General features: G+C 40.1%; 1 protein-coding gene across 1 annotated transcript; it reads right to left on the bottom strand.

Moving 5' to 3' along the window:
* Positions 1 to 14664: 14664 nt before the first annotated feature.
* On the bottom strand, positions 14665 to 71119 carry SPOCK2 (SPARC (osteonectin), cwcv and kazal like domains proteoglycan 2). Its single transcript, XM_073597643.1, has 10 exons — positions 71102 to 71119; positions 66812 to 66857; positions 58307 to 58421; positions 57021 to 57135; positions 52887 to 53019; positions 45343 to 45465; positions 41923 to 42141; positions 39763 to 39825; positions 30571 to 30708; positions 14665 to 20742 (listed from the first exon to the last, which is right to left on the bottom strand). The coding sequence occupies exons 1-10, from the start codon at positions 71117 to 71119 to the stop codon at positions 20597 to 20599; spliced, it is 1116 nt and encodes a 371-aa protein (XP_073453744.1). The 3' UTR covers positions 14665 to 20596.
* Between the last annotated feature and the right edge of the window lie 970 nt (positions 71120 to 72089).

Genomic DNA, 72089 nt, shown 5'->3' with positions numbered 1-72089 from the left:
GATGCTGATAGTCTCTGTATTCTGTTAGTGAAATTGAGCCTGTTAGTGAAATTAGGCCTGTATTACCAGGTCTTTAAAAAATAAACTTTTTTGGGGATTACTATCATTGGAAATTGTGCAATTAAACTGTGCTTGTGTTTATATATAAACAATCAATAGTGTGCCAAAGCAGAAACTTAACCGTGAGATACTTGACACAGTACAATAAATTATAAATATCAAAGCTGGGCTAAAAATGAAATTATTTAAACATCTGTGTGTCATTGTCAATTAATATGAATTCCACAGAGACAACACCAAAAAAAAGAAGAAAAATACAAGAAACTCCATGTGAGTCCACAAAATTCTCCTTAAGAAATGCATAAATATAGTGAGTATCCATCACCGTTTCCCATCCTTGTGCAAAACCGCCACCTTCAATTGTAAAAATGCAGGCTGACCGCTGTGGGTGACCCTCTATCTCTAGAGAGGTCTACAAGGCTCAAATCTTAAACCTCCAAGAGTAAATCATTAAAAGTGGCCCCAAGATCTCTCCTCTTACATCCTGTATAATGGACTTAAAATTGGAATTTAAATTGACAGTGAAAAGTACAAGAAAGTTTCTGAATTGGTTACAAAGTGTGGCCATTGTACAATGTGCTATGTACATCAAGGGAGGGTGGAGAACTGTGCCAGAAATGGGTTTCTTTTTTATGATGTTCTGTGGTGAAGGAGGAAGAAAGCTATGTCAATAGGTATCAGTTTGTTAGTGAATTTCTATGTGACTTTGCCAGTATTTTCAGGATTACCACATTTAATTCTAAACCTAATAATTCTGTAATATCTGCTGTTGCATATATAAACAGTCTTACTTATAGCACGCACATGTTAAGATTAATTTTCTAATGTGTGCTAGAATAATGGATCTTAAACCTAATGTAATTGATTGCTATGAGCAGTAAAAATACTTTTCTTTCTTATAGTAACTTACTGCATAGGCTACATTTGCTAGAAGTGTTAATAAATTTATATTTAGAAGCCACTTTGTAAGAGTGATTAAATCATGTTTCTTCTCCTCTCTAGCTAATATGAACAGGCTTTATTTCACCGTAGCTTCTTAGAGAGATGTCAGTGGTACCCAGCAGGGCTGGATGCTTTTCCATCTCTGAATGTAATTAAAGAAATGGCTCAGAAAATTACAGTGTATAAATATCTGGCAAAGGCAGCACTGAATTTCTTATGACAGCATCTTGTATCTACTAACTTGATTGGTGTAAGGCCACCAGAACTTGGGACTATTAACAGACCAGGTCATATTGGACTTGTAGTGATGTTGTTTTATTTTATGTTTGATTCAGACTGAGGGCAAGGGAGTAAGATATATACAGTATAAATTTATATCTATATATATATACATAACTGTATGTGTGTATATATACATATGTGTGTATATATATATGTATATGTATATATATGTATATATATGTATATATATATATATATATATATATATATATATATATATATATACATATGTGTGTATATATATATGTGTGTGTATATATATATATATATATATATATATATATATATATATATATATATATATGTGTGTGTGTGTGTGTATATATATATATATATATATATATATGTACACACACAGTATCTCACAAAAGTGAGTATACCCCTCACATTTTCTTAAATAGTTCATTATATCTTTTCACGTGACAACACTGACGAAATGACATTTTGCTACAATGTAAAGTAGTGAGTGTGCAACTTGTATAATTTGCTGTCCCCTCAAAATAACTCAACATACAGCCATTAATGTCCACTAGGAACAAAAGTGAGTACACCCCTAAGTGAAAATGTCCAAATTTGGCCCAAAGTGTCAATATTTTGTGTGGCCACCATTATTTACCAGAACTGCCTTAACCCTCTTGGGCATGGAGGTTCACCAGAGCTTCACAGCTTGCCACTGGAGTCCTCTTGCACTCCTCCATGATGACATCACTGAGCTGGTGGATGTTGGAGACCTTGCAGTCTTCCACCTTCAATTTGAGAATGCCCCACGGATGCTCAATAGGATTTAGGTCTGGAGACATGCTTGGCCAGTCCATCACCTTTACCCTCAGCTTCTTTAGCAAGGCAGTGGTCGTCTTGGAGGTGTGTTTGGGGTCGTTATAATGTTGGAATGCTGCCCTGTGGCCCAGTCTCTGAAGGGAGGGGATCATGCTCTGCTTCAGTATGTCACAGTACATGTTGGCATTCATAGTTCCCTCAATGAACTGTAGCTTCCCAGTGTCGGCAGCACTCATGCAGCCCCAGACCATGACACTCCCACCACCATGCTTGACTGTAGGCAAGACAAACTTGTCTTTGTACTCCTCACTTGGTTGCCACCAGACACGCTTGACACCATCTGAACCAAATAAGTTTATCTTAGTCTCATCAGACCACAGGACATGGTTCCAGTAATCCATGTCCTTAGTCTGCTTGTCCTCAGCAAACTGTTTGCGGGCTTTCTTGTGCATCATCTTTAGAAGAAGCTTCCTTCTGGGATGACAGCCATGCAGACCAATTTGATGCAGTGTGCAGCGTATGGTCTGAGCACTGATAGGCTGACCCCCCACCCCTTCAACCTCTGCAGCAATGCTGACAGCACTCATATGTCTATTTCCCAAAGACAACCTCTGGATATGACGCTGAGCACGGGCACTCAACCTCATTGGTCGACCATGGCGATGCCTGTTCTGAGTGGAACCTGTCCTGTTAAACCACTGTATGGTCTTGGAAAATTAAAGAATATTCCTGCGCTATCGTAATACTGGGGTCATGGAGATAGGAGATAGAGAATAATAATAATGCTGATATATGGAAAAACAGCTCACACCGGGTAGGGTGCAGCCTGCCCCTCGCTCAGATAAATCAAATGAAAGTGTGGTGTTGCGCTAATCCTAAATATAAACAAAAAAATTTACTTAAGTGTGGTACCACAGTAGTGGTGGGTGTCTCTAAGATGCGGATCTACTGCAGTCAACCATGTATGTTTCTGTAATTGTGTATAAAAATAAACCTCTATCTGAGGGTGCCTATGACTGTGTATGTGTCATAAAAAACATAAATAGATTATATACTTGGAAAAAACTTAATAATCTACTTCAACTAATAAATACACATCAAATAAGTGTCATAGGTGCTACTCGGAGTGATAGTGAATCCGTATGCAAAAATTGATAGTAAACCAAGACTTCTAAAAAGTAAATGAAACAGAAAAAATATATATATTAAAAAAATATATATAAAAAAAAAAAAATATATATATATATATATATATATAATGGTCTGCTGACCAAGCACGTGTGCACCTGGTGTTACTTAACACATCACCAGGTGCGTGTAACATAAATGGTGCACTTATACCAAATACCGTGATATACAGTCCTCTCAGTAACGTGAAAAAAATGAAAAAAAATAATAATATAAAAAGGGGTGGTGTACACTACAATTATTATAAACAGAGTCCAGAGCATGTGATCCACTCCGTGCAGAAATAAACGTTACAACGGTGATATAACTCTTCATGCAGCACGGCACACACTGGTGGGCAATGGCACCTTACCTTAAGGTAATAGGGTACTCGCATTTAGCCAATATATAAAAATGGCAGCCTTTAAATGTCCTGGAATAAGCAGGCAGTGGGGGCGGTGGTGGTCTAATCCTATCCTGGCTTGTCACCTTTATGGACTTGCGGACTTATGGACTTATGGACTTGCATCTCATTAAGTAGTGTCCCGGGGTCACCGAGATAAACCAGAAAGGAAAATCCACAATAATGTAGTATTGTCTAATAGTAATGCGATTTTATTAAAATTATACAGGTACTCACATTTAAAAAAAAACAAATCAGGCGAAAATCCGACGAGCAGCGAGCTCGTAGTCCACTGTATGGTCTTGACCACCATGCTGCAGCTCAGTTTCAGGGTCTTGGCAATCTTCTTATAGCCTAGGCCATTTTATGTAGCGCAACAATTATTTTTTTCAGATCCTCAGAGTGTTCTCTGCCATGAGGTGCCATGTTGAACTTCCAGTGACCAGTATGAGAGAGTGAGAGCGATGACACCACATTTAACACACCTGCTCCCCATTCACATCTGAGACCTTGTACCACTAACGAATCACATGACACCAAGGAGGGGAAATGGCTAATTGGGCCCAATTTGGACATTTTCACTTAAGGGTGTACTCACCTTTGTGGCCAGCGGTTTAGACATTAATGGCTGTGTGTTGAGTTATTTTGAAGGGACTGCAAATTTACACTGTTATACAAAGTGTAATTTCTTCAGTGTTGAGGGGTGTACTCACTTTTATGAGATACTGCATATATATTAACAAGTACATTAAAAACAATTCCCCAAGGCTCATTGCTAGGGGTATATTTTCTATCTGTCACAGTCTGATGCAAGCTGTAATAAGTAAAGAGTAATGATCGGAACCGCAGCAGGCCATGTAGGTGGTCTCAGGCAGCACCTTTCACCTTTGAAGTGCCACCATTTTTGTCTGCAAGCTTTTGATACAAATAAGGAGAAGGCAAGGAGAAAAATTACATTAAAAGTGTTCCAACCAGGGTGCTGACTTCTTGAACCTGCTGCCGCCTAAAGTTCTGCCCAACGGGTGCCTTCATTACAAATATAGCCATGGCAATAACACAGCTCAGTAGATTAGGAGGCAGTGGCTTCACTTGCCTTCTGAAAAATGACAGAATGCAGGGAAAAGAATTATAGATTATGCAGGTATCAGAGGACACATAAATAACACCCAATACTGGTATCAGAGGACGCATTAGTAACTCCCAGCAATGAAGTCAGTGGACGCATTAATAATCCCCAGCACTGATGTCAGTGGACGCATTAATAACCGCTAGCACAGGTGTCAGTATTATTAACCCCCTCCCTCACATTGGTGGTCAGTGGCATTGAAATATAACCCCTCCAATGACCCCCAATATGGGGGGACGGGGTTTACTTTCACTGACATTACACAAATGCAGAAGGGGGTGGTGGGTTAAAATTTAACTGCCATGAAGACCAATGCAAGTTGGGGATGGGGGATGAGGGGGTTAACATTCACTGCCATTAAGACCCATGCATGTGGGAAGGTTAACTTTCACTATCACTGCCCCCCATCCCCCCTGCATTGGTGGACATGGCAATGTTCCAGCTTGTTCCAGTCCCATTCCCCTAATGCTGGACAGGGAGCAGGAGCTATTTTTTTTTAATCTGTTGGCTTAGTTTGGCTCTTCAGGTCAGAGAGGGTTCTCTCAATAATTTTGTCACAGATTTGTGTGCTTTTGTGTTTCTTGGTCTTTTTTTGTGGTGGTTCATGGTTTTTTTTTTTTTGGTTCTTCTGTTTGTGTTTAGTAGGGGAAATTTCCTTTCATTCCCTCTATCAGAACAGAAAGAAAGTCTCTGCAAAGTTAGGGAAAATCTCAAGTTGTCAGTGGAGCAGGTGCTCCTATTGGATGAAACGAAAACGAAAAAGTATATAACTGTGCTGACCCAGTGATAAAGAAAACAAAGCTGCTACATAAAAATATCACAAATATTCAAAGGTAAAATGATGTACACATCACCAGCCTCTTTGGATCACATGATCGGAGCCTAGAGGCGTGGTCATGTGCTTCTTGCTTGTGTTTGGACGTGGCGCGCTGTCACGTTGTTCATGTGCGTGACACGGAGATCCCTGATTGCTGAGGGCCATTAGCTGCATTGTCGTGTTCCGTTTTTCCATGCGGTGTTCGCCGCAGAGGGTGGGCTTCATTGTCACATGTTTCCAATAAAGGAACGGACGATTGGCAAAAACCCTTTATGCCCTTTCCTCATTGGTTATTTTTAATGCTGAATATCAGCTGACCTTTTTGTCCTATCCACAGCTAGGCCATTTCTGTATTTTCAGACTGATCTTGAGTGGCTGTATTATTATTGTAACGTTTATATATTTATATGCAGTGTGGGAGAATGGTTTAATGCCCCTGTAGAAGTCCAATCGGACGAAATGCATCGGGCCAAGCTTACCATTTCACACACTTTGATTTTATCTTTCGTGATCACGTTTTATATTTGTATATTGGTTTATCCCAGTAAACCTACCATTTTGATCTGCACGATTGGAGAACTCCATTGTTCTCTTTCCACACTTCTATGTGACGTGAGACTTGGACCTTCCTGCCAAATGTGGGACTCCTTTCGGGTGTTGGATACCGTTGCAGCTGTTCCAGGCAAGGGGAGATGTGGTTTGAGATCCGGCACCCCCACTCCATCCCAGGACAGCTATCCATCTGGATCTCTAAGCTCGTTTGAATCGGTGCTACCGGCATCCGAATCCACCAGTTCCGGTAAACGTATTTTATCTCTCTACACTTCAAGAGCTCCATGTAGATGAATCACATACCAGAATCACATACTAGAAGATTTCTCCACACATATTGGATTTCATTTTTCACTATAATGTGGGACTTTTATCATTCACTTTATACCTACATCACAGTGGGGAGTCACTCAAGTTTTTGCATTTTGTTCTTACATTTTTTTGACACGTTGTAGCGCTACATATTTACACCATTTTGCTCCAATTGGATGATTTCTACTCCTCCTGTCCCAGTAATAGCCATAACATTTTGGATTTCTCATCACTTTTGTGTTTATTATGATATTCTCCAAGAAAAAAGAGATGGAGAAATTCCGCATTGGGGACACAGACACAAATACAAATTAGAGAAAGGTCCTAACCTTTCCCTTTTCTACCTAAAATGTCAGAATTTTCTGAAATATTGCCATCTAGCACTGATTTTAATATAAATCTCCCCTTCAGAGTCCTCCTTTACATCAGATGTCCCCATCAGAGTCCCCCTTTACATCAGATGCCCCCCCCTCGTACTCACAGCTAGTGATGACACCTGATGTGAAAGGGGACTCTGATGGTGACACCTGATGAAAAGGGGGACTCTGATTGTGATGCCTAATGTAAAGGAGGACTCTGATGGTGACATATGTATAAAGGAGGACTCTGATGGTGACACCTGGTGTGAAGGGGGGCTCTGATGGTGATACCTGATGTAAAGGGGGACACTGATGGTGACATCTGATGAAACGGGGGACTCTGATTGTGACGCCTAATGTAAAGGAGGACTCTGATGGTGACACCTGGTGTGAAGGGGGGCTCTGATGGTGATACCTGATGTTAAGGGGGACACTGATGGTGACATCTGATGAAAAGGGGGACTCTAATTGTGACGCCTAATGTAAAGGAGGACTCTGATGGTGACATATGTATAAAGGAGGACTCTGATGGTGACACCTGGTGTGAAGGGGGGCTCTGATGGTGATATCTGATGTAAAGGGGGACACTGATGGTGACATCTGATGTAAATGTCACCATCAGAGTCCCCCTTCACATCAGATGTCCCCACCAAAGTCCTCCTTTAGATGTCACCATCAGAGTCCCCCTTCACATCAGGTGTCACCATTAGAGCAGGGAACAATGCTATAGTGGGAGTGTTCTGGGCGCAGAGCTCAGCGCCCGATGACTTTATAAAGGAAGCCAATGGAGCTTCTTGTTTGCAATCACGTGATTACAAAAACGTCATGTTTCCCATAGCAGCTGTGTGTCCGGAACCCTGCACACACTTAAAGGGCCATTGTTTTTATTTTTTTTTATTTTTTTCAGTGATTGCAGTAAGTCATGCTTCCCAAACACCTGTGTGTCTGGCATCCCACACACACTTAATGGGCCACCACTGGCTGGTACAGATTTACAACAGAACAGGATATTCCAGATGAATAATGGTGTAAAAAAAAAATATGAAAAAGGTGGGGGTGGGTTTTCATTTACCTTATGGGCTTTGTTTGACCCCATTTGGTGCTTGCAGCTGTTCGATCTTTATCTCTCGGTAGCGCAGGAATAACTTACATTACATTAAAAAAAGTATGGGTGTTATCAGGACTGGGCTCAGCCCTTCCTTCTCAGAGCAGGCCGCTAAGCTGTCGGTTAATTGCCAGCTCTAATCTTTCCACAGTGACTCACCTGGTAATGATATCCTGCTCGTCAGTCCTGCTGGCTACTTAAACTGTTCAGTCCAGATCCTCTCTGCCTTTGCCACGTCAACATATCAGAGACTCTCTCCTATGTAGCTGTGAAAGACTTGCTTGGCTGATGTCCCGTCTGGCTCCTGATCCTGCTTGCTGTTCCACTATGCTGATTCTCCGGTTTCCTGATTTCCTGGCTTGTCCTGAAGTACGCTGATCCCTGGCTCCCTCACGTCCTGGCTTGTCTTTCGGTTACCGAACTCTGGCTATGTTTTGACTACATTTGCTCTGTTTACCTCTTACTATTATTATTAAACTAGTGTGATTTTACTGCACTTCTGTCTCGGTCTGATTCATGGTTTCTGACAGGTGTGCACCCACCAAGGTGGTTGTAGATGGCTGGTGGATGGGAAGGGTTTCAATTGGAACATGTTATTGGGTGGCACTGTCAAGGACCTGGCTTTAAAAATTGTATCAGAATTCTTGTATGTTTTTGAAAAACTGGTGTCTAAATCATGTTACTGTTATTATCTTGTTGTTTAGTAAAAGTCGTGGCCATATTACTCCAATGAACATAATTTGTGTCATATTGTATTATTTATGGTTTAATGTTCAATATCACTCCGCCCCCTAAGCCCTACCGGAGTCATGGTATGTGTCTGGCCTGCCATACCACATTAGGAGTTTTTTTTTAACATGAAAGACGCAGTGAAATCGGCTTATAGCCATGCTGTAAATGCAACAGCTCTTTACAAGGCACCCACAGCTAAAAGATGATATCCCTCCAGCAGCTGCAAAACCATCCCAACATAAGACAAAACCATAAACAAACTATCAGACTAAACAAACATAAGACAAAACTACACAAACACAAGTGAAGGGAAGAAGGGAAGAGATACATAGAATAGTTCTTCTACCTCCAACTGGGGCTCCAAAGAGTACCCTAAAACAATCTGTCTGTCTTCAGTATTGTCATGCGTACAAATCTTATCAATATTTTTTGTTCCTGAAGTTGAATACACTTACAGTGCCTTGAAAAAGTATTCACACCCCTTGAAATTTTCCACATTTTGTCATGTTACAACCAAAAACATAAATGTATTTTATCGGGATTTTATGTTATAGACCAACACTAAGTAGCACATAATTGTGAAGTGGAAGGAAAATGATAAATGGTTTTCAAAATTTTTTACAAATAAATATCTTAAAATTGTGGACTGCGTTTGTATTCACCCCCTTTTACTCTGATCCCCCTAATTAAAATCTAGTGAATCCAATTGCTTTCAGAACTCACCTAATTAGTAAATAGAGTCCACCTGTGTGTAATTTATTCTCAGTATAAATCCAGCTGTTCTGTGAAGCACTCAGAGGTTTGTTAGAGAACGTCAATGACCAAACAGCATCATGAAGGCCAAGGAACACACTCAACAGGTCAGGGATAAAGTTGTGGAGACATTTAAAGCAGGTTTAGGTTATAAAAAAAATCCCAAACTTTGAACATCTCATGGAGCACTGCTCAATCCATCATCCAAAAATGGAAAGAGTATGGCACAACTGCAAACCTACCAAGACATGGCCATCCAATTAAACTGACAGGCTGGGCAAGAGCATTAATCAGAGCAGCAGCCAAGAGGCCCATGGTAACTCTGGAGGAGCTGCAGAGATCACAGCTGAGGTGGGAGAATCTGTCCACAGGACAACTATTAGTCGTGCACTCCACAAATCTGGCCTTTATGGAACAGTGGCAAGAAGAAAGCCATTGTTAAAAGAAAACCACAAGAAGTCCTGTTTGCAGTTTGCGAGAAGCCATGTGGGGGACACGGCAAACATTTGGAAGAAGGTGTTCTGGTCTAATGAGACCGAAATTTAACTCTTTGACCTAAAAGCCAAACGGTATGTGTGGCAGAAAACTAACGCTGCATATCACGATCTTAGAAGGAAACCTGTTATGCCACGTACACACGAGTGGACTTTCCGGCATACTTGGTCCGGCGGACCAGAGTCCGCCGGATAATCCGACCGCGTGTAGGTTCCGGCGGACTTTTCCGGCTGACTTTTTCCCAAAAGCCCGCCGGACCTAGATTTGAAACATGTTTTAAATCTTTCCGTCGGACTCAGAAATCCCGCTCGTCTGTATGCTGGTCCAACGGACCAGATACGACGCAAGGGCAGGGTATTGCATTTCACGCTCGCTGCAATAGGAAAAACAAATTTTCCTATTGCGGCGAGCGTGGGGCATACCAGGCCCTTAGGTCTGGTATGGATTATAAAGGGAAGCCCCTACGCCGAAAAAACGGCGTGGGGTCCCCCCTAAAATCCATACCAGACCCTGATCCGAGCACGCAGCCCGGCCGGTCAGGACAGGGGGTGGGGACGAGCGAGCGCCCCCCCTCCTGAACCGTACCAGGCCACAGGCCCTCAACATGGGGGGTGCCTTGGGGGAGGGGGGGCCCTGCGGGGTCTCTCCGACTGGACTGCTCTCTACAAGCTTGGTCACCGGTGGTCACCGGGTGATGTTGACCACGCCCCCTAAAACGTCACAGTCCCAGCATGCCCAGGGACTGTGACGTCATAAGGGGCGGGGTCTCCACCTATATAAGTTACAACGGAGCCCTCAGAGAGCAATCCAGCCGGAGAGACCGTTGTGTCAACATCTGGAGAAGAGAAGAGGGAAGAAGACAAGAAGCCCAGAAGTCCGGACCTCCGCTGGCAAAAGAGCGGCCTGAAGACAGCGGAGGAGCCGGCCGAAGAACTGGAACACCGGGAGAAGAAGAGCGGAGAAGAACCAACCGGACGCCGGGAGAAGAGGAACTGGAGGGACCCCCGAAGCCGGAAGAAGACCCCCGAAGCCGGAGGAAGACCCCCCCGGAGCTGTTTAATAAATTATTTTAAAAACTTGTGTAGTGTGTTTTATTATTGACACTTTTTCCCTAGGTGAATGGGTAGGGGTACCATGTACCCCATAATCAATCACATAGGGTGGGGGGCCGGGATCTGGGGGCCCTCTTATTATAGGGGGCTCCCGGATTCCGATAAGCCCCCTGCCCGCAGACCCTGACAACCAATGGCCAGGGTTGTCGGGAAGAGGCCCTTGTCCTCATCAACATGGGGACAAGGTGCTTTGAGGTGGGGGGGCCCCGCAGGGCCCCCCTCCCCCAAGGCACCCCCATGTTGAGGGCATGCGGCCTGGTACGGTTCAGGAGGGGGGGGCGCTCGCTCGTCCCCACCCCCTTTCCTGACCGGCCGGGCTGCGTGCTCGGATCGGGGTCTGGTATGGATTTTAGGGGGGACCCCACACCGTTTTTTCGGCGTAGGGGCTTCCCTTTATAACCCATACCAGACCTAAGGGCCTGTTATGTCCCGCGACGGGGCTCGCAAGGTGTCAATCTCGCCGATAAAAGCGTCAAGATTGACTTCCTTTTCTAGTCCCGTCGTACCTGAGTCACGTTCAAAATGAACGGACTTGTCCATGTGTGGGCAAGTCCGTTCATTCTGAAAGTCCGCCGTAACTCCGGTGAAAGTCCGTCGGAAAGACAGGTGGATTTAGCCCGCCGGAAAGTCCGGTCGTGTGTGGGCAAGTCCGTCCGTTTTAAAGTCTGGCGCACCTGGCGGACAAAGTCCGTCGGAAACTGCGCCGGACCAAGTATGCCAGAAAGTCCGATCGTGTGTACGCGGCATTAGAGTCTGCAAAACACTTGAGACAGGAGTGGAGGAGCACCTTCCAGCAGGGCAACGATCCTAAACATATAGCCAGAGTTACAATGGAACAGTTTAGATCAAAGCATATTCATGTGTTAGAACGGCCCAGTCAAAGTCCAGACCTAAATCAAATTGAAAAATCTTTGGCAAGACTTGAAAATTGCTGTTCACAGATGCTCTCCACCCAATTTGAGAGAGCTTGATCTATTTTGCAAAGATGTATAGGGAAAACTTTCCCTCTCTAGATGTGCAAAGCTTGTAGAGGCATCCCCAAAAAGACTTGTAGCTGTGATTGCAGTGAAAGGTGGTTCTACAAAGTATTGACTCAGGGGGGCTGAATACAAATGCACACCACACTTTACACATATTTGTTTGTAAAAAAAATTGGAAAACCATTTATCATTTTCCCTCCACTTCACAATGTGCCACTTTGTGTTGGTCTATTACATAAAATACCAATAAAATACATTTACATTTTTGGTTGTAACATGACAAAATGTGGAAAATTTCAAAGGGGTATGAATACTTTTTCAAGGCACTGTATATGTACTGTATATGTACACACATATTATTTGTTTGATTGTTATTCTTAAGCATATGAACCAACCAGGTATTCTGCACTTGGAGATAAAACATGGGCGGTATGGACAAATAGACTGGTTTTTAAACAGGACCCAGTGTTATATCTGTCAGCTTATACCAGCTCAGTGTATTGTAGAGGAAAGTTACATAGCAGTATACAATCCCTTAGGGGTTTAGGAATGGCTCGACTGTGCATTCAAGCATTGTCTTTGTTACCTAAAATAAAATTCTCCTCAATTATGCAGGTTTAATGAATCATCTGTTTCATCAAAGTATATAATACAGGATAATGTTCATTAAACATCATGTAAATATCCAAATTTATTGTTGAACAGTGCTTCACCCACAAATTGTAGCTGGCCATCATGGGTATGGGCTCCAAATAATTAAATGGTTTTTCATTTCAGAATACAGAACAGTTGTATTTAAACACGAGTTGCATTCTTTTTGTTTTGTAAATGTTGTTGTGCAAAGTTTTTTTTTATGGTGTGAGCAAATGTTTCATAAATATGTGTTGATCCTGACAGTTTTTGTTCTCCCTCTGGGGTTTTTTTTAATAGGATAACCACCAGCTTCCAAATCTACAGGATGGTGGTCTCCCTGTGCTTTCATCCAAACCCCCTTCTGCTAGACTGACAGCTGCTCAGATGATTTAGCAATTTGTCCTTTTGCTGTGTTTACTGTGGATGGAGGACTCTGTTAGGCCTGAAGGCTAAACAAAAAAAAATTGTAGGCCAACTAAACACCGCTATCTTATGACCGTCTGCATCCTTTTTTTTTTTGTATATACTGTAGTTATACTTTTAGGCCCCATTCACACTTGTGCAATGTGTCATGCGACTTTGAACCCCAAAGTCGCATGACAAGTCACACCTCATGTTTCCCAATAAGAACCATTCATATCTGTGCGACTTCAAGTGCAGTACTTTGGTCAGACTTTTATGCGACTTGAGGTCCATAGACCTCAATATAAAGCCTCAAAAGTCGCACCTGCATGATACCCATGAGATTTTGTTGAGACTTGTGTGTGACTTGTGAATGTCAACAGTGAAAAAAACGGCGTGGGGTCCCCCCACTATGGATTTTAAGGGGAATCCCACGCTAAAAAAAATGGCGTGGGACCCCCCCCAAATCCATACCAGACCCTTATCCAAGCATGCAGCCAGCAGGTCAGGGAAGGGGGGATAATTGAGCGGCCTTCTGAACCATATCAGGCCACTTGCCCTCAACAAGGGGGGTGCTTTGGGCAGGGGGGCTCTGCCCCCCAAAGCACCTTGTCCCCATGTTGATGGGGACAAGGGCCTCTTCCCCGCAACCCTGGCCGGTGGTTGTGAGGGTCTGTGGGCAGGCGGCTTATCAGAATCTGGAAGTCCCGATTAAAAAGAGGGCCCCCAGATCCAGCCCCCCCATGTGAATGAGTATGGGGTACATAGTACCCCTACCCATTCACCAAAAAAGTTTAAAAAGTGGGTAAAGACACAAGTTTTTGACAAGTCCTTTATTAAAAAATGTCCCCTGGTGTAGATCCATCATCAATCACGCTGCCCGCTGCCACCGCTGCCACAGCCGCCCTGAAAAAAGAAGAAAAACAACAGCTCTTAAGCTAAGGGGTGGGGCCATCCGGTGATGTCACCGGGCAGCACTGCCACTTGTGATGTCACCAACTGTGAGCATGCTGGGTCGGTGACATCACACAAGGGGGCTACATGCTCGGATAAGGGTCTGGTATGGATTTTGGGGGGGACCCCACTTTGTTTTTGTTTTTTTCACTTTGGAGTGGGGTTCCCCTTAAAATCTGTACCAGATCTGAAGGACCTGTTATGCATTGGAGGGGGGACCCCACGCAATTTTTCTAATTTGTTTTTCATTGCATCCTTTTTTTTACATTCAGCTGTCATTGGGGAAACCTGCTGACAGCTGATGAGTCATCAGTTGTTAAGGACGCGGCGGCCAGCTTCCTGGCCCACTCCTTAACAACCAGCACAGAATTTGAATCAGTCGATCAATTTTTGACCGATTTGAATTTGAATTGTTCTGAAAGTTTGGAATTAGTTCGAAAATAAAGAAACCAAACAAAACTAAACACATTTTTCTGTTCTGCACAACGACTTTGTGGAACACAAACAAAACGATCACATTGGTCAAAGCCAAAATCGTTACAAAGTCATACTCATCCAAAGTTGCATCAAGTTGCAGAGTAAAGTCGCAATGGAAATCGCACAATTTTTCAGTCGCACAAGTGTGAATGGGCACTTAATGCTCATTTATTTTTTACTCAAGTTAAAAAAAAATCAAACAAATAAACAAAACACACTTAGCCTTTTTAAAATTATTTTTTAATTATTTTTTAAAAATATGTTTCAACCTTTTGCGTGTGTATATTTGTTTCACTTAATCATAAGTAATAGGCAGTTATAGACACTGTGAGGGTCACCCAAACTGAGATGAAATATATTGGCGAGCACCAATCATTAAACATTTGAACTTGGCGCCCTATTAGTACATTTACATTCTAACACTGTTTTTTTTTTTACATCTAAAGTTACTGAGAAATACAATGTCAGCACGTAATAAATATACAAACTGAAGTTCTAGCACTTGCACGTGGTTCGTCATCTAATTTCAAAAGGTATTGCACATGAGAAGACATTATGTTTTTTAGACTAGCAGTTAGCAGTTTGTGTTTTTATTACCTTTCAAGACTTGATTTATAAGCACAGACTTTAAGAAAAAAAATTAACACCTTCAAGATACACATGTATATTAAAGGCTTATATGGATACATGCATGTGATTGTTCTGCAACCCTTATGACATACCTTCTATGCCAACAGGTCAGTACATTGAAATATGGATGATCAAGCACACATGATAACCGTATCGGACATTTGTTTTTGTAAAACAAACCATTGATGCATCTTAATAGACTAGGGATTGATTTAATAATAATATTCCAGAGCGGTGCTGGGCAGAGGCCTACTTCCAATAGTGTGATAACTGCTAACTGCACATCCCTGCTCTTTGCATGCCACTGACAGATCCATATCATTTAACTAGGAGAAATATGATGCACCATATTCAATTGATGCAATTTAACTATATTCTTTGACAAATGGAATTTCTCAACTTTAAACAAAAAGGGAACGTTGGTAGGCGCAATAACCAAACAGGTTGGTAGTTAAACATGTTTGAGGGCATTTTTTTCTAATAGCCTGGCATGGTTTACTGTAATTTTTGTTACTCACTGTCAATAAAGTAGAACTTTAGTCAGAAAATTAAGTCCTGCTAGATCACAAAAGGCTGACCCCTTTGCAGATATTGCTATGTAAAAGATTAAAAATAAGTGCCTATACTGTTTACAATCCAATAATACACTGCCTCATCCTCCTCTAGACATACTGAATTGCTCTCTATTTTTCAGCACTGTGCTGAAAATCTAGAGGCCAATCTGCTGACAACCTAAAGATTTTCTGCTGCTCAGGGGCACTGGGCTTCAGCAAAATGGCAGCCTCCGGCAAGAAGAAACAAGAGCAATGCTGGATGCAATTTACAGCACACACTAATTTTGGCAGCATAATTATTAATGTGGAATGTATGTTTCTTGCTAAAGAGCATTATTTTGTTATTAAGTTGTTATGGGTTAAATTCCACTTTAAAGTAGTTGTAAACCTCAATCACGAAATCTGAACAAAGCACATACATATATATATATATATATATATATATATATATATATATATATATATATATATATATATATATATATATATATATATATTGTTTACTTATCTCTCCCCAAAGCTCTAAGTGTTGTTTCTCGCTGGTGCTTCGTTCCTCTGTTATCAGCATGTGTCACTTCTGAAAACTTTTTAGACACATGAGATAAATTTGTGAAGGGGGAGGGAGCTCAGCACACAGCTTGTCTATTCAGAACACAGCTCTGTATCCTTCCTTCGCTCCTGTGTGCTATGGGAAGGGGTGTGTGTCTTTCCTCCAATCAGCTGTCACACACACACACTAACTGCAGCTGTCCACCCCATCCTTTGTGATACTAACAGATGGAGAAGGATTTTAACACTATTCTGCCCTTTGGAAGGGGGGTAGGGAAGAGAAGACTGCAGATAAACCTACATAGAAGGGTTTGTTGCATCTCTGTGTATAATCTAAAGTACAACACAATTGATTAGAAGTTAAAGTATAGGTTCAGCCAAAACTTTTTTCCTAGTTTTTGGATGGAATGGGGAAGCATTAGAACCCATGCCTGTTATGCCGCGTACACACGAGTGGACTTTTCGACCAGACTGGTCCGACAGACCGAGTCCAGCAGACAATTCGACCGTGTGTAGGCTTCATCGGACCTGCAGCGGACTTTTTCGGTCGAAAATCTGAAGGACTTTAGATTTGGACCATGTTTCAAATCTTTACAATGGAACTCCGCCGGACCCAGTTCCTATCGAAAAGTCCGCTCGTCTGTATGCTAGTCCGACGTACAAAAACCGACGCTGGGGCAGCTATTGGCTACTGGCTATCAACTTCCTTATTTTAGTCCAGTGTACGTCATCACGAATTTATAATCTTTGCTCACTATACCGAAAACTAGAAATCCATTTTGGTTGGACATACACTTTAAGAACATATATCCTGCACATCCACCCTCTATACAAGCTGTCTTGTGTGATCAGAATAAACTAGATGTTTAAGTTAGAGCAAACACATTATACTGTTTGACCACTAAAGACAAATATTAATACTTAGGGATATCTATGCTGATGTTCAGTTGGCTGGTTCTTGCTTTAGATAACATGTATTGTGTCCCTATTAAATAAACATCAATTTTTTTTTTGGCTAGTTCCCAGAATATTAGATCTTTCTGTGATAGCAACCTGCAGCATCCTAAGTTTGTTGTAGAAAAGAAATGTTATATTTTTGCTGATCTAACCTTTAAGAGTTTCTAAATATATGGAAATACAAGTATATTTCAGACCATTGTAAAAGCTGCCCCCATATTTAAATTTACATAAATATTTAAATTCTTTAAAGGAAAAGAGGCACATTTCAAGCATTTAGCAACAATAATAATTTAATAAAATGTATGGTGAATAGTGTCTAGTCTGCCAGTGGATAGATAGACCAAAACATCATGGACTAACTTGCTCTTGAGGACCCAGTCACACCAGTGAGCACTTTATGGTGCACATAATACACATGTGCTGGTGCTTTATTACAACACATCACAGTGTTTAAATAAAAAATAAAAAAGATTCTTCATTTCATTCTATGCAAAACAGTGCATTGAGATGCACTGATATATGCTGCAACATGTTTTTGTTTGTTGCATTGCGTAAAAACACAGACATTCTTAATTTTTTTTTGCACCACAAACCAACGCATTTGTATGGTGTGAAAAGGACACAGAGAAGATTTGTTTTCTCAGTGTCCTTGTGCTGATCCTGCTTTGATTTGTGCAGCTCAATGCACTTGGCCTGAACAAACCATAATGCCCCGTACACACGATAGGATTTTCCGATGGAAAATGTTTGATAGGAGCTTGTTGTGGGAAATTCCGACCGTGTGTAGGTTCCATCGGAATTTCCGTCACACAAAATTTGAGAGCTGGTTCTCAAATTTTCCGACAACAAAAATTTTGTTGTCGGAAATTCCGATCTTGTGTACACAATTCCGACGCACAGAGTTACACGCATGCTTGGAATCAAGCAGAAGAGCAGCACTGGCTATTGAACTTCATTTTTCTCGGCTCGTCGTGCGCGTTGTACGTCACCGCGTTCTTGACGGTCGGAATTTCCGACCAACTTTGTGTGACCGTGTGTATGCAAGACAAGTTTGAGCCAACATCCATCGGAAAAAAAACATGGACTTTGTTGTCGGAATGTGCGATTGTGTGTACGCGGCATAACACTTTTGAGAAGCTTAGACCAGACCACTGTGATCATTTGCGTAGATGTATGTTTGTATTGTATATACAGAGCTATATGCTCTGATTATTGAGAATCCTTTAGTGGCTAATTTATTGAACCACTGTGCAACAATGCGAGTCTGTGTGGGGCAAAGTCATTTTGTTCACAAGGAATATGGCTATGGAAAGCATCAATCCCATATCTTTCTAAAATTCTTTCTTAAGGAAATATTTTTGGAGACTCCCTGCTATTCGCTAACATCAATTAGATGACACAGTATGAAGTCACAAGTCTAAACAGATCCTTTTGTTAACATGCCTAAATGGTAATTATAGAAAAGAAGTCCCAAAGAAATCAATTAATTTATAAACAGATTATCCCCAGAGTTTGCTCTCGTTCATAGACTATGATAAAAAAACACTCTATTTTGATGAGAATCTTCATACGCTGGCTGCCTTTTCACTGTAGGAATAAATATTTAGTGTAAAACACCACGTAACTGCATCCTATAAAACAAAGATCATTCAGTAGAAGCAACACTCTGTATTAGCATAATAACACGGATATAGAAGGGAACATTGATGCATTTGATGCATTTTTTTTGCCATGTTTCTGAAACCAATCATGTGATACGTCTTGAGAGAGACACGCTATTTTACAGGCTGTGTACATTTGATATACAAATCATTAATGGCCAATGACAACTGAATGCTGAAGTTTATCAAGTGGCCTTTGTAATGTATAGTATAGGGGTTGCCATTTTAAGAAGCCCTTTACAGGCAGACCTCCAGCAATGAACATCCTGCTCTCAATGTATGTATCTAGGGAATGCCTTACAGATAGGTCTATTAGAGGAAACCTATTACAGGCAGGGCAAAAAATGCATTGCCAGTGTGTAGAAGAAATGCACTTTACAACCTCAGATGGTAGACCATAATGGCATGAATGTAAATAACTATTTTCACAGGAACTAGTAGCTTATGTAATAGCTTCACAAAGGAGGGAGGGGGTTATTAAAATGCATTAGATATACATTTTTGATATAATTTATTAATATGTATTATCCCAAACACATACAAGTAAATTATAGTACACAGACTAGACAGACCTGCGGCTTGCAACATGTAAACATAACTGACCTGTCCATATCCTGCACAAAGTCTTATAACGCACATCTCTTGTTTAAGCTGTTTCTTATTTTTTTTTTAAATTTCATTTAAGAAGATACAAGTTTCAAATGTCTTTTGTTCTCAAAAACAAATAACACAATACTTCCCAGTTTATATACTTTAAAGGATGTAATTGGGAAAAAAAACATATATTAATTGTTTGCCATTTCGACTTAAACTAGAGAATGTCAGACTCTTACAATATATCTACATGAAGAACTCCATAACGCTGAGCACATGCTGCACATGGAGGTGTAAAGTGTTGTGTGGGAGCAGAATGTCTAACACTACACCAGCTAGCAGCAGAGCATCAGCCATACAGTGAGGAAAGGTTGCAGTCACTCAGCAATACTCAAGGACGTGGAAATCCAGTTACAGTTTATTTACCAAATTCAGATCAAGTTGGCCCATTTGCATGGGGGTAATGCACACCTCGCCATTTGTGAAAGATGTCTTCACTGCGGCAGTATTCAGACATGATATAATGGCCAGATGATGTGACAAAATAATAATAGTTACACAAAAGTACATTTCAGCTGGCACACTGATCATGCACAGTTGTCACACAAAGACTAATATGTTTGATCTCCCTAATTATTATGCAAGGAGGCATGTACTCTAAGCCAGCCCGATATGTTAATGACAAGATATAGGTTTGATATGTGTTTTTACAGCCAAAAAGAACCATTAATCATCTACATAACTCCACCCATTCCGGATTGTAATATAAACACTGTTAACATGTTCACAGCATGTTTTACTATTAATGTGTATATATGGTGTTTTATTTTGTGGCTAGAAGTAGCTCATCACCAGGAGTCAGGAGAGATAAAGTGTGTCCCAGACATGTGTGCTTGAATCACAAATAAAGAATGGAATGGTCCAGTGCTAGAGTATATGCAAACATCCTCATGACTTTAAATAAAATGAAGAAATGGTTTTCTTTTATCTGCAGTAGAAAAGCTCCTCTATATTATGGGGAGGAAATGAGCTGCAATCTCAAAGCAGTCAGTCGACAGGCACACTTGCATGCGCACACACACACAATTTCTGTTGAATTATAATGTACATTCAGCTGTGTTTCCTGATCACTGTGGCATCTCTTTACTATTTACTGCAGTCTTCCAAACTTGGCTGCAAGGCCCAGACAGGACTGTGCTGCTGAGGTTCTACCATATGTATCCTCCGTCATCTGCCTCTCCCGTTTCACCCTCTTCTTCTTCAGCTTCTTCCCCAGCATCTTCAGTCTCTTTCTCTTCTTCATCTTCCCAACCGACACCACTGCCAAAATCCCCCGAGAATCCAACCACATCATCTGTTAGACAAAGTCAACAAGATTATATATCCATTTTTTAAAAATAAATATTAGATGTGTAGGTTACAGATTATGCAAGCAACTTACATTTTAACTCACAAGGAAGCGATGAAAGAGTTAACCAATATTTTGGTTTAACCACTTCAATACAGGGCACCCCCTTCCTACCCAGGCCAATTTTCAGCACTGTCACACTTTGACTGACATCATTTTTTTGAGACAGATAGAGCTTTCTTTTGGTAGTAATCACCACTGAGTTCTTTAGTTTTTGCTAAACGAATGAAAAAAGACCAAAAAGTTTGAAAAAAAAAAAAAAGTTTTTCTTTGTTTCTGTTATAAAAGTTTGTAAGTGGAAAATGGATATGTCAGGGGATACTCCAAAATATTGCCCCACGACAATGAGGATGTTGAGGACTATCTCGGTACCTAGGGATTCAGACAAGGTAAATATAAACAATATAAATTTATTGAGAAATAGAACGTAGATAAAAACAAATGGTCCATACGTTTACATGTACTCACTGCATCGTTTTTCTTTAGCCTCTTGGCTATAGGGGACCTATTAGCTGGCTACGTTTGATCACTGACTACCGTTTTTCACAAGCAAGCTACCTGCCTATACCCTTGGATAATCGCTGCTTGTTGAGTCCTGCCTTTGATCCCCGGGTGCTATACTACCTATATGCTATCTATTGGGTGGGTTACTTATCTGATCTGACTGGATTGGTTTCAATGTCATTCCCCCTTCCTTTTCAATCCCCTTTTGGTCCCAAACCCTCCTCCCCCCCCCCCTTTGGTTTCCACCTCCCCCCCTCCTCCTTCCTTTTGTTTCTGTGTTCCTGTTCCAGTGTCTCCCCTGTTCGCCGCGCGGGGGGGGGGGAATTACCTGTTTTGGGTGCCTCTAATTGTGCCGTCTGGTACCCCCTTTGGGCCTCCACTGGTATATATATCAGCTATGCCTGATCATAAAACTCCAAAACTACCTTATTTAATGTAATTTGCTTTTTCTTTCTTACCTTAAATACCTGTGATTATATAACTATGAGATTGTATTTTTCTGTATATGGTTGATATCCCCTGAAGAAGCGACTCAGTCGTGAAACATGTAGAGGATTACGTCAGGACCTACATCTGTATTCCCCATATACCCGTGGGGTTTAATTGTTCTCTTTTGAAACCAACCTGTAACTGAATGCAATAACTATTATATGCACTTTTGTACTTAACGTTTTTTATCTACGTCCTATTTTTTAATAAATTTATATTTTTTTGTTTACCTTGTCTGAGTTCCTGGGTACCGAGATTGTCCTCAACATTCTCTTTGTCATGGGGCAATATTTTGGAGTAGCCCCTGACGCATCCCTTTTCCACTATCCTAATACTAAGGATGATGGTACCCGCTCTTATTCTTTTAATTACCTAGTTTGAGGCAATACCCTATATTTCATAAAAGTTTGTAATTTTTCTCCTTCACTGATGTGCGTTGATGAGGCTGCACTGATGGGCACTGATGAGGTGGCACTAATGAGGAGGCACTAATATACAGCACTGATGGGTACTGATATGCAGCACTGATGGGTACTGACGGGCACTGATGTGCAGCCTTTATGGACACTGATAGGCATAATTTCTGAGGAGGCACTGACAGGCATCATTGATGGGCACCACTGATGGGGCTGCAATGATAATCATTGCACTGATTATCAGTGCAGATCCCCCCTGTCAGGAAAGCTGGTTATCTGCTCTCCTCTACTCACCTGCTGTCAGCATGAGTAGAGGAATGCCGATAACTGGCTCTTCCTAGCTACAGTCTGCTCAGTTGTGATTGGACACAGCTGATCACATAGTAAAGAGCCTACATCATAGGCTCTTTACCGTGATTGGAAATGCGGTGTGTTCCTGAAGGCACGTACAAGCGGCATGTTCTGAAGGACATCACATGACGTCCAGTCAGAACTGGAAAGCCATCGCCCAGCCGTCATTTTGCTATAGGCCGGGCAGGATGTGATTAAAGATGCCCTAGGCTAATGGTCCATTTTTGTGGCAGACAACTGTGTTTACTGAAAATAATCATAACTGGCTTAATATTGACAAATGATGCAACTCAGTGCATCACGGTGATGTGTGGAAACGGACTACAAAAAATGCTTTAGAACATCTGTTACCACTTGATATGTTGTAGCCAGTTGTAAGAACCTTCTGTGGAGAAAAAGAAATACCATTTTCACTGCATGCATTCTGCATTCAGTCATTGGCTGAATCAGGGGAGTGAGGGTAGTGAGTCCTGACAGCATACAACTGAAGTGAAGATGGACAGAGCGCTTGCCATCCATCATTGAGTGATCTATTCATTAGTGTAACACTCAACTTCACTGCCTTACAGTTATTACCTGATCCAGAGGGTATCAAGATGGTGAAAACCTCTTGTAACAATTCAGATCCAATGCCATATATAAAGAGTTAAATCCTCTCAACAGAAAATAAGGCTTTGTGTAGCAGCCAATACATATTAGTGTTAGGTTTTATGAGTTTCTGTAATGTAACAAAAAACTGAAATTGAAGTGCCACACCAAGGGGACAATACAAATAGTAACCAATGCATTTCAGGGTTTGGCAGCTATTGATAAGATCTGTGCTTGTAATTAGACAGAAAAAATAACATTAAAAGTCCAGTTCACTTCTAGCCTGTTGATGTCAATCAAGCCCTGATGAAGGGGATTCTCTTGGACCCCAAAATGTGCTGGACACTTTTTGGATTGTCCCCTTGTCGGTTTGTCAGGGCTGGGCTCAGCCCTTCCTTCTCAAAGCTGGCCGCTCAGCTGTCGGCTAATTGCCAGCTCCTATCTCTCCGCAGTGACTCACCTGTTGATGATATCCTGCTCGTCAGTCCTGCCTACTTAAGCTGTCCAGTCCAGATGATCTCTGCCTTCATCTTGGTTACATCTCTAGAGACGCTCTCCTGTGTACCTATTATAGACTTGCTTGGCTGACATTCCTTCTGGCTCCAGATCCTGCTTGCTGTTCTACTACGCTCATCTCTGTCTCCCTGACGTTTTGGCTTGTCTGACTATCGGTTCCAGTTCCTGAACTCTGGCTATGTTTTGACTACGTTTTCTCTGTTTACTTTTTTTTATTATTAATAAACAAGTGTGATTTTACTGTACTTCTGTCTCAGTCTGACACCTTTTAGCAGAGGTGTGGTGCTTTGATTTCAATTTTGTTACAATACACTACAAGCCAAGGTGACCCCGTAGATTCTTTGGGGTGTAGAAGCTGCCTGCCTGAGAACCAGATCATTTGCATCAACATTGATACTTTAAGATAGCAAAACCAGTGGGTTAACCCTATAAGTCCAATGCTATTTTTCCACATTCCTCAACTTATGAGCTTCTGTAGGCATAGGATTTCAGAAATCATGTTGCTTTGGGTAAATTCTTCACTTTCTCTACACAACGTCCATAGACCCAAGAAGTGGAAATCTTTTACTTTATTTCGCACTTGTAAAGGGAAAACTAGAATGTCCTATTTTGGATAAAAAAAAAATACAATATATACAGTGGGCATAGAAAAGAACCACCCCTTTAAAATAATCACATTTTGTTGCTTTGCAGCCTGAAATGAAGACAGACACAGTTTTTGTTTTATCCAGCTGTATTTACTCAGTTCAACTTATAACATCCAATTGAATCATATAACACCAATTTGTAAGAAACATAATTCAAAAACAGAATCACTGAGTTGGAAAAAGGATCACCCCCCCCCCTACAAATGACTTGTAAACTCAATCAGGTGTAGCTAATCACCTTCTCAGTGGCTCACAAAGCAATTTGACTTTTAGCTGTCATCAGCTGTGTTCATTTTGATTAGCTCAGCATGAATATAGCTTTCCTGAAGCATTTCAGTCCCTGGTAGTGTAACTGAAGCAAACAATAAACTATGGGTAGCAAGGCACTGTCAAAAGATCTCCAGGATAAAGTTGTGGACAGGCACAAGTCAGGAGATGGATATAAAAAAAATCCAAAGGCCTTATCAATGCCCAAAAGCACAGTGAAGTCTATTTATAGGAAGTGGAAGGTATTTAGTACAACACAGACCCTCCCTGGATCAGGACATTGCTCCAAACTGGATGAAAGAGCCATGAGGAAACTGGTCAGAGAGCCTACCAAGAGGCCTACAGGAACTCTAAAGCAGTTGCAGGAATTTATGACAAAGAGTGGTCATTGTGTGCATGTGACAATAATATCACAAATTCTCCACAAATGTGGCTTGTATGGGGGAGGGTTAAAAGAAAAAATCCACTCCTCAAGAAAGGCCACATGCAGTCACAATGGAGCTTTGCTAAAATGCACCTTGAAGATTCTGAGGCCACATGGAAAAAGGTGTTATAGTCAGATTAAAATTGAATTATTTGGCCTCAACACCAAACGATATATCTGGCGAAAATTCAATACAGCTCATCATCCAAATAACACCATTCCTACAGTAAAGCATGTAATATCTCAGGGGACCCTGTGCATTCAAGGCTCTGAAGAAGAAGGCCAGTCCTTCGAAACACGTCAGCCTGAGGGGTCTTATCCAGGACCCCCAGGTTCGGTGATGCGAGCTGATGAGAGATCGCCACTAATGTGGCCTGATGAGCGTGTTTTTAACTTATGTTTGTGAGTAGACATCTTTATGATTTTATTCATATATCTTTTAATAAATCTGTTGGATAAAGCACTAGGCCAGTGCGCCCTCTTTTCTTTTTCTATTCTCACAGACTCTGTCCATTCAGTACTTGAAAAGAGGTGAGAAGGGGGGCGCTAAGTCTCTAGTTAGTACTTGCTCTAGTACATAGTGAATATGTGTATCCAAAAAAATATATATATTTAAAATTGTGTCAGTGCCACACTAAACCACTGACACAATTTTAATTATATATTTTTTCTGGATACACATATTCACTATGTACTAGAGCATGTACTAACTAGAGACTTAGTGCCCCCCTTCTCACCTCTTTTCAATTTGCACTAGAAATTCTTTATCTAGTTTGGGGGATAGCAGCTTTATTTTATATTTCTAGTAATTTTTTGGCGCAAGGTATTCATATAATTTTTTTCCATTTAGTACTTGTCTGTTTACGTTTGTGCAGAGGGTTGCTAAGCAGCATTGTCTGATGACTGACCCTGCCTCCCAACACCGCTATTTCACAGCACTAAACAACGGAGAAGGACTTCTGACTGACAACGCAGAAGGAAAGGGGCACACACAGCCCCTGCATAACTCCCATCCCCACCCCCTCCTAAGATGGCAGACAGAACATACAGCTCTACTGTGAAGCCCTCTGCCTCCCAGTCTCTTAATGCAGACTCAAACCAGACCTGCCGGCAGCTTATCAGAATATGGAGAGTGTGGATATGTCAGCATGTGAATGATTGCGGCTGGAGAAGACCACTTTTATTCAGAAAAACACAAGCTAAAAACAGCACACACGAGCTACAGCACTAGTTTCTCTTGGACGAGTGTAATACCTGGCCTGCGCTGTTGTCAGCTTGTGTTTTTGTGCAGGAAGACACGTTTCTCTTGCCACAATCAATCACAACAACACAAGCTGATAGTTTCCATTCTTTCTGCCCTGTAAAGCTGCTGTATAGCTGCTGGGTTGGGGCTGAGTCTACACTAAGAAGCATTTAGAGAGGAGTGGGACTCAGTGCTGGCTGTACCTTAAGAACAACCATATCTTTGCCTTCAGGGACATGGAGCTCAAGCCCACAGCAACAGAAATAAAATAATCATTTAAAATCCAAAAAAATTATTTGAATGGTGACCAATACTGCACAGTGTCCCTTGGGGGATTTAAAAAGTATTTTTGTCTGCTGGTGATAATTCTTTAAATTAAGTCAGCTGATGGTCATTTTTATGAGAAATATATCACAGACCATTTATATGTAGTGAAAGACCTGAGTGAACCCTTTCTCTTCCTCCTTTCAGCAAGTATGCCATTATTAATGCATCTCTCTTTGCAAAGTGCAGCAGACCTTGCTTAAAGTGTTATATATAGCGTGCTACAAGAATGACTATAACAATGACAGTGACACATATATTGGTGTTCCAAAACAGGACATGATGTGCTCACAGGTTTTCTTTCTGCACATGTGAAGGTTATCTTCTAATGCTGCATTTAGGTACAAAGCAGCAGTCAGTTATAGTGAACAGACATTGTTACCGTCCAATTTGCTGGGCAGATAAAATCTAAGTGCTGCTTGGGTGGCGTGGGAGTTATTCCCCACAATCTCCATTATCCAGAAGGTGCAGTAAACAGTGATAATAATGCTACCAATAATGTTATCATACACATAGGCAATGAGGTAGATTTTGTAAAGGAATAAAGACTGTTCACTTGGGGATTTCATTATAAAAAGTTGCAAAGCTATTTGTCCAGTAAATTGCATGTACAGTAGGGACAGAACTTTATTCAGACTCCCTTAAATTTTTCACTCTTTGTTATATTGCAGCCATTTGCTAAAATCATTTAAGTTCATTTTTTCCTTATTAATGTACACACAGCACCCCATATTGACAGAAAAACACAGAATTTTTGACATTTTTGCAGATTTATTAAAAAAGAAAAACTGAAATATCACATGGTCCTAAGTATTCAGACCCGTTGCTCGGTATTTAGTAGAAGCACCCTTTTGATCTAATACAGCCATGAGTCTTTTTGGGAAAGATGCAACAAGTTTTTCACACCTGGATTTGGGAATCCTCTGCCATTCCTCCTTACAGATCCTCTCCAGTTCTCTCAGTAAACATTGGTGGACAGCCATTTTTAGGTCTCTCCAGAGATGCTCAATTGGGGTAAGTCAGGGCTCTGGCTGGGCCATTCAAGAACAGTCACGGAGTTGTTGTGAAGCCACTCCTTCGCTATTTTAGCTGTGTGCTTAGGGTCATTGTCTTGTTGGAAGGTAAACCTTCGGCCCAGTCTGAGGTCCTGAGCTCTCTGGAGAAGGTTTTCGTTCAGGATATCCCTGTACTTGGCCGCATTCATCTTTCCCTCGATTGCAACCAGTTGTCCTGTCCCTGCAGCTAAAAAACACCCCCAAAGCATGATGCTGCTACCACCCTGCTTCACTGTTGGGACTGTATTGGACAGGTGATGAGCAGTGTCTGGTTTTCTCCACACATACCGCTTAGAATTAAGGCCAAAAAGTTCTATCTTGGTCTCATCAGACCAGAGAATCTTATTTCTCACCATCTTAGAGTCCTTCAGGTGTATTTTAGCAAACTCCATGTGTCTTGCACTGAGGAGAGGCTTCCGTCGGACCACTGTGCCATAAAGCCCAGACTGGTGGAGGGCTGCAGTGATGGTTGACTTTCTACAACTTTCTGCCAACTCCCGACTGCATCTCTGGAGCTCAGCCACAGTGATCTTTGGGTTCTTCATGACTTCTCTCACCAAGGCTCTTCTCCCCCCCGATAGCTCAGTTTGGCTGGACGGCCAGCTCTAGGAATGGTTCTGGTCATCCCAAACATCTTCCATTTAAGGATTATGGAGGCCACTGTGCTCTTAGGAACCTTAAGTGCAGCAGAAATTTTTTTGTAACCTTGACCAGATCTGTGCCTTTTCACAATTCTGTCTCTGAGCTCTTCAGGCAGTTCCTTTGACCTCATGATTCTCATTTGCTCTGACATGCACTGTGAGCTGTAAGGTCTTATATAGACATGTGTGTGGCTTTCCTAATCAAGTCCAATCAGTATACTCAAACACAGCTGGACTCAAATGAAGGTGTAGAACCATCTCAAGGATGATCAGAAGAAATGGACAGCGCCTGAGTTAAATATAGTGTCACAGCAAAGGGTCTGAATACTTAGGACCATGTGATATTTCAGTTTTTCTTTTTTAATAAATGTGCAAAAATGTCAACAATTCTGTGTTTTTCTGTCAATATGGGGTGCTGTGTGTACATTAATGAGGAAAAAAAAAGAACTGGCTGCAATATAACAGAATACTTTCTGTCCCCACTGCACATTTCTTTCCATGCGAACTGGGCAAAAACAAAATTTTTTGGGGGCTATTTTTTCTTAGTAATGTTCTTTTTTTTGGGCAGTAATAAAATACATGTAGTCCCCGAGTTACAAACATCTAACTTACAAACAACTCATACTTACAAACAGAGGGAGACAACAGGAAGTGAGAGGAAATCTACCCCATGGAAGGGAAATTCACTCCTGTAAGAATTATCAGTGCACAAAGGTGTCTCCGCTGAAGCTTTATCACCAATCCTTATTTCCACAACCATCCAACATTTTCAAAATCCAATTGCCATTGGAACTGAAAGTGAGGTGAAATCTTCTGAACAGGGGCACAGACAGCAAAACAAAACTTTACAAGGGTAAAAACCCTTCCCTATGTTTTTGGGCAGGAGATACACTTAGAAAAGGACCTGTTTCAACTTACATACAAATTCAACTTGAACAAACCTACAGAACCTATCTTGTTTGTAACCAAAGGACTGCCTGTACTGCATTATGGCCACTAGTTGGAACAGAGGAGGTTAGAAAACATGTATTTGTAACAACAGACAAAGTTCTAGAGAACGCTAGAGGGAATTGGCAAATAAATGTAACACCCCCCCCCCCCCCCCCCCCCAGGGTGTTCCACTTTCTCATGTTCTAAAGTTGGAATGTATGTCACAATAAGTTGTTCAATTATTTAGAAAGTATTGAACATGTATGTAAACCCTAAAAATGTACTTTTCTTATGTTGGCACTATATAAATCCCGAATAACAACAATAATAATAATATTATGTTATATCTGTTTGATAAGTGCAAAAAATCTAAGGACTGAAAGCTGCACTGAATTACATTGTTGTTTTGGGGTTTCAATGGGCTTTAAGTCAAAGCATCAGCATGATAAGTAGGCAACTAGCATTTTCAGAACAAGAGGCAGTCTATATATTTCTCCTAAACCTTGAATACAGAACAATAGAAATGTTCTGATATTTCCACCTTTTAATAACTGTAATGCCCCGTACACACGGTCGGACATTGATCGGACATTCTGACAACAAAATCCTAGGATTTTTTCCGATGGATGTTGGCTCAAACTTGTCTTGCATACACACGGTAACACAAAGTTGTCGGAAAATCCGATCGTTCTGAACGCGGTGATGTAAAACACGTATGTCGGGACTCTAAACGGGGCAGTAGCCAATAGCTTTCATCTCTTTATTTATTCTGAGCATGCGTGGCACTTTGTGCGTCGGATTTGTGTACACACGATCGGAAATTCCGACAATGGATTTTGTTGTCGGAAAATTTTATAGCCTGCTCTCAATCTTTGTGTGTCGGAAAATCCGATGGAAAATGTGTGATGGAGCCTACACACGGTCGGAATTTCTGACAACAAGGTCCTATCACACATAGTGTGTACGGGGCATTACAGAGCATATAATAGATGCAAGAAGATATAAGATGAACCCCATACTGGAGAGCTGTTTATATTTATATTGTACTTGAATCTGTCCACCTTGTCTATTAAAACGCACCCATTTTACAGATATAAAAGCCACACATGTAATTGCAATACGTTCTTATTGCTTGTAGCTTACATTTGATGATCAGTGAGTCATTTAACCTACTAAACTCTTACACTGAGGACAAAAGAGTCTGCACTGCTTCAGTTGTCCATCCAGTTTGATGGGTGGGGGGGATTAGTTGCAATATGCAATACCCATAAGTAGCATTTATTAAAAATGTTACTTTTTTTAACCTGAAGTTTTTTTTAAAGTGATACTACATTCAACCATATACTGTATGTCTAAGTATCATTATTTACAAATCTTACCACAATCTGGATTTCCATGTATCCTTGTGCCAGTTAGCTCAGATCCATGCTGATCTACACACCAGCACTCCCCATTGGACTGATCACACTGCATCTTCCTGTAGTATCCATCTTCATCACAGCTGGGAATGAAAACCCCTACAAGATATGTGATTGTGTAATTATAATTTGTAGAGGAATGCCAAAGGTAAGCATAAATGCCTATTTGTTTCAGGTCAACATACAGGTCACTAGGTAGGAAGCCAAAATTAGAATGGCAGGCCTAGAGACCAAAATCCTATGTTCCTACCCTTGCATGGTGCTTATATCCTGGCTAGGTTCAGAACAATATTATATATATATATATATATATATATATATATATATATATATATATATATACACAGTGGGGCAAAAAAGTATTTAGTCAGCCACCAATTGTGCAAGTTCTCCCACTTAAAAAGATGAGAGAGGCCTGTAATTGTCATCATAGGTATACCTCAACTATGAGAGACAAAATGTGGAAACAAATCCAGACAATCACATTGTCTGATTTTTTAAAGAATTTATTTGCAAATTATGGTGGAAAATAAGTATTTGGTCACTTACAAACAAGCATTTCTGGCTCTCACAGACCTGTATCTTCTTCTTTAAGAGGCTCCTCTGTCCTCCACTCATTACCTGTATTAATGGAACCTGTTTGAACTTGTTGTCAGTATAAAAGACACCTGTCCACAACCTCAGTCACACTCCAAACTCCACTATGGTGAAGACCAAAGAGCTGTCGGAGGACACCAGAAACAAAATTGTAGACCTGCACCAGGCTGGGATGACTGAATCTGCAATAGGCAAGCAGCTTGGTGTGAAGAAATCAACTGTGGGAGCAATAATTAGAAAATGGAAGACATACAAGACCACTGATAATCTCCCTTGATCTGGGGCTCCACGCAAGATCTCACCCCGTGGGGTCAAAATGATCACAAGGACGGTGAGCAAAAATCCAAGAAACACACGGGGGACTTATTGAATGACCTGCAGAGAGCTGGGACCAACGTAACAAAGGCTACCATCAGTAACACACTACACTGCCAGGGACTCAGATCCTGCAGTGCCAGACGTGTCCCCCTGCTTAAGCAAGTATATGTCCGTGCCCGTCTGAGGTTTGCTAGAGAGCATTTGGATCATCCAGAAGAGGATTGGGAGAATGTCATATGGTCAGATGAAACCAAAGTAGAACAGTTTGGTAGAAACACAATTCCTCGTGTTTGGAGGAGAGAGAATGCTGAGGTGCAACCAAAGAACCATACCTACTGTGAAGCATGGGGGTGGCAACATCATGCTTTGGGGCTGTTTCTCTGCAAAGGGAACAGGACGACTGATCCGTGTACATGAAAGAATGAATGGGGCCATGTATCGTGAGATTTTGAATGCAAACCTCCTCCCATTAGCAAGGGCATTGGAGCTGAAACGTGGCTGGGTCTTTCAGTATGACAATGATCCCAAATACACCACCCGGGCAACGAAGTAGTGGATTCGTAAGAAGCATTTCAAGGTCCTGGAGTGGCCTAGCCATTCTCCAGATCACAACCCCATAGAAAACCTTTGGAGGGAGTTGAAAGTCTGTGTTGCCCAGCGACAGCCCCAAAACATCACTGCTCTAGAGGAGATCTGCATGGAGGAATGGGCCAACATACCAGCAACAGCGTGTGACAACCTTGTGAAGACTTACAGAAAACGTTTCACCTCTGTCATTGCCAACAAAGGATATATAACAAAGTATTGAGATGAACTTTTGATATTGACCAAATACTTATTTTCCACCATAATTCGCAAATAAATTCTTTCAAAAATCAGACAATGTGATTGTCTGGATTTGTTTCCACATTTTATCTCTCATAGATAGTTGAAGTATACCTATGATGACAATTACAGGCCTCTCTCATCTTTTTAAGTGGGAGAACTTGCACAATTGGTGGCTGACTAAATACTTTTTTGCCCCACTGTGTATATATATATATATATATATATATATATATATATATATATATATATATATGTGTGTGTGTGTGTGTGTGTGTGTGTGTGTGTGTGTGTGTGTATATATATATATATACACACACACAATCTCACAAAATTGAGTACACCCCTCACATTTTTGTAAATATTTTATTATAATTTTTCATGTTGTGACAACACTGAAGAAATGACACTTTGCTACAATGTAAAGTAGTAAGTGTACAGCTTGTATAACAGTGTAAATTTGCTGTCCCCTCAAAATAAGAGAGTGAGTACACCTCTAAGTGAAAATGTCCAAATTGGGCCCAATTAGCCATTTTCCCTCCCCGATGTCATATGACTCATTAGTTTTACAAGGACTCAGGTGTGAATGGGGAGCAGGTGTGTAAAATTTTGTGTTAGCGCTCTCACTCTCATACTGGTCGCTGGAAGTTCAACATGGCACCCCATGACAAAGAACTCTCTGAGGATCTGAAAAAAAAGAATTGTTCCTCTACATAAAGATGGCCTAGGCTATAAGAAGATTGTCAAGACCCTGAAACTGATCTGCTGCATGGTGGCCAAGACCATACACCGGTTTAACAGGACAGGTTCCACTCAGAACAGGCCACGCCATGGTCGACCAAAGAAGTTGAGTGCACGTGCTCAGCGTCTTATCCAGAGGTTGTCTTTGGGAAATAGATGTGTGAAAATTGCTGCAGAGGTTGAAGGGGTGGGGGGTCAGCTTGACAGTGCTCAGTCTCTTCTAAAGATGATGCACAAGAAAGCCCGCAAACAGTTTGCTGAAGACAAGCAGACTAAGGACATGGATTACTGGAACCATGTCCTGTGGTCTGATGAGACCAAGATAAACGTATTTGGTTCAGATGGTGTCAAGCATGTTTGGCGGAAACCAGATGAGGAGTACAAAGATAAGTGTGTCTTGCCTACAGTCAAGTATGGTGGTGGGAGTGTCATGGTCTAGGGCTGCATGAGTGCTGCAGGCACTGGGGAGCTACAGTTCATCGAGGGAACCATGAATGCCAACATGTACTGTGACATACTGAAGCAGAGCATGATCCCCTCCCTTTGAAGACTGGGCCACAGGGCAGGTTTTCAACATGATAATGACCCCAAACACACCTCCAAGACAACCACTGCCTTGCTAAAGAAGCTGAGAGTAAAGGTGATGGACTGGCCAAGCGTATCTCCAGACCTAAACCCTATTGCGCATCTGTGGGGCATCCTCAAATGAAAGGTGGAGGAGCGCAAGGTCTCTAACATCCACCAGCTCAGTGATGTCATCATGGAGGAGTGGAAGAGGACTCCAATGGCAACCTGTGAAGCTCTGGTGAACTCCATGCCCAAGAGGGTTAAGGCAGTGCTGGAAAATAATGGTGGCCACACAAAATATTTGGGCCCAATTTGGACATTTTCACTTAGGGATGTACTCACTTTTGTTACCAGTGGCTTAGACATTAATGGCTGTGTGTTGAGTTATTTTGAGGAGACAGCAAATTTACACAGTTATACCAGCTGTACACTCACTACTTTACATTGTAGCAAAGTGTCATTTTTTTATTGTTGTCACATGAAAAGATATATAGGGTAACTTAAGGAAAAAAACTTGGCAAAGGTTCAACGCCCCCTCCCCAAGAACTCCACATCAAAAAATTAAATAGCATCGCAGACACTACTGCCCAGTTTGTTCAATGATTAGAAATCATGCTGGGGATCTCTGTTATAGTGAACATGGTACATAGACCCTGGGGCAGATAGTCTTTCCATTATTTTTTTGATCTCCACACATGCTCAGTACAAAGGCACTCAACTTAATCTTGAAATAAAAACACTGTTGCTGCACAGATTAGACACTACCAGAAGACTGTTCTTTGATTCTTTTCTATAACCTGGGTATACAAAACTGAGCAGAGGCAACAAGATAAATGTTTGTTCTAAATTGCCTGACACTACTAAACAGCACAATATGAGGGGGTGGGCTTTGCCAAATTTTTCACTATAAGCTCAGTCCATTCACAGTTTTTTTTTTTTTTTTGTGCACTGTTAACGCACATTGGGTTGATTTACTAAAACTGGAGCACTCAGAATCTGGAGTAGCTGTGCAAGGTAGCCAATCAGCTTCTAACCTCAGCTTGTTCAATTAAGCTTTGGCAATAAAACCTGGAAGCTGATTGGTTTCTATGCAGAAGTGAAAAGATGCAAAAATACTCTTGCGCACAGGTGTATTGGCTAAAAGGTCCCAAGGGTTCAGGAAGGACTGTGGATTTCGGCTTTGCTGCTCTTAAGGATGGGATTGTCCTAGTGTTAGATGAAAAGAAAGAAAAAAGCGCACCAGCCTAGTGCATTATCCTTGACAGATTTATTAATTAAAAACAAGATAAAAACTACTTACAAAGGTCGAAGAAAAAAATCGCATTGTACATGGCACAGAGGCAAATAGTCCAGTGGTAACAGTTTTCCAGGTCCCAGGAAGGAGGCGTACGGACTACTGCTGGCTAACGCGTTTCGAAGGTTACCCTTCTTCATCAGAGCCTTAGTAGTGTTGGTCTCCTGCTGGCTTTTATATATGTGTCCATCTAGACAAGACTGGTCAGGTTAGTTCTAAGGCTCCTCCCTTGATTAGTGGGTGGTCCTCTGAGAAGGGTGGGTCTTGGCTTTGTTGTCATTATTAAAGGGCCATAATATATTTGTTAATTTATTTTTAATGTTTATTAAAGAAACTTTTTATGTTTAATATGATTTTAGTTTAATTTATAGTTATATTTGTATTTGTAATTTCTAGTTCCTAGTTCTAGCTCTAGTATTTGATTTTAATTTTGAGTTTTTAATTTTTAATTTTTAATTATAATTTTTACTTTTTAATTTTTACTTTTTAATTTTTAGTTTATAATTCATATTTAGATTTAAATCAGCGGCCATGTATATAGTCAGGAGTGAAAACATCCCACAACAGACAGACTAAAATGGTCATACCAATACTTATATATAGATGAGCCAAGGCATATCAGAGGATATGCTCATCTCCCCTCTCATCAATACATTGCATACATCAGAGGACATTGATTAGGGGTCTAAGATCGGAGAGAAAATAGCATACCTTGTGGTGTATAGATCTGATGGCAGCTCATTTGCTCAAGTGTAGTGTCTCTGTGGGGGCTGTGACTGTATCGGCTTCCATTGCTGACAGGTCCTTGCCGGTGACACGTTCCTGTGTCCTGTAGGACCTGATGTAACGCACGCCGCTCCTTTACTTCCGGGTTGCGGTCCACAGGGCGGAAGTGCGGTCGTGATGTCATATCCCGTGCGCCCTTCGGCGCACGAGATTGACTTACTATGGTAAACAGTGGCCTCCATTTTGCCGTAGGCATAGATAGAGGCCAAAGTCAGACAAAAACTGTCTGAACTACAAGCTAGAAGGGGATAAAATAATATATATAAATATATGTGTATAATAAGTTAAATCTATAGTGCCACTAAAGGGAGGGGGAAGGGGGAATTGGGAAGAACCAGGGAAGGAGAGGATGGGCTAAATGACCAGATGTTAGACATAGTAATCTAATTAAAAACTAGGTGGAGAAACAGGAACTGTTATAGGATTATGGCTAGAAGGTGACAGTATCCAGAACGTATGTATTTAAAAGCCAGCAAGAGATGCACTAGAATTAATAGTAAAAAGTAGTAATATAAAATACATATAATATACATTGTATAAAAAAATATATATAAAAATATATATATATATATATATATATATATATATATATATATATATATATACACATCCATTTTCATAGACATATATGCGCATAAGAAAATTTAAAAAGCAATATTATTAAAAATAAATCCGTATAGAAGTACAAAAGTCTGTGTACTTTGCCAGTATAATATAAAAAGGGGTTTGTTATAACCTCATATATATAATACATATAATGGTTTTGTACATTATTTCGGGTATCCCAGGGGTTATTTAATCTCTATCATTACTCAATATCATATTTAATACATTCTAATGCTTAATATAAACCCCCATTTTTATTTCTATTTTTATTATTTATTATTCCTTTCGCTGATGTCTATTAAATAACCCCTGGGATACCCGAAATAATGTACAAAACCATTATATGTATTATATATATGAGGTTATAACAAACCCCTTTTTATATTATACTGGCAAAGTACACAGACTTTTGTACTTCTATACGGATTTATTTTTAATAATATTGCTTTTTAAATTTTCTTATGCGCATATATGTCTATGAAAATGGATGTGTATATAATATATATATATATATATATATATATTTTTATATATTTTTTTTTTATACAATGTATATTATATGTATTTTATATTACTACTTTTTACTATTAATTCTAGTGCATCTCTTGCTGGCTTTTAAATACATACGTTCTGGATACTGTCACCTTCTAGCCATAATCCTATAACAGTCCCTGTTTCTCCACCTAGTTTTTAATTAGATTACTATGTCTAACATCTGGTCATTTAGCCCATCCTCTCCTTCCCTGGTTCTTCCCAATTCCCCCTTCCCCCTCCCTTTAGTGGCACTATAGATTTAACTTATTATACACATATATTTATATATATTATTTTATCCCCTTCTAGCTTGTAGTTCAGACAGTTTTTGTCTGACTTTGGCCTCTATCTATGCCTACGGCAAAATGGAGGCCACTGTTTACCATAGTAAGTCAATCTCGTGCGCCGAAGGGCGCACGGGATATGACGTCACGACCGCACTTCCGCCCTGTGGACCGCAACCCGGAAGTAAAGGAGCGGCGTGCGTTCCATCAGGTCCTACAGGACACAGGAACTTGTCACTGGCCAGGACCTGTCAGCAATGGAAGCCGATACAGTCACAGCCCCCACAGAGACACTACACTTGAGCAAATGAGCTGCCATCAGATCTATACACCACAAGGTATGCTATTTTCTCTCCGATCTTAGACCCCTAATCAACGTCCTCTGATGTATGCAATGTATTGATGAGAGGGGAGATGAGCATATCCTCTGATATGCCTTGGCTCATCTATATATAAGTATTGGTATGACCATTTTAGTCTGTCTGTTGTGGGATGTTTTCACTCCTGACTATATACATGGCCGCTGATCTAAATCTAAATATGAATTATAAACTAAAAATTAAAAATTAAAAATTATAATTAAAATTTAAAAATTAAAAACTCAAAATTAAAATCAAATACTAGAGCTAGAACTAGGAACTAGAAATTACAAATACAAATATAACTATAAATTAAACTAAAATCATATTAAACATAAAAAGTTTCTTTAATAAACATTAAAAATAAATTAACAAATATATTATGGCCCTTTAATAATGACAACAAAGCCAAGACCCACCCTTCTCAGAGGACCGCCCACTAATCAAGGGAGGAGCCTTAGAACTAACCTGACCAGTCTTGTCTAGATGGACACATATATAAAAGCCAGCAGGAGACCAACACTACTAAGGCTCTGATGAAGAAGGGTAACCTTCGAAACGCGTTAGCCAGCAGTAGTCCGTACGCCTCCTTCCTGGGACCTGGAAAACTGCTACCACTGGACTATTTGCCTCTGTGCCATGTACAATGCGATTTTTTTCTTCGATCTTTGTGAGTAGTTTTTATCTTGTTTTTAATTAATAAATCTGTCAAGGATAATGCACTAGGCTGGTGCGCTCTTTTTCTTTCTTTTCATCTATGCAGAAGTGAGCCTGATTTTGCACTCTCTAATTTTAGTAAATAAACCCCATTGTGTCACTTGATTTTGAATGGCCTAAACGTGTATAAGAACGGACATGCAATATTTTTTCTGATGCAGGGTTACTGCATTTTTTTGCAGTGAGGTGTGCTTCAACACGTTTGTCTGAGCTGTGTTACCTTAGTGTGTTGGGGTGCCATTCAAAATGAATGGCAATGGAATTCCTTAATGCATATAACACAGATTGCCATGCATTGCAGTAGCATGCATTACTGCAAAGAACTAGATCATGTGTGTTTTGCCCTTCAATATGTGGTGCATGCTAACATAACTAATTGCATTTGTTTTGCTTACACCCAAGGTTATATGAGCAATTATTTGCCTAGCTACTGAGATATTCAACTACTTGTTGCCCAATATCTCTTTATCACTGATTCAATGTGCTGCAAATGAGGTTACTGCCCACAAGCAGTTAAATATGTTTTGTAGAATAGAGATTTGTTTGTAATGGCAAATTTGCACATCTGTGGAACAAAATGTTTTTGGTCTTTTTAATATTTTTAATATCTACACAATTATTGAATTTAATATAATATATTGTAATTACCTATTGTGCTAACCCAAAAAACACTTGCCCTGAAAGGACTAAAAGGCAGGACCAGGCAATTACAGACAAGGAAGGTTGTCACCTGGGGTACAACTTGGGTGAGATCCTTTCTTGATCTTACATTATCCCAGTTGTCTCCTGCACTGTGCAGGACCAGGTTGCCAAAGCGAACAACCCTGTTGACAGCCCTGTCCTGAAGTTTACATTGTGAGAGTGGCTCTTCCAAGCAAGTCAGCAGGGTCTGCTGTCAGTGTCACAGATGGACCAACCCTGTATTAGCGCTGACAATGCATTCTCAATCCACAAAGAGCAATGAATGGAAGTCAAAGTGACAGCAAAGATCCACTGATAACACTGAGGAATTTATGCCATTTTTCCAATGTAATTATCAAAGCTGAGCTTTGACCATTTCTTTCCTCAGTCATTTGTCGCTTTGTGTGTTTTTAGCAATCATATGTAAACTCTCTAAGTTTGCTCTTATCCTTTTTGTAGCACTGTATTAAAATATTTTGTACATGAAAAATAAAAAATAAAATGAAAAATAAATATAGTACCTTTACAAAAAGGCCAATTTGCAAAAAAAGATTTTGCACCTCCGTGAGTTATAAGCCACCCTAGTTCTCAGATAGAAGACCAACTTTAGGTTATGATAATTTTAGCATGTTCATAATGACTAAATCACACTGACTTAACTACCTCCCTTTCCCTTTCCCATTCTGTTTTCCATGGACCAAATGATCTCTGTGTTCTGCTCAGGGAGATGGGCTTTGGCACCTTTGTCTTGGGTGCCAGAGGAACTTGTCCTTTGACGGTCTCAAGAGTACTATAGAATAGTAAAGCTAAATGGCAAGCCTGTTTAGGATCTTTGTAGACTCACCAGGTTTTTTCTTAGCAGCCTCTTGGATCTGCACTTTCTCAAGTTCTGCAAGACATGGAGGTTCTAAAAAGAGAGACATTGTCAGTATCAAGAATCCATGTTCACAACCATTATGTTATTGTTCAGGCATGAATCCAACAAGACCTAACATCATAAAAGTATCATAATAATTCTAATAATTGAGAACAACTGAGGAAAAAGAATAATTGTATGTGCAAGTTACTAATTTGCCTGAATTATGAGTTCATTTCCTCATCACTTAAAGTTATGATTAAAACTAAGTTTACATAAGCAGCTGAGGAAGGAGGGTTAGCAAAAACAGGCAGTTGGTACACAGCTACCCACGCCGTTGATCTTCTGTGATACCTTACCCGGGAATACGGCTCTCAGTGGTAATAAGGTATATCGGGACTCAACGATCTGTGATACATGCTTATATTATTTTAATACATTGTAAGTGTACATCTATATGGGATCACTTTGTTTTTTAAATAAAAGTATTTTAATTTACTGGATTACGCTATGGGCACTTCTATTTCTTCGCTCGTTATGAGCTTAATTTAGATGGAAGTATGCAGAGTGCGCTGACAGCTATCCAAATATCCATTCACGGATCCAGTCCTATTTGAGTGAACTAAGTCCGTCGATATTAAACCAGTGAAAGGCACGCTGTTAACCCATCACCTTCTGGTAAGTGAATTACCTATAGGGGATTCCCATAAAAGCAATGTGGTGAAGCATTTATCTGGGATTTTGATCAGCAGAGAGTTGGTGTTCAACATTCTTTATAAACGGATCAGCTACCACCCCACAACCTGCTGTACACAATTAAGACACAAGTGGAACTTTTCATCTTTATTTATATTTTATTTCACATATGAACTTCTTAAGCGCTGCTAATGTTTAAAAGACTTTGGTTTTTTTAACATATTTTTTGATACAGTTTACATTTTTATAGTAGCAGCTATATATATTTTTATTTATCTTTTTTTTTTTTTTTTTTGCATGAGCGCTGAGGGAGAAATACTTTGTTTCTGTTTATTTCTCATTGTTTGTGGTACACATTTTTAGTGCCCCTAAAGGTTCACCAACAAGCAGCCATGGCTGCCATAGCCATGATGCTTCAAAGTGCAGCAATTTTAACTCAGCATGTCAAGCTTGAAAGGCTGCCTGACGAAACCGCCCATTGAAGTCAATGGGGCTATGGCAGTGGTGGTGCAGTAGTTCAATTTAAAATCCTCACAGAATTGAAAGAAAAAACTGTCATTCAGGAGGTGACAGTATAGCCTGAATGCTTGCAAAAGGCTCTAAACAGGTTATGCACTCAGAGCTTTAGCTCCTTCTACTGGCCCCAGAGTAGAAGAGGCCAGTAGAAGGAGCAGAAGCTCTGAGTGCACAGCCTGTCCCCACCTCCGGTGAAGTCACATCCACTCTGCATTCCACGGTGGTTCTTCTGGGTTCCCTGTGACTACAGGACACCATACAGCATCTCTCCATCTCCAGCATCCCAGCACGATGGCTGCAGGATGGATTAGAGTGGCCCCTGCACACATCAGAAGAGCATTATATAGATTTTTATTTTGTGGCGCTTCCTGTTTTCTCTTCCTTCTTCCTACCCCACAGAGCTGGCTTTTCTCTGAGGACAGCTGCCGCCAATAGCCTACCACTTGATGTATAAACTTACCACAGTTTTATCATTTTAAAAACTAATATCTATTGCTTGATTTTACATGTGCCCATTTGTAGGTTTCGGGTGTTCATGATAAGTTTGTGTTTGCACCAGCAACTGTTTTCTCTTAGAGCAAAAAATGTGCCTTGGATGCAGATACCTTTATTTTTTTTTTACGTAGGTGATTGATACAACACTGGGGCTGGCCAGACACAGACTTACACTGTAGAGAACATACATCAGCAGAGTAATAGAAGCCCCTTCCAAAGATCTTTCCCTGCAGATGCCAAAGAACAAGGAAAGATCATGTGACCAAACAACAGTGCAGCAGGAATAAGGAACTCAGAGGATTAAAAAGAAAAAAACACAATACAGAACAAAATACAGTGGCTTGATATACTGTATATGATTTATGTGAATGAATGATGGCAATTAACACTTCTCTGTTTAGTATTAAAGAATTCCAGTGATGTAATAATCCAACTACTTACTTTCTCTCCAGAAACAGAAGCACCACTCAGCAGTGGACACCCGCCCATCTTTGTAAGTGTCACAGGAGTTGAAGAAGGGCCGGATGCAGATCTCATACTTGTCAAGGTTGATGGCTGCCAGCTCAGCTTGGTCCAAAAAGAGGTCATTGTTGGAGTCCAACTTGGAGAACATCCATCCTATTGAGTCTTTGCAGCTGGCCACTAAGGTCTTGTCTAACACTGTATAAATTACATCCACAGTTACTAGCATTTTCTAAACAACATGTGGACCTGTCAACTCTTTTATTATAAAATAAATTGTAGGCCTTTCAAAAAGAGGTTTTGTACAGAATTTATTTTTATGTGTATACTTTTGCCTACTCGTATGTGTTTTTTTTTAAGTCATTCTAAGCTTTGGTAATGGTTGCAGCTCTTATTTTCTTCTGCTCTGATGTCATCTCCTTTGCTAGCAACTTGGAAGTGATTCTTGGCTATTCATTTTCCACCAGCTGCACTGCACTATCTTCACTATAGGGAAGTAGAAAAGTCAAAGCTTAAAACCTCTTGGGTGGACCATTATTTTAGTGACAAGTGCAGTTATATGTTTATTCTGTTTATTGATTAATTGAGCTAGCTGGAGTTGTGATGGAATATTTTTCAATGTAAAGATATTATCAGTTATGTTTTTTTAAGTGTACACTAGTTTTACAGGTGTCATCTTTATTATATATTCCTTTCAATTAAAGAAATATGGGCATACCTTTCCTGACTTCCTTCTGAAAATACTAGGCTGTGTCGTTAACTTTCCTGACTTCCTTCTGAAAATGCTAGGCTGCGTCTTTACCTTTCCTGACTTCCTTCTGAAAATGCTAGACTGCGTCTGGCTTCCACCCTTCAAAGTCAGTAAATACATGCAGCAAATCAGAATCAAGCAAAAGTCAAAACGTCTTATTTCTACACTTGTTGAAGGTCAGCAACTCTAGTAACAGCCTGACAGTCACACAGCTAAGGCTTTTTTACAGCTCTTTAAACCAAACAATTTTTTCAATCCATTATATAGTTTATATTTCTCTGAAAAATGGTTTGGAAACGAGACTGTGCCATGGTAAAAGATTTGAAAAACAAGGATCAGACCAAAAACAGCCTGAGAAGGTATTTAACTAGTTTATTATGAATAAAACAAAACAGTTCAACATGTACTGTGTACAATCCAATACACTTACAGGGAATCAAAATGTATTCTAGGTTTAGCTACTTGTGCCTAATGAGCATTCATTCTGATTAATCACTTCAGGCTAAATCCACTTATACTAAGATCTGATTCAAAAGAGGGCTATTTTATTTCCAGCAGAGTACATTACCTTGTGCTTAAGGTAAGAGGGGTCAAATGAGTATACGTATTACATAAAATGAAATGACAGAGTACTCATTGTTCTGTTTACTGAATGGCCCCAATCTTCAAAAGATTATCATATTTTCAGGGCTTAGCAGTTCTACCGACACTTGCCGATTCTCACAACATCTGTGGAATGCCACATTTTGATGGAGCAGACATGTGCTTAATTTCTGGTCAGCCCCATGTCAAACTGTTTATCAACATCACTCGGTGGTACTATTGTCCCTATGTCATGCCAAGAGATTCTGATAATTAACTTCTAAAATGTTTTGCTTTACTAACGAGATGCTAATTAAGCAATGAATCATTTCTCCAAAGTACCGATCAAGCTCTTTTGGATTGTGAAGTGCTTCAATAAATTATTGGCCCAAGTCTCTTTCAAACTGCTCCTAGATTCATGACCAGATGCTTCATCTGAATCTTTGGATTGCTAATACACGTGCCTGCTCCGTGTTCGTTAATGGAGACTGGAACACTGTATCGTTGTCTCTATGAAGGCATAAAGGCTATATATCATATCATCCAAGAAACTGGTATAATCACTTGGCTGGCATTACATAGAATGCATTTGTGAGTGTAATTGCCATGCACTGCTTGACTCTAATAGAATGTTATGCCACCCAGTTAAAATAACTTTGCTGTTCTATGGTGGAAGTACAAAGCATTCATTGGTATCAGCGTTGGCACTGTAATATTATTTGTATATCTCTTAGTACTACTGCCATGGTATTTGCATACATGCACAATCCATAGAACCTCAAACAATTATTGGGATCTTCCCAATCGGTATGCCACAATCATAGTATTTCATTCTATACAGTTTGCAGTCAAAAAGAATCAGGTTACTCAAACTGCAATCTGTAATTTGCCAATACATTTCCTCACTACTTGTTTTGATAATCTTCACAGATAATGCTAAGCAGTGCCGGAACAAGGTCATCTAGCGCCCATGGCAACGTAAAACGTATAAGCATTATGTGTCAGCAAAGGTCCCCTCCAAAAAAGTTTGAGCACTAATCTGCATGTTTACCCCCAAGCATAAATTCCCTTTGCAAACCAAAATTCTCCCCAAACAAAAATTCCCTCTCTTCCAGCACTCCTGTCAGCTTGTAGGTAGGCACTCTCCATGCAACGCCCCCCAACCTGACATGATAACACAGTGCCCAGAGCAGCCTCCCTTCCTACCCACCCCTTGTCCCAGCCCTGACTCTGAGAACAAATTACAAACTTTTTTTTCTGGAAAAATCTGTATTGCTGGCCAAATGCATCTTCTCAGTATTCTGAAATCTGTATTAAGATAGATTTCTTGCAACTTTTATTTCATATTTATTTTTAGTAATTGTTTTCCATACATTTCATTATTTGGAGAATTTTTGGACCTGAATTCTAGGCAAACAGCACAAAAACACATTTGTAAACTGTCTTATCTACCAAAGGATTTGTAATTTGTGTCCAGTCACGTTTGTGATTCGTACTCCTGTGCTAGGAGTGTGACACCAATTTCTCTTTTAGAAATAAGGACCATGTGGTGTCACTTCCCTGCACACTGCCTGTTCATTGAGCAATAAAGAAGAAGTAACACACTTACATGTCATCAAATCTGTTCTCTTCTACTGTCTGGGTTCCCTGTCAACAAATATGTAGCATGACACAGCCTGATTAGCTTCTGGTGCTGTCTCTCTTTCCATCACTAATAGGGATAACATGCTGATATAATGACATCCTCCGATCTTGTGTATAAAACTAATTTAATTATTTTTGAAAGGAATGAACAACTGCATTAAATTGTATTTTTTTTATATCTTGCCTGGAGTACAGTTATAAACCTTTATTAACCATTTTATCAAATAAAATTATCCCTTGAACCTGTCAAAAATATCAAAATATCTCAACGTGTTCAAATACCAATCTGCTCATCCAGCAATCTTATATATATATCTGTGTGTGTGTAGGCTCGTGGACAATTATGAAATAGACTAATTTCAAATGTTCTCTATAGTAATTATGAATTAAATAAAACAAGCTTTTTAGGGCAAGTACATTACCATTCACTTGTTTCACTCCTGCAGCTGCTGTACTGTTCTGCTTGGAGTTCTCATGAAGTAGCTGAAACCAATCTCGTAAACGGTCTCCAAGGTCTGCCAGGTCCTGACCAGTACATGTCTCTCCTATAATAAGAACAATATCAATAATTTAAAAGGGAACCAAGTGGTCAATTAGAGCTATTATTCTACTACGGCAATGCATCTATTTACAATGCTTACTTTCTAATATACTTTGTGCCAACTAGGCTTTCAGTCTAGTTTCTGCATTGTCTCTCAGAGAATCTAGGGTCTAAGCACTTAAAGTGATTGTAAACTTTTTTTTATAACAAACATGTTATACTTACCCGCTCTGTGCAATGGTTTTGCACAGAGCAGCCTCCTCTTCTGGGGTCCCCTGCAGGCACTCCTGGCTCCTGCACCCCCCCACCGAGTGCTCACCATAGAAAACCTCTTGCTATGGAGGCACTCATGCTGGCTCACTGTCCATTGACATGGAGCATGGCTCAGCCACACCCCAGCTCCCTCCTCACTGGCTGTGATTGACAGCAGTGGGAGCCAATGACTCCTGCTGCTGTCTCTGAACCAATGAGGAGTGAGAGAGCCGCTGCTCTCATGCCCATCACTGGATTGAGATTGGGTTCAGATAAGTATACAGGGCGAGCTGCACTCAGAAGGTTGTTTATCTTAATGCAAAAAATGCATTAAGGTAAAACCTTCAACTTAAATCCCTCTTGCACAGTGTAATACTAACCCCCACCTCCCAAAAAAACTCTGAAACTGAAAATGTATTGGGTTTATTAATAGGGGAACCATGTTTTACCTAATGGAGAATTAAAAGGACATCACAGAACTGAGTAATAAATAAAAGCAATATCAAAAAATTACAGTGAATTCTAGGCCTCTTCCATTATCTCAGCGCTATAGATATGTCAGATTTCATAAAACAACTATCACAGTTGCAGTAATAAATGCTACCACTGCATACCAATAACACCTCAGCAGCTGCTTTAAATGCAAACGCATAACATAATAAAAATTAAAACAATAGTAAAATTAACACAAGATCAACTCAAGTGTCTATAATTGTTATAGCAGCGCTACTATCATAAAGTCTATGATTAGCTTTCATGTGTATACAACACACAGAGTGAAAAGCAGTTGACAGCTGGTGTGAGAAAAGTCCCAGAAACCTCAGATGATAATCTTGCTATGTCACACAGTAAGTCTCCCCACACCGAAGTCCATGTAGCACACTCCCCTTCAGGGTTCACACTCACCAGAGGGATGAATATATCAGGCATGGATAGATATACTACAGCTGACCTTAGTATCAAGGCAGGTGTCACAGCTTATCATGTGGATTCCACTGGTTTCTCGGACAAAAAAAAGGCTCCAATAGTGTAATTCAGTTTTTCGTTTATTCAATAAAAGTTTTTCACACAAAGTCATCAGCCAGAACAGCTTAAAACTATAAAGGCAAGTTTGAATAGAATGTTCCAAAGCTTTTCCACTGCCACCAAGGGAATAGAAATTATCTGTGTAATGATCACTTTGTAAGTGGGAACTCTTAACAGAAACTGTGGACCTCCTATAATAGCGAGGTCGTAAACGCTTGCAGATATAGCCCTCTGCGGGGTCAGATGATTAGCCTCATCACCGGAGTTCACTGGCAGTCACGGACAGGCATCAATGATATCCAGCTAGTATCCAACTCTCATCTGGAAGCGTATAAAAAATAGAAGGCTCCAATAGTATGTTATTGTTTAACCACTTCCCACCCGGCCTATAGCAGAATGACAGTGGGGTTGTTCAGTTATCCTGACTGGGCGTCATATGACACCCTGCAGGATAACAGCCACCGCGCGCCCGTGAACGGTGGTGTCAGTCTGACACACCGCTACACCGATCTCGGTAAAGAGCCTCCGGCAGAGGCTCTTTACCACGTGATCAGCCGTGTCCAATCACGGCTGATCACAATGTAAACAGGAAGAGCCGTTGATTGGCTTTTCCTCACTCGCGTCTGACAGACGTGATAAGAGGAGAGCCGATTGGTGGCTCTCCTGACAGGGGGGTCTATGCTGTTTATCAGCACAGCCCTCCCTCGGATGCCCACTTCAGACCACCAGGGAAACCTCCAGGACCACCAGGGAAGCACATAACATGTGGATGGCCAGGTACATCCCCCATGACCATCCACATGTGCCAATATATGCCCAATCAATGCCAATCAGTGCCCACAAATGGGCACTGACTGGCAGCATTAAGAAAACAAATTCAGTGATGCCCAGCAATGCCACCCATCAGTGTCATCAGTGCCACCTATCAGTGCCCACCTATCAGTGCCCATCCGTGCCACCTATCAGTGCCACCTATATGTACCCATCAGTGCCACCCATAAGTACCCAGTGCCACCTATGATTGCCCATCAGTGCCACCTATGAGTGCCCATCAGTGCCGCATACCAGTGCCTCCTATCAGTGCCCATCATCAGTGCCCATCAGTGCCACCTCATCGGTGCCCATTAGTGCCGCCTTATCAGTGCCCGTCAGTGCAGCCATATCAGTGCCCATCACTAAAGAAGAAAACGTACTTATTTACAAAAAAAATTTAACAGAAACAAAGAAAAACTTTTTTTTTTCAAAATTTCCGGTCTTTCTTTATTTGTTGCACAAAAGATTAAAATCACAGAGGTGATCAAATACCACCAAAAGAAAGCTCTATTTGTGGGAACAAAATGATAAAAAAATTGTTTGGGTACAGTGTAGCATGACCGCGCAATTGTCATTCAGAATGCGACAGCGCTGAAAGGTGAAAATTGGCTTGGGCAGGAAGGTGTATAAGTGCCTGTTATTGAAGTTGTTAAAAGGTTTCTTTATTGTTAAAACCAAAAATCGATACTCACACAGCAAAAAAATTTGTGTAGATAAAAGAATGTTTGCCGGCAAAACAAAATACAAATCACCCGCACTTCAGGGGTCACGTGGGGCGTGATGACATCAGTGCAGAGCTGACATCATCAGGACGAAGCTATGTAGCAGAGGGCTATATCTGCAAGCGTTTATGACCTCGCTATTACAGGAGGTCCACATCTTCTGGTAAGAGTTCCCACTTACAGAGTGATCATTTCACGAATAGCTTTGGAACATTGCATTCTGATGGAACTCTTTTCTACACTTTAGAACTTTTTTTGTGTATTCAAGATTACATTTACTCTACTAGAGACATGTATATACTCAATATACTCAATATTTTCATTATTATAATTTGTTCAATTATTATTATTCATTTTGCATATTTTTTCTCTTTTTTATTTATTCATATCACTTTTTCAATATTCACCTATCGTCATTGGATTATCACTTAGGCTTTCTATAATCTGCCTGCTTCCAACACAAGGGATTCTGCCTATGAGTATACAACCCTCTAACTGTTCTGCCTAAGCCAAAAAAGAAATCCAGCCAAAAACAACTTTAGTATTCAGTATGGCCACTGGGAAATACATTTGTTGGAGCTTTAAAGAGACTCTTCGCTTTAAAAATACTAAATCATGTTTACATATATACATTAGCTTTCTCTACCCTCTGCTTCATCCACATGACAGGCTATTGTGATCAGACAGAGATTTTTAACACCCGTAGTAAATCAGCCCAAATGTGTAAGGGTTCCAAACCCCCTTTCCAAGCAAAAGAGAAAGAAACATGGATTAAATTTACTAAAAAAAAAAAACAAAAAAAAAAAAAACACAACAGTAACGGGCTCCCTTTAAAAATGAATCCACACAGGTCCTATTAAAAGCAGTGAAGAGCAAACTGTTTAGTCACCCATAGCAATCAATACATAGAGTTGCAGTTTAGTGCGGTCATTCTTTGTCGATTCCTGTTGGCTGCTATTGTTTTCTGCACACCTTTGCTCACTGAACTGTGTTATTAAGCTAAAATAATTACTTATTAGAGAAGCTAGTAGTGCATTACTTTTTAAAAACATACTACCAATATGTATTTCACTACCGTTCATATTTAGTTAAAATTATACTTTTTTGATTGTTTGGAGACCCTTGTATAAGTATATAACTTCCTCCTCTATAATGTTCTTTATGCAGCATACCCAGGGGTTTTTATGCATATTACAGAAAACATTCAGAAAACCTGAAAACTCGAATTAACGGCTGCCTGGGGTTGATCTGAGGGACATTCATTTAAACCATCATAAAGTCTGAAATTGTGAACCCCATTGAAGTCTATAGGGAGGACAAACCTTGAAAATATATTCTAAGCATTTCAAATGCTAATAGGAATCAGATTGTCAAACAATGGGCATGGGGAACTGGGCACTGGCATAGAGAAAAGGTACCAATGCGAAAAAAGTGAAAAAATACTATACAGCAAGGAGAAGGTTCCCCTTTTATGCAACTTCAAGGACGACATTGGAAAGACACCAATCCTTATAATTACATGTTCAGGTGATGCCTTTAACCTGTATGTGGTGTTACAGAAAAGTACAATTCTCACAAACAGCATCAGTGACACCATATTCTGACGTCACATATGTAATAGATTATTGTTTATCCAGGGCTAATAGACGTGAATTGACCAGTGGAAGTAGCAGCAACAACAGATCTGAAAGCTATAAGAAAGTTTAAAAAAGTTATACAAAAAATAAAGATAAAACTCTCGATGTGTAAACATTAGCCAGCAGCACAAGAGTTTAATAGTATTCTTGATGAATAGTGTTGTGAACTTTTTTTGCAGTACCGTGCTGCATAAAGTCTAAAACCTTAAAACAGTGCACAAAAGCACTTCAAAACCGCAACCCCACATAACCCAAGCCCCCTCCCATATCCCTAATAATTCTCAAAATGTTTAAAAAATAAACTTCAGGATTGTGTTTGGTAGAAACTGGCTAAGATCAAGGAATTGAACATGGGCAAAAATGAAAGAGCTCTTCAGTGTGGGCCTTTACTATTATAATTGTTGCCAACAGCATTGTTGTGGCCTGGAGCATATCAGCTGTGGTAAAAGTGTGAGAGCACCCCAATGAGACGAGTTGTCAAAAGGCACACATTACTCCTCCTCTGTGGCACCCTTTCTTTTATAGTGCTGCTAATGCACCCTTTCCTTTTTCCTCCTCCTCAAGCACACATAGCAGTCATTTTTGTTGGGCTCACTAAAGCGCTCATTTCCTCATCCTCCTACTTTTTTTATTTGGCCAAGTTCTTTTTGCTGCAACATCTCAAATATAACCTCATGAAAATTTCCTGCCCCTTTTTCTCTTCTTCCCCCTCAAGGGTGCATGACAGCCATTTATTTGGGTCTGCTTATGTGCCCTTTTCTTCCTCTTTTCAAGTGATCAAATAATCGTTTGTTATAGTAGATATAAAGCCAAACACAAAAATCCCATATAAGCTTTAATAGCTGTTGATAGTGATGGGTATTTTGTGTTACAGGGTGTCAATGCTCTGCCCCTGTCTCATACAATCTCCTACCTGCAAAGCACCCTGTAACATGCTTTCCCAAAGGAAAAAAGCAGGTTAATGCTGATTCACATTGCCCTGGAATCTTACCCCTGTTTTTTGGGGGGATTTTTTTACAAAAAGAGCCTTTAAAAAGATTGCAGCCACCAATAATTAGGAAACTTGTCCTGTGAAAATACACATGCAGCCACTTAGCAGTGAAATGCATGTGGGCTCAGGGACAGCCTGAGAAAAAAATGCAGGCAGCAAAAAGATATGCAAATAACACATGCAAACTGGTAAGATTATAGACAGTGTATCTGCAGAGGCTGGAAGGAAGTTGCAGGACACAAGTCAGCACACAACCACCACACTAATCTATTCCTATGCAATTCACCAGCAGCACTCCCTATGCTTTCTCAGTTATGCACATTTTCAATATGGCTGCTAGAAACCATGCATTTTTATAGTGAGGGATTGGCACATAGTATAGCCCCCATTATTGCCCATTTTATCCAACCAGACTTAAGTTTAGAGGCCAGGAAGTGTATTATTGGGAGTTGATTGCTATGGCAGCAAATGGCCACATTAGTATGGTCCACAAACCAAGAACAAGTTTAACTGCGAACCATGCTTGTCCTGCACCCATACCTCACCCCTAATCTGAGCTACTTTTTGTTATCCTAACTTTTTAAAAGCTGTAAATATTTTAATCATGTATTTTTCATTATCTAAAGCTGGCTGCCTACATTAAAACTGGATTGTACAATGTGCCAAATTTACACTGAATGGCATAGAAATCTCACTGTAATTGGGATCACTTAAGGTTAGCTATAGAGCTGAAAAAACTACAAGAGGTTGCATGAAAATGAGTTGGGCATTTAAAAAAAACTGTAAATCATGTAGTTCAGATTGAGCAATTCTACATAATTGGTTCAGTTTACTAAGCTTTAACACAAGCGGTAATTGCCATAACAATTTCTAGTGTTTAGTCAAATAACTGTGAACTATTGCACATGAATAGTTTGTATTTTTATTTTTCTGCCAGCAGCTGAAGCTTTCCCATATTTTCTGGTAACCCTTTTCTCTTTTGATCAAAAAAAGCCTTTTTACAGACAGGTCACGCTAAAATGTACATACACAGCTAAATAAGAAGTGACTCCTCCCCTTCAATCCCTCTCCCAGGTGTGTACAGGGTGCTCCTTGTGAATTTCCAGTCAGACAGGGGGAGTCTAAATGCAAACAGCTCTCGCTGTAATTTCTCTTAAAAAAAACACACAGTGTGCTCTGAATCTTGTGTCATTGGTGCTCCCAGGATTACATATTTATTTGTAAAACAAAGATTTTATATCAATAAAAATATATCAGTTTAAAAAATGTATAAGTATAAAAAATCAAATGAAACACAGAAACATAAAAAAGTGATGGTAGAAAAAGACAGAGTAGTTCATCAAGTCTGCCCATTTTTATGTATTTATTTTTTGCGTTGTTTTTTTTTTTTTTTCATTAACTTTATTGTCTGAGTATAGATGTTTGTCCCAAGGACGGCCGGGTACTGGAGCGGAGGAAAGCTTTAGAACCTGCAGGAGCAGGTTCCACTTCTGCATCCACTTCCTCATCCCCTAGAGCAGGGGTCTCCAAACTTTTCAAACAAAGGACCAGGTTACTGTCTTTCAGACTTCAGGGGGGCTGGATTGTGGCCAGTAAGGATAGAAAGGGTAGAAAATGTCCCGAGCCCAGTATCTGTGAGAATCAACATGGTCTCAGGGTTTGAGGTCTGTAGGAGAAAGAGTAGTGCCCCATCGTTGGTATTAGTAGGAGTAATAGTACTTCATCATCGGTATCAGTAGAAGAAATAGTCCCCCGTTGTTGGTGTCAGAGGAAGGAATATTGCCTCATATCATTGGCAGGAATAGTGCCCCAAGGGTCAGATAAAGGCTAAAAAAAGGACCGCATCTGGCCCTTGGGCCGCAGTTTGGAGACCCCTGCCCTAGAGCATTTAACCCATGCAGTGTGCAGGAGTCCTACTGCAAGGCTAATTTTTTGTAATTGTTGGGGTTGGACTTTAGTTGAATTAAAAAGTTTTAAAGCTTACCCTGTTTGTTGGCATCTGTAGTGGTGGTGGTGGGGGTCGTGGTAGGAGAGTTCTCTGTTGGACATGGACAAGAACCTTGGCACTTCACAGTCAGCTGTTTGCTGCTCAGGCATGCCTGCTGCTCCAGTTTACACTAATAAATGAGAGAAGGAAGATCTGAGCATTGCTTTGCTAATTCCTGGCACACAGCTCCGCGTACGTGACGGCAGTAACTCTCACGTAATCCAATGCGTGACACCCTTGTTTCAGAACCTGCAATTGTAAACACTTTTTGCTGTTCCCAAGCTGCTCAGACCTACAGAATAGTAGCACTTTCTATCACAGATGTTACCTAACACATTGCTAAGAGTAGACGTAGAGGGAGAATTGTAGAAATGCCAGCATGACTTTGGCAGTAAACTCATTGTAAGATGTTATTTAGCAGTTTGGTTGACAGATGTGATATTTTCTTGTGTTCTGTGAAACACTGGGATTGAAAACTTTCTCTTTTATTATAAATGACTGCAATAATCAAATACACATTTAGGAAAATAGGAAGGAGTGTGGTAATATGGCAATGGATAAAACGTTTCTCAAGGAAAACCTTTGTGTGAATGTTGCAGGAAGGCAGCAATCACTCCCTTCTCACTTCCATTATTCTGAACCATAGCAGCCCTTTCTTGCAGATCTAGCACAGATACACCTTACTGCATAGAAGTTGGTGTTGTGAGCTGCACTTTGGACTACAATAACTAGGACTTTATTTATAATGTTTATGGCTCTTCCCCTACATTCAGCTACAAACCTAAACAATGCTAAACCTGTGTCCATTTGGCAACTACTGATACTTCGAACAGCAGGTATGTGCTGCGCAGGCATACCTCCAAACATTTTGAGATGGGAATGAGAGACACCTATTGGCAAAAGTATGAAGGCATAGGACACACACCCTGCCACACCCCCTTAAAGGAGAATTATACAAAAAAAATATTAGTTAAACCCAGAAGTGCTTTTTTTTACCACTACTATTACTTTATACTGACTTCTGAAATTTACAAATGCAGCAATGTATAAATTGGATGAAAGGTTTACCACAGGGAAACACTTTGTAAAAGGTAAATAATGCATTTGATATACAACTATATAGATCAGACCAAAATGAGGGACAAATGCGGAGGAAAGAGGGACAGAGGGACTTTGTTCCAAATCAGGGACAGTACCCCGAAATTACGGACAGTTGAAAACTATGTGCGCAGGTGTACAAAGTATTTCTTATGAATATATCAAATGCAGTTGTCTCCAGTGACCGCAGTCTGTTCTGATCTCAGTGTTTGTGACCTAATGTGACCTGTGTGATATTTGAAATATCAATTTTTTACAAGTGTAAATATATATTGGAACTCAGATCATTGGCTCACTCTATTTGGTTCGCAATCTAAGAAGCATGAGGACACGTAAGGTTTTTCTGTAAATGTACCTCTTTTACTTTTCTTAGTGTGTGACTTCATCTTTTCTGTAACTTTTCAAATCCTACAATTTGTCTTGATATACTGATAGCCCTGGAATGTCCTTTATAACAATATTACAAGCTTCTTTTCTGTACAATAGTAAGTTTGAATAAATTAGATTGTTATCCTTTTCGCACAATTAATTTCATTGGTTATAGTTGCAACCGCAGGGGTCGGTTCTTATGTAGACAAGGTTGTATTCACTTATTTGATGTATCAATAAGCGTGTAAGTGAGGTAGGTATAAAGATCACCTTATCAATTCCCATTAGGATCGGTTTTCAACATTTACCAACTTGGGCTGAAGGGTACTTTAAAAGCTTCAATAAATCTTGGTGAAAGTGCTGCAAATGCTTTATCAAAGCTTGCTGTTCACACTGCAGTTATACAAGCTGAAGCCAGTCTGAAACAGTCCACCGTACTGAATCCAAGGTTGCAGCATGAAACTACAACCAGTATTTTATGAGGAGTTCACCAATGGCAGCCTTTCATGAAAGGTTTCCTTAAAAGGCAACAAGTAAGGATAGAGTTACTGTATATGAGCTGCCATTACTGACTTCTTTTAAACCAGCATGCTCCAGGGCTTCTCTGGAAGTGATTCTGACATCAGTGGATGTTCTGTTATATACACATCAGTGGACGTTCTGTTACTGTATATACACCTTGCATGTTTGCAGAAAAGTGGGGGAGCGTGGCTTTTAGCATTATATAGTTAATTTAATATTTAGGGGTGTATTTATAAAAAAAATACAGAGCTATTTGTCTTGTGCATTTCTTTTTGTGCAAATGGGGGGCAAAATAAACATTAGGCCATTTTTTCTCCAGGTAAAATTCATTCATGCAGAACAGTGAATCAGGAAAAAAACGCATTATCGCCATGAGATAGAGTTGATGATCACAGGAATTCAATATTATATTACTATGATAATCAGCTTTACCTAGTGGCCATATTGTGGTATTTTTCCGATTTACACTTAAAGCGGAGGTCCGCCGACTTTTTTTTGCAGCTGCTGACTTTTAAAATAAGGACACTTACCTGTCCAGGGTGCCTGCGATGTCGGCACCTGAAGCCAATCTTTCCCTCAGCTCTCGGGTGCTGCTGCCACCATCTTCGGTAAGGGAATCAGGAAGTAAAGCAGCAAGGCTTCACTTCTTGGTTCCCTACTGTGCATGCGCGAGTCGCGCTGCGCAATCCGAATGGTCCCTGCTGTCTCCAGGACCCGTGTGTCCCAGCAGACAGCACGGGGGGACGGGAAGAGGCGTAGACTCCCGCGGGAGTCTATGACCGGAAGTGGGTGCCAATACCTGTCTTAGACAGGTATCTGCAACCCCCTCCCCCTGAAAGGTGCCAAATGTGACACCGGAGGGGGAGAGGGTTCCGAACAGCAGAAGTTCCATTTTTGTGTGGAACTCCGCTTTAAACCCTTTCGCTGCCAGAGCTGTTTTTGCATTTTTTGCACACATGCTTAAAAAATCATTTTAGGCCTGAAGATTACAATACCCCCCCCCATAAAAAAAATATATATATTTTCTAAAAGTGGACACCCTAGAGAAAAAAATAGTGGTAGCTCCAATTTTTCATGTCTCACAATATTTCCGCAAAGCTCTAGGAAACGCTAAATTTCAATACAAAAATACACTAAAGTTAATTTTAGGAAACACAAACGCAATAAATTACCCAATTTTTTGGTAGCATATAAAAAATGTAAATAGATACCCAATATGTCAAACCTTAAATTTGAGTGCGTGAAATGGCAACAATCGTCAGTACCCTATATTTTCCATAAGAGACACTTTAAAGCCCCCAATAGGTCATCAATTTAGTGTTTTAGGTCTGGTGCTATAAATATTGCTCTCACTTTGGTGTGCGCAGTGACATGTAATACGTATATCACAATCTGCATTTTCATGCGTGGGCACCCTCGACGTGTGCGTTTTCGCTCATACGTGCGTATACTGGGAGGTACGGACCTCAGAAATTTTTGGGTGGGAAGATTTTATGTGCTTAGGTGTAACTTTAATTTTTCCCAATTTAGAAAACTTTTTTTTTTCATCACATAAGGGACAAAAAGTGATTTCTTGGCGACAGGTTCTCTTTAATGTGACATCCAGGGTCTCCCCTGTGCTCCACTGAATATAATGCAATGCAGATTGCATTGCATTCATTCCCGGGTATGCTGGCTGAGGACACCAAGAGGCGGACCCGGAAGTGACATCAAACACATCACTTTCCGGGTCAGCAACAAGGAGGGGAGGAGAGTTGGCTTGTGTTCCCTCTCCTCTATCTGGCGCTATGTCAGTACCAGGCCCGCAGATGGGCAAGCAGAGCCCGGGATACATGACGGGTCCTGACAGCGGAAGAGTTCATGCATGAGTGAAAAACAATCGACCTGAAGAGAAAACAGCCTAATAACATCACACAAAATTTACAAAATGGAAACCCTAGACCAATCGCCTTTAAAAACAAGTCAGCAATAGCAATTTCCCAGACAGGTTTCTTGAGGCAGTTCTGCACTCCAACAATAGTAATACACCCACATAACTGTGATCTGTGAAGCCGACACCTTATGGGGTCACTCAGCACAAGTCCCATCCATTTTTAGTATTTTACTGACTTTGTATTAGCCATTATAACAACTACTTCTTACCACAGAGGTGTACGTGTGGCCATCAGAACCACACACTGATGCAAGCTGAGTCACGTGACAGGGTTTACAGAGATTGTCTTTGCTCCCATGGAGTTTCAAGCTGGGTTGCTTAATTCTACAAGGAAAAATACAAACAAATATTTAAAAAATGAATAACCTAGAACAGTTTCAGATGACTAAACTAATCAGTTTAATTATTCACTAGCCAAGTGTGCCCTGTTCCTTGAACAGCTCAATTGGAATGGCATGTTTTGTTTATAAAGTTTGAGCACTTATCCCTTTTGTCCATTTACACTGACTTATACTAACCCACCCTCCCCCTCCACAGGTGCATGTTTACTGAAGGCCGGGGCCTCCGGTATTTGTTTATCCAGCGCTGCAAGTCTCTCCATCTTGGCCAAGCCTACGCATTACAGCCCCATAGATTTCTACAGGGCTGACTCCTGAAACCGCAAATAAAGACAGAGGGGCCTATGGAAGTCTGGGGGCTGTAATGTTCAGAAGCAGCCAAGATGTAAACAAACATCAAAGCCTGCAGCCATCTGATTGAGCTTATTATGCACAACAGAGTCTAAGCAATAATTCCAGGGCCATTATTTACTGTTAACACTAAACTCATGGCCTGTATACGGTTTTAAAGCATCACCTATAGAAAATTTTGGGTACCAAAGTTTGTCATCCCCGCAGGCAATTTTAGGACTTGACAGGTAGAGTATCTTTTTACTTGGCATGACCTTATCTTTTATATTTTACCAAAATATGGATAATATACTACAATAAAATTAGGTTTAGTGCATTTTTTTTCATTTTCATCTAATAAACAAGTGAGCTAATACCATGCGACTTAAAAAATCTGACCTTTCACCATTTTATTCTTCAGGGTCTCTGCTACCAGAAAATATACTGTTTGGGGATTTAACTAATCTTCTGGACACATGATAATTACTTTAACACGTACGCGAAAAATGGCTCTGGCATCAAAGGGTTAAAAGATGAAGATCGCTAACCTCAAGTGAAATAAAGATCATCTGGACCATAATATCACTTTGCCACTGTCTCAATACCAGGTTGCAAATAACAAAATGAGCAGGTGGGGTGAGGCTTTTTACATCAGTTTATTATACAGTTAGTGTTCTTAAAAACATTTGCTCCTTGAATGGGCAGTGTTGGGTTGACTGTCAGAAATTTGCAAGGCCCATTTTAAAAGTTAATAAAGTGGACAAAATCTGATGAATGTTTGGTGAGATTTATTAACATTATATAGTTAAAATATATTTATTAATCACCTGTGTTCCAACTTCTTGCGACTTATACACATAGCTTTCTGGTAGCCGTGGGCTATGCAAACCTTATGTCGACTGCATTTCACTTTCTGGCAAGGGTCCTTTGTGGTATCCAGGGCTAGGATAAGGAAAATACTAGTTTAATAATATTAGAGCAATAATGATGTATATTACTAGGTCTTTATAAATATTAATATGGAACAGTGGCTTATTCTAAAAGGAAATCCAATAGTCTGCTCTAAAATGTAAGTAGACATCTTATATTATCTGTAATATATTATGAATATAAATGTCACTTAAATAATACAGATTTCACAGGATTTATTATTGAATAAGCTAATTTATTGGATTTCAGAACAGGCTACCTGATTCTGTTTCCCCATGATGGTATTGGCAGAAACCTATAGACTGCTACAAAATACAACATATATGTAGATTTGTTAATTCCCTTGAGTTCATTGACCATAACAGGCATGCAACTTCTGTGGACCATAAATCCATTGTAGTACACATTTATTTTTAATTATACATGTTACATTTTCTGTATGCATTATATTTTATTATGTGCAAAGTGTAATATTTGTCATTTTTTTATTCTATACAGCTATACAACCAGCAAAATGACAACCCGTGAAGGCAAACAACAGTTATGAAAATGGCAAATATGTTTCAATGGTATTAATACACATTATACTTAAAAAAGAAAAAAATCTAGTAATTCTAGAGTAACACACACATTTCTTTTTCAGGGGGTCAATAATATAGCTTTTACCCAATTCAGGTGTCATACCAGAATACAAAACCAACCCTGGCTCATTTAAATGTATTCACAATGGTGAGATGACTATTTTGGCTATTAGCTAGTTAATTTATAAGCTCAGCTACAGGATCATCAAATCATTGCTCAAAGTTGTGCATTTTTTTTAGAAACAGATAAATGTAATGAGACTTCTGAGTTTATAGGCATACTATTCTTATCCTACCCACACTTCCCTTCCACCCCAGTCTACCATGAAAGTCCCCAGACACTTTCAAAGAAGTTAAAACTTTCAGAGGACTATGACTGCCTCCTGCCTTCACATGACAGCATTTGAGGCCTACTAGATGGCTGCTATAAATGAGCCTGTTACCTTGCTCATTTTTTTAACCCAACAAAAAAGTACAAGATTATATGTGAGCCCATACTCTTACCAGGAATGCACTGTGAATATTTTGAAGCTGTTTAGATTCCAGTTTGTCATGAAATGGCTGGTTGATCTACAGAATTATGCCTAAATAGTTTAGATTAATATTTACTACCCTAAATCAATCTGCAATTCCAGCATTGAGATTTCTAAGCCCTACTATCTACTTTGGCCATTATCAAGGCTTTGCCCAATTTATTTTACATTAAGAAGAATGCAAAAAGGAGCCACTTGTTCTTATAAATAATCCAACTGTTAAATATCTGAAGTTAAGAAACAAAATCTAACATACTGTAACAACAAATGGCTAGAAAATACATCAAATAACAAGAATCACTAGTGAGTAAACATTAAGAGAAGTTACCGATCGCTAAAAATATGGAACAAATGTCTTCCTATGGTGTAAGCTGCATAAGCAACATTTGGTAGAATGTTGTAGTGATCAATCAGACATAACTCAAGCATTATGTAATCATGCAAGATCTACATCTACTACATTACACTTGTGTTGGTTACACCACAGGAAGCCATTTATTTTATCTTTGTAACCACCAACTACTACCTTTAGTGATAAACAAAGCCAAGATCAAATACAAGTGCATCTCAAAAAATTGGAATATCATCAAAAAGTAAATTTTTTTCAGTAATTCAATTCAAAAAGTGAAACTCATATTATATAGATTCATTACACACTGGGTGATATATTTCAAGCATTTCTTTCTTTTACTTTTGAGGATTACAGCTAGTAAAAAACCCAAAAATCAGTATAACAGAAAATTTGAATATTAAATAAGATCAATAAAAAAAGGATTTTTAATACAGAAATGTTGGCTTACTGAAAAGTATGTCCCTATACAGTATAGTATGCACTCAATACTTCGTCTGGGCTCCTTTTGCATGAATTACTGTATCAATGCGTGTGGCATGGAGGCACTGCTGAGGTTTTATGGAAGCCCAGGTTGCTTTGATATTGGATTTCAGCTCGTCTGCATTGTTGGGTCTGGTGACTCATCTTTCTCTTGACAATACCCTACAGATTCTCAATGGGGTTTAGGTCAGGTGAGGTTGCTGGGCCAATCAAGCACAGTGATACCATGATCATCAAACCAGGTATTGGTACTTTTGGCAGCGTGGGCAGGTGCCATGTACTGCTGGAAAATTAAATCAGCATCTCCATAAAGCTGGTCAGCAGAGGGAAGCATGAAGTGTTCTAGAATTTCCTGCGAGAGGGCTGCGCTGACGTTGGACTTGATAAAACACAGTGGACTAATACCAGCAGATGACATGGCTCCCCAAATCATAACTGACTGTAGAAACTTCACACTGGACCTCATGCAACTTGGATTTTGTACCTCTTCACTCTTCCCCCAGATTCTGGAACCTTGATTTCCAAATGAAATGCAAAATTGACTTTCATCTGAAAAGAGGACCTTGGACCACTAAGCAACAGTCCAGTCCTTTTTCTCTTTAGCCCAGGTAAGACATTTCTGACTTTGTTTCTGGTTCAGGAGTGGCTTGACACAAGGAATTCGACAGTTGTATCCCATGTCCTGGATACACCTGTGTGTGGTGGCGTTTTAAGCACTGACACCAGCCGTAGTCCACTCCTTGTGAATCTTCCCCAAATACTTGAATGGCCTTTGTTTGACAATCCTCTTAAGGTTGTGTCGTTATCCCTGTTGCTTGTGCACCTTTTTCTATCACACTTTTTCCTTCCACTCAACTTTCCATTGATATGCTTGGATACAGCACTCTGTGAACAGCCAGCTCCTTTAGCAATGACCTTTTGTGACTTACTCTCCTTGTGGAGGGTGTCAATGACCTTCTTCTGGACAACTGTCAAGTCGGCAGTCTTCCCCATTATTGTGCAACCTACTGAACCAGACTGAGAGACCATTTAAAGGCTCAGGAAACCTTTACAGGTGTTTTGGGTTAATTAGCTGATTAGAGTGTGACACAATTAGTCTACAATATTGAACTTTTTCACAATATTCTAATTTTCTGAGATACACAATTTTGGGTTTTCACTAGCTGTAAGCCAAAATCCTCAAAAAGAAAAAAAAAAAAAAAGAAATGCTTGAAATATATTACTCTGTGTGTAATGAATCTTGATAATATGAGTTCACTTTTTGAATTGAATTACTGAAACAAATTAACTTTTTTTTTTGAGAAGCACCAGTGTATGTGATATATTGTAGCTTGCCAGTTTATAGAATTTGTGGCTGAAGTATTTATCCGTTTACCCTGAATATTTGCCTGGTGATCCTGCCAGTAACACACTTCCTGATTTAGTGTGACAAAGCTCACTAACTGTACATTATTTATGGAGTATTGTCACCCTAGGATTGGGAGTGTGTTAAGTCTGCAGAACACCTTTGCTTCTCCTTTTCTCCATAAAATGGGGAGATGTGTTATGTTGTCCACAGACAGAACCAATGACTTCCATAAGAAAATGACACTCTGAATTGTATTGACTTTAGACTAATCTGACAAATATTGTTACTGTATATATGAATAATAGTAATGGGAGTAGGATGGATGGGCATCTGGCCTAGGTAGGTGCTTGTGGTACAAAGACCCTGTATGGGGTGCTATGAGTATAGCTTATAATGTTTCAGGACCTTATCTCAGTGGATGAGCTCTTTAGTCAAAGAAGCAAAATACTTATTTGGGGTTTACTACATCGTGCTGTCTTTAATCATCTTTTGAAAGAGCTCATTCCAAAATAATGTGAGTTTAGAGAGGCCTCCCAGAGCTGTGTTTGTTTAGCAAAGACTGGGCAATTGAACACAATTTATACAAAGCAGAGCTGTCTTTCAATGTTAGCAGTTCTTCACAAGGCCCACATCCTCCTGCTGTGAATTACTAATTAGTCCTTTAGATAATGCCTGGCTTTTGTGTTCATACTCAAACGGCTAGACCTGCAACACTGTCCCTTCTCTGTCCTCTTCTGCTATTTAGAGATTACATTTATGAGGATGCTATTTACAGTATGCTAATAAAAACGATGCCGGGCAGACATAATCAACATTAATTAGGGAAGCATAAAAGATCTTATATTTACTTGACAGATACCTGACGCTGTCAACCACAAAGCAATCTACATTGAGCAAGCTATACTGTTAGGAATCCTGCCAGTAAAACTTCATAGTTCTTGCATCACCAGGGAGACTAAGGTTAAAACGTTTCCTTACTGATCTGCAGATTTTTTTTTTCCCCATTTAAGTTGACTTTGGAACAAATGTAAGTTGTCCCTTGACAGCCATTTCCATGGAGCAAATATTAAAAGTACTTCTTTCTTTCTCTGTGTGATTAGGCAGCTAAGACAAGCAATCATAAAACTCTATGGTTGGGAGCACATTGGAACCAATGAAATATAGGAGGTCATGTTATTCTTTCCACAAGCAAATTAGCTAAAAGCAAAAAAAAAGCTACAACTAATTGTAGAAGAATGCAACAATAGTTAAGCCCAAATCCAAATCATCTTTTAATACCATTATTACAAGGACTTCATCACATAGACCATACCTCCCAACCACTCCAATTTCTGCAGGACCTAAACTAAACCCCAGGGTCCTGCAAACCCAGCCAGTATCAGACCTCAGACCAGAGCAACGCCTGCACAGGAGAGTAGGGAGAATCTATCTCTGCTTTGTTTTTCTGGTAATGTGGCAGAATCTCAAACAACACAGAGGCACAAGGGAAGGCTGGAAATAGTCTCCCTCAGAGGTCAAGCTGTTCTGAGGTCTGAAAGGGTTGTACAGGGGATAAGAAAGGGTGCTGATCTGGGGTCTGTACAGGTCATTAATCTTTAGTTTTGATGAAAAATTTCATCTTTTACTTCTGTATTGCATTTTAAATTTATAGAGGTTCTTTTTTCTGCATCCATTTCCCAAAGTATAACTATATATATATATATATATATATATATATATATATATATATATATATATATATATATATATATATATATATATAAAATATATATTTATTACCGTATTTTTTCACTCCATCAGACGCACTTTTTTCCCAAAAAAACATAGGAGAAAATGTCTCTGTGTCTTATGGAGTGCATACTGACCAGGCACCTCCCCCCCCCCCCCCACCGCCACCATGTTAGTACCGGCAGAAGAGAGGCAGGAGAGCGGAGGACCGACGCAACATCCCGGCTGGGCCTGTCACTCAGACAGAAGACAGAGCAGCCCGAGCAGCCGAATGGAGTACGGCCGCTCGGACTGCTCTGTCTTCTGTCAGGCGGATGTGATGTGGTCAGGTCAGGCTGCATTTATGGGACTGGTAAGGCTGCATTTATGGGACTGCTAAGGCTGCATTTATGGAAATGGTAAGGCTGCATTTATGGAACTGGTAAGGCTGCATTTATGGGACTGGAAAGGCTGCATTTCTTTGGCACAGGTCAGGCTGCATTTCATGGACACTGGTAAATATTTTAGTACACCATTTGGTTCAGAATATTTTTTTTCTTGTTTTCCTCCTCTAAATCCTAGGTGCATCTAATGGGGCGTAAAATACGGTATATTCTTATAATATAATCCATTCCCCATATTTATCTTCCTACGTATAAAGCAACCTCCAACACCAATGCTTTTTTGCCCTCATTAACCTCTGGAACTGGGGCATATGTTTCCTCCTACTGACCACTAACACCAGGTTATTTCTTTCTCCCAGTGACATTTAGCCATTTTGTTTGTCCTGCTGACCCCAGGGATTTTTTTTTTTTCCTGTTGACCATCAATTTAAGTGTCACTATGACACATACTCCTGATTTCTGCCCATACATATGTTTTATGTTACATTGTCCTGACTGCTGTACTCTATGCATGATATTGTATATTACATAGTGCTACCCCCGTGTATTCTGTAAGCTGTGCTATACGTTACATATCTCTGACCAACGTGTTTATTGTCTCAGTAGTTGCCGGTTATTAATTTTCATCTGTTTTAATGAAGTCATTCTTTAAGAAATGCTCAGAAAGTGTTAGCTCTCCATCTATATTTTTTTAGGTTTATGTGCATTGCTGAGGCTCTCACTCATAGCACAGTAATTATATTTTCAGGATACAAGGACTGTGGCAAATGTGTGTACTGTATACTATAAGGAAACTCAGATTCTAATTAATCATGCCTCTTAAAGCCATGCCAAAAATTCTGCATGATGTAGCCATTTTCAATTCCTGCCATGGCACATTATACACGTCCCACATTTATGTCCTCCAGGGTGTCCCTCTTTCTCAAATTCTTATGTTGGGAGGTATGCAAAGACAACTTGCAAGTTTAGCCACAATTCCATCTGCATACAACAAGCAGTCACACACAAGCTACTGGACAGATTGCAGCCCATTAGTGTGTGCAAAATTAAGTTCATTACTTAATAAGATCTGTCACCTAAATTTCCAAAGCCATCCTCTACAGTCATTACTGCCTCATTCAGCTTTGGACTGGAGCTTGCTCCCAGAATCACCCCAGGAACAAGCACTATATTTGTACATTTTATTAGCTTTGATGAAAACGTATTCAGGCATTCACTCACAGCCAAACTGACCACTGCTTAAAGCATGATAGAAAGAAAAAAAATTAGAAAAAAATTGAACTCCAGGCAGATATAAAATACAAATTAATCCGGTTATGTATGAAAATAAAATGAAATACAATGAAATGTTCTGGGTTATTGGCTCAGCATGACAACCAGGCCATGATTTTTAGCAGAATGAGTTATCAAGGCAGTTTCCACATTCCTTTTAAGAACAATTGACATGTTCAAACTGCGCACACACAGAGTGAGCTGAGCTCTCTCCTTCTCTAGTGGTTGAGATTGAATGGGTCAGAGCAGCCACAAGGTGGTGCACACTTGTAGTTTTCAGCCTGTCTTGCAAATGGCAGGATGGAGGGGGATCAAGGGGCCAGCAGTTTTTTTTCAGAGCTCCTGATCCCCAAAACTTGCATATGTAATGGAAAGCAGGGGCACTGGTATTTAATATTCAGGGGACTTGGAGTAGCATAAGGAGCTTTTTGTAAAAAGTTGCTAAAGGTGAACTTACATTTAACTGCAGTGTAGACAGCAGTGGTCCAGGACCAAAGGAATGGCTGAATAAAATTATGAAGCCTGGTGCAACAGTACACATATACTGTATTGTATGTATTTTATTATTATTATTATGAAGAATTTATATAGTGCCAATAGTTTACACAGCACTTTACAACTTGAGGGTAGAAAGTACAAATACAATACACATTAATTCAGTGAGAATCAGAGGGCCCTGGTCATTAAAGCTTACAATCTAAGAGGGCGGGTCAAGAGATACAAGAGGTAATAACTGTGGGGTATGTGTTGATGGATAAAATAAATGTACAGTTGTTAGGTGTGGGTAGGATAGGCTTCTCTGAAGAGATGAGTTTTCAGGGATCTTCTGAAAGTAGACAAAGTAGGAGATAGTCAGACAGATTGGGGTAGAACATTCCGGAGGATGGCAGAGGTTCAGAAAAAGTCCTGGAGGTGAGCATGGGATGAGGTGACAAGGGAGCTTGAGAGCAGGAGGTTTTTGGATGATTTGGTTGGTATTTTGAGACTAGGTTGGAGATGTAGCTGGGGGCCAGGTTGTGGATGGCTTTGTAAGTTACTGTTAGTATCTTGAATTTAATTCATTGGTTGAGTGGCAGCCAATGGAGGGATTGGCAGAGAGGGGTAGCAGACGCCGAGCGGTTTGTAAGGTGTATGAGCCTTGCAGCAGCGTTCATGATGGCCTGAAGGGTGATGGCCTATTTAGAGGTAAGCGAATGAGGAGGGAGTTGCAGTAGTCGAGGCGAGAGATGATCAGGGAGTGGATTAGAAGCTTTGGGGTGACATTGGTTAGGAAGTGGCGTATCTTGGAGATGTTGCGGAGGTTGAGGTGGCAAGCTTTGGACAGCAATTGAAAGTGGGGCTGAAAGGATACTTCAGAGTCCAGGATTACACCTAGAACCTTGGCATGGAGGACGGGTTGATAACTGACCTGTTGATTTTGACAGAGAGATCAGGGGAAGTGGCACATGAGGGAGGAAATATAATGAGCTCGGTTTTGGATAGGTTGAGTTTTAGGAAGTGATGTGACATCCAGGCTGATATATCTATTTATATTTGTATATAAATAGATATATTTCAACTGTGTATTTAGCTGCTTACTAGGAGTTCAATTTCAAAGTTCAAGAAAATGGGGTGAACAAACAGCGATCTGGCTGCTTTACAGTGTCACCATGACATCACAGAGATTTCCATATACCTGTTTATAGAAAGGAAAAGATGTGTGATGTTTTGTGGCATTTATTTTACCTTCATCTCCTGCTTGGTTGTCCTCCCAACTCTTGATGTAGTCATCCTAACAAAAAAGAAAATAGTGGATTGAAGTCAGTGGTAATAAAATTATGGTTACTTGTAATTTGATTTACAGGTAGAAGATATTTTGTTTTTGACGAGTTATATTTTTGTCCCTCCAAGCTGTATTTTAAAGGTAATCCCACTATTGATATATGGTCCATTTTAAGCAGTCAATCATTAAACATAAATATAACCGGCCTGAAATAGTCAAAATTTAAGGTACCTGCTTTCCTACTTCAGCAGTTCTGATTGATCAGCGCAATCATAACGGTGATGACCAGTCAAAACTGTTCTACTCGGTTTTGGCATCCCAAGGAAAGAGGAAGAACAGCACAGTTTCAAACCCCAAAACAGGTGCACCGGGCTGTGTAGATGATGAAACTGTATCACCCACTGAGATAAGTGCAGCAGTGACTTGAGAGGGGGGCGTGGATGGGGATTGTATAGAGCTGTTAGTTAATTTTTTCGGAAAAGGTGAACTTACACTTTATTTAAATATGTCCCAGAGCAGTTGGCTGCACCAAACCACCGTTGTATGGTTTTCCATGCTGATTCCTGTGTGCAGTGCTGCTGTATCTAACTGTTTATTGCCTCAATAGCTCATATTATTGATCTCTATGCACAGACTTGGATGTTCAGGAATAAACAATAACAAACACAGTAAAAAAAGTAACTGCATAGCAATCTGGCACATGTGCCTCAACAATGAATGAATTAAATATTTTCTGCAGATCTTGCATGCTTCTATAAGAGTTGTATCTTGAAAAGGGCCAATCTGTCCCCAACTAATGTTTCCATAGTTTATTTTTTATTTGTTCTTTCTTTATCATTTTCCACAGTATATTATACACAGATATCTTATAACATCATAGCCCACCCTCCATAACAACACAACCCCGTCCCCCCAAAAGGAACTCCCCCTCCACCTAAATTTTGCTTATCAAATCTACATAGGCCTCAGACCTAATAAAATTCCACCATATATTGTTCCAAAAAATACATAAATACTGTACATTAGCAGAATCTTTGTGCAAGTGCAATAATTCTTCTATTAAACATGAATAGTCTACTTATGTGATCCATTCTTTCATAGTAGGAATATCCTGTGGATGCCAATGTTTCAAAAGCCTTTTCACTGCCTTAGGTAAATTAGGGATAATAATTTCCCATACCGTGCCACCAAAATATCTATGTTATGGAATAGGCATGTCCATGGTTCCATGGGCGTGCTCATTCCTCTTATTTTCTCAATATTTTTACTTACTTCTGTGTTCTGGTTATATTATATTCTGGACAGTTATACCATATATGTGCAAGTGTATATTTTTGGATGGAGCCTATGGGCCCCTATTGGCATTACATACCATCTTGCCAACAACTTTCCATGGTTTTTAACTTCATCATCAATTTAAGGTAATCCTAAATGCAGCCTAAATTCTTGTCTTGTTTTGCTTTACCAAATGTATGTTTAGGATCTCAAAGAACTATTATTTTGCCTGTGTCCACTTACTAGGTACTGTTCATTTATTGAGCGCTTATTCTTATATTTAAGTCTAGAGACCTCTCGTGTCCTTATACCCGTCTTCCTGGTGACCTAACTGCATCCCTCTTATCTACCATATATTGCAAAGCAATCTCCCCAGGGAAGGAATGTCTGGTTCTTTACAAATGTTATGCAGAAGACAGTACTCAAACAGGAAGAAAACAATATCAACTTGGTATGAAATGTTCGCCTCTATCCTGTTATGTAGCTTTTTTTTTTTGCTGCTTCCTACGCCAACTTTGATTGGGCATCTATTCAGACCTGTGCTCATTTGTGTCCTCAGTAAGAAGTGACTTTTAATAAATGTCAGATGCTCAATAAAAAAACTGTTCAGCTCTGTGAGGAATTATGATGAAAGGCTAGAACATGAGAAAATAGGATCTGTGATAGAAGCAAGAGGTGACAAAATGTCTACATATAAATATACAAGAAATGTAATAGCACTATCACACCGGGGTGCAGCAGATGGAACTGACATTGTAATTGTTCCTAAATAACAGTACACTGCTCATTACATTTATGCAGCAGATCACTGGTGACTTTACATCTGCTTCTATATATTCCAAGTCTTACTTTGATTGGTTATGCTGTATGCACTTCAACTTTATTTCATATGCATTTCTAAGAGAACAGGTAGAAAATGTCTGTGATAAAATGGAATATATGATCAGTAATCCACACAGCGGCACTAACATTCTAAATAGGCTGTGATAACCAACAGCTCGGCTCTATTTCATCTACTCTTTACAAGTCCGTCCCAGGCCCCTATAGCTGTTTAAAATATGAAGGCATAAAGGGAAACTCCTGTCTTTTTACAGTTTTGCTACATATTTATAAGAGCAAAATTAAATTACAGTATTTAGCATTTGTGTTGTATTTGTAAATCCCAAACTGTTTTCCCGGTGTCTACATGGCAGCTAAAGAGTGATAGAGCTCCACCTCTAATCCCACCCTCAGAACCAGTATAGCACAAAAGAACAAGAACCTCCGGTATTCTCCATTTTTTTCCTCATACCCCATTTTGCCACTAAATTGAAGTACATTCCTACCTCTCACTCAGTGCATCGTCTGCCTGGGTTCAGCCCCTCCCAGGTGCAGCCCAGTTCTCAGACCTCTTGAACACAGGAGCAAGAAAACGGCAAGTTTTTTAGTGATCTGAACAAAGGTGCATTGTTGGAACAACATGTAAGGATCAGTATTACAGCAATGACTACAGAGCCGTAAAATAAAAACAGAACATTTTACATTTGAGTGCAGTAATACACATGTATGTACATGTATAATTCAAAACACTGGCAACTAGAATAGGATAAAAAAGGATTTTACACATGTATACACATGCGCAAGCCTGTATAAGTGTATGCACAAGGTCTTTACATTTTACTGAGGATCTTTCTGTCAACAAGATTCTGAGTATCAACATCAGTAAATTATGATGGCCATGTGCAAGAGGACTTAGACTGCTAAAGACAGGGAACCCCTTCTTTGGGTCTTTTAGGGCATTCAGTGTCTTCTATCTAGGGGCAAGATCTGCCTGGCTATGGAGATTGCTTTGGCTGGGCACAAAGTGAGCAGGGAGTTTGCCATATTTTTGTCCTAGTTTATTTTATTTTCCTTCTATACCTGTTTAGTTATGTTTGTTCTTTCCCCTTTTTTTCACAGTCTTTAAATGTACAGCACCATAACCTGCCAGGCCTTTGTTGAGGGGACAGGCTTGGTTCTTCCCCAAGGAAGAAAGTAGTCGGTATGCTGCTAGGTGTCTGCTTGCTTGTAGGTCCTTTTTTCTTTCCTGTGGATTACTTTTTTTTACCCATATCTCTGTATTCTCCCAAACAGTTTACTTTGGTGCCATTGCTATGAGATCCCTAAATGACCTCCAGGTAAGGGAGCTATAGTCAGGTAAGTGCCCAAAGGTACAGAAAGAGTGCCCGACACTGGTTACATTTCTGTTCATGCTCTGCCTGGTCACGCTCTAAGAAGTCCACAGGACCTTCAAAGAAGTATGAAGATTGCCACTCTTTATCGTCCTCAAAACACTCTCAATGCTGTAGTGGGAAAACGTGTTGGGCCTGTGGCAAACAAACTGGTTTGTAGGGAATGCATAGAAGAGGCCTATATTGAACTCAATTGGGAAAGTCAGCAGGTTGCATCTTATCTTAAGCAAGTAGTGTGAGAACCAGTTTCTGCGTTTGCTTCCGGCAGTAGTATCCTCTCAGTCTCCTCACATTGGGCCAATCTATGGACCTTCCTTCTCATCTCTGTTCCTCTGCACCACACTCATGGGAGCTGTTAATCCTGGATCCTCATCAGATGAAGGGCCAGAGACCTCAGTTTTCAGTTTCGCACTTGTACAGCCTTACATTCAAACAGTCTAGCAGGCCATAAGCTGGGAGGAAGTGGGAAGAGCTTCCAAAAAAACAAGGACATTTTCCTCATATCCGAAAACACCCATCTTTTGGAAGAATATAAGGATCTTTTTAAAGACAAGTGGCAAAAAGCAGAAATTAGGTTATCGCTAAATCATCCTATTTTGGAAGCTGCTGTTGCCTCTCTATGTTGCAGTAGTGTGCCTGGCAAAAATGTCACGCTTCCATGGAAGATTCAGCCTGTTTTAAGGATGCACTTGATAGAAGAGTTGACCTTGACCTCAAGAAATCTTTCCAGGCAGCGGATAAAGCATGCAAGCCAGCCATCATTCTTACCTCAGAAGCCAACGCCATCCGTGCCTGGACCCAAAATATTGAAAATGCAATTAATTAAGACATACCCAAAGCAGACATCACTCAACCTCTCAGTGAATTGAAAATTACAACAGGGTTCACTGGAGACATGGCAATTGACACCACCCGATGCACTGCACAGGCCATGCCCTACTCAAATCACTGCCAAAAGAGCACTGTGGCTAAAATAAAATCTTTCTTTGGGAAGAAACTAGAGGCAGCCATCTCTAAGGTCACAGGTGGACAACTGCAAGACTAAAGATTGAGGCGGACAAATTCCTTATCAAGTAGATTTCAGCAAGCCAGCAAGAGCAAGGATCTTAAAAGATAATGAAAAAGCACAAAGCATCCCATTGAAATCCCAGAAGCAAAAATCCCCTACTGTTCACCAAAATCCTTTGAAATTAGGATTATTCAGGGTTTTCCCTCTATTCCTGTTCTGATGATAACTCATAATTTGGGATTTTTCTTTGCTATCAATGCACTGTGGTTTGCATGCTACAGTTACATCAATGCGAAATGTGAATGGGTTTTTACTGTTTTTGTGTATAATATGTAAATATATTTTCAAGCCATATTTGTCTATTACATATGGAGGCTCATCTCCTGTATCTATGCAAGTCAATAGCAGTCGCCTGAATCACTACAACATCCTTTGTTTTCTAAACAGGTAAACAACATACTTTTTAATGCTAACTACTAAGCTCATCCAAATAGTCATTAAACAAGGATGCTATTTCCATCCCCTGATGTTAAGATGACCACCAAATAAAGGATTTACAAGTCTGTATGTTTTAGACAATATGAATATCATATGAAGCAATCTAAAAGCTATATTGAAAGTTACTATAAACTCAATATATGCTTTCTCTGATAAAGAACAAAGCAACAAGCTTCCTATAATGCCTGTCCCCTACCTGTAAATGCAAGCCTTCCCACCACCCCTACCTATCCATTTGCTGCCCAGATT

The sequence above is a fragment of the Aquarana catesbeiana genome, linkage group LG08, assembly GCF_042186555.1.
Source record: "Aquarana catesbeiana isolate 2022-GZ linkage group LG08, ASM4218655v1, whole genome shotgun sequence".
Taxonomy (NCBI): Eukaryota; Metazoa; Chordata; class Amphibia; order Anura; family Ranidae; genus Aquarana; species Aquarana catesbeiana.
The sequence above is the reverse complement of the archived record's forward strand: the minus strand, read 5'-3'. Positions and strand labels throughout refer to the sequence as shown.

Coding starts and splice junctions, on each gene's coding strand:
- SPOCK2 (XM_073597643.1), bottom strand. Junction 53,020..57,020: donor GCCACACGTACACCTCTGTG/GTAAGAAGTAGT, acceptor CTCATTTATTAG/TGTAAACTGGAGCAGCAGGC. Junction 39,826..41,922: donor CTTCTGTTTCTGGAGAGAAA/GTAAGTAGTTGG, acceptor CTCTCTTTTTAG/AACCTCCATGTCTTGCAGAA.